Source organism: Ranitomeya variabilis, chromosome 6, assembly GCF_051348905.1.
Source record: "Ranitomeya variabilis isolate aRanVar5 chromosome 6, aRanVar5.hap1, whole genome shotgun sequence".
Lineage (NCBI taxonomy): Eukaryota > Metazoa > Chordata > Amphibia > Anura > Dendrobatidae > Ranitomeya > Ranitomeya variabilis.
Genome location: NC_135237.1, coordinates 523,968,675 through 524,040,763, shown reverse-complemented (window position 1 = coordinate 524,040,763; position 72,089 = coordinate 523,968,675).

The following is a 72,089-nucleotide window of genomic DNA, read 5'->3' as shown; positions in this document are numbered from 1 at the left end:
CAATCAAGAAGTATGTAGCTGATTCCCAGCACACACGTGTGCGTGCTGATAAGGAAAAATTGAGGACTCTTTCCAACAGGCAATTGCGTAAGGTTAAAAGAGCAGCTGCAAAAATGCCTTGTCATAGCAGCAGACAAGTTTTTGAAGCTGCTGATGCATCCAACGTACCCAGAACAACAAGGTCCTTCAGAGGTGCGAAGCCATCCTGTCGACCACCTCTATCCACTGCACACAAGCAGAAACGGCTCCAGTTGGCCAAACGATACATGAAGACTGACTTCCAAACTGTTTTGTTCACCGATGAGTGCCGTGCAACGCTCGATGGTCCAGATGGATGGAGTGGAGGATGGCTGGTTGATGGACACCCCATGAAAACACGGCAAAGGCGCCAACAAGGAGGAGGTGGAGTAATGTTTTGGACTGGAATCATGGGGAGAGAGATTGTCGGCCCCTTTATGATCCCTGAAGGGGTAAAGATGAACTCCATAATCTATGTGGAGTTTCTAAAACAACACTTCCTGCCATGGTTCAAGAGGAAGAACCATGCTTTCCGCAGCAAGATCATTTTCATGAATGATAATGCACCGTCTCATGCTGCAAAAAACACATCTGCATCTCTGGCTGCTATGGGCATAAAAGAGGACAAACTTATGGTGTGGCCACCATCTTCCCCTGACCTCAACCCCATTGAGAACCTCTGGAACATCATCAAAAAGAGTGTCTATGATGGTGGGAGGCAGTTCATATCTAAGCAACAGCTCTGGGAGGGTATTCTGTCCACATGCAAAACAATTGAAGCAGAAACCATCCAAAAACTGACAAATTCAATGGAAGAGAGAGTTCAGAAGCTTCTTTCGAACAAGGGGTCCTATGTGCAAGTGTAACATCACCTAGAATAAAGTTTTCACTTGAAAACTGTTTGATTTAATTTTGTAATAAGCTGATAATGCTTATAACTTCACAATTGATCATTTTTTTGTTCAAAATAAAAAAAAAAGTTGAAAACTCTGCTGTGCATAATAATTTGGAACATGCATTTTGAGTGTTTATTTTTTTTTTAAAGATACTGTTTTCATAGGCAGTTTGTTCCAAAACATTGCAATTATACTAGAATAGTAGATGACTGGAAAAGAACAATGACTGCAATTCAGAGAGGTAATTTAGAGAAAATATGAGGAAATATTATTTGCATAATAATTTGGAACACAGTGTACAAAAAAAAGGCGAAACCAAAGTAGCCGAACTAGCCCGATTGTTAAGGGCAAACTCGGCCAACGGCAAAAAGGCCACCCAATCATCCTGATCAGCAGACACAAAGCATCTCAAATAAGTCTCCAGGGTCTGATTAGTTCGCTCGGTTTGGCCATTTGTCTGAGGATGAAATGCAGAGGAAAAAGATAAATCAATGCCCAGCCTAGCACAAAAGGCCCGCCAAAACCTAGAAACAAACTGGGAACCTCTGTCAGACACAATATTCTCCGGAATACCATGCAAACGAACCACATGCTGAAAAAACAACGAAACCAAATCTGAAGAGGAAGGCAATTTAGGCAAAGGCACCAAATGAACCATCTTAGAGAACCGGTCACAGACAACCCAGATAACCGACATCCTCTGGGAAACCGGAAGATCAGAAATAAAATCCATAGAAATATGCATCCAAGGCCTCTCAGGGACCAGCAATGGCAAAAGCAACCCACTAGCACGGGAACAACAAGGCTTGGCCCGCGCACAAGTCCCACAGGACTGCACAAAGGAACGCACATCACGTGATAAAGAAGGCCACCAAAAGGACCTACCAACCAAGTCTCTGGTACCAAAAATACCAGGATGACCAGCCAGCACAGAACAGTGAACCTTGGAAATCACTCTACTAGTCCATCTGTCAGAAACAAACAATTTCCCCACTGGACAACGGTCAGGTCTGTCAGCCTGAAATTCCTGAAGAACCCATCGTAAATCAGGGGAAATGGCGGAAAGGACCACCCCTTCTTTCAGAATGCCGACCGGTTCAAGAACCTCAGGAGAATCAGGCGAAAAACTCCTAGAAAGAGCATCAGCCTTAATATTCTTAGAACCCAGAAGATACGAGACCACAAAATCAAAACAGGAAAAAAACAAGGACCATCGAGCCTGTCTACGATTCAACCGTTTGGCAGACTCGAGGTAAATCAGATTCTTATGATCGGTCAAGACCACAATACGGTGCTTAGCTCCCTCAAGCCAATGTCGCCACTCCTCAAACGCCCAGTTCATAGCCAACAACTCCCGATTGCCGACATCATAATTGCGTTCAGCAGGCGAAAATTTACGGGAAAAGAAGGCACACGGATTCATCAAGGAACAAACAGGATCCCTCTGAGACAAAACAGCCCCTGCCCCAATCTCAGAAGCGTCAATCTCAACCTGAAACGGAAGAGAAACATCCGGTTGGCGCAACACCGGAGCAGAAGTAAATCGACGTTTAAGCTCCTGAAAAGCAGAAACAGCCGCAGAGGACCAACTCGCCACATCAGCGCCTTTCTTTGTCAAATCGGTCAAGGGTTTAACCACGCTGGAAAAGTTAGCAATGAAACGGCGATAAAAATTTGCAAAACCCAAAAATTTCGGAAGGCTCTTTACGGACGTGGGTTGAATCCAATCATGAATGGCCTGAACCTTAACCGGATCCATCTCAATGGATGAAGGAGAAAAAATAAAACCCAAAAAAGAAACCTTCTGCACCCCAAAGAGACACTTAGACCCCTTCACAAGCAAAGCATTGTCACGAAGAATCTGAAATACCCTCCTGGCCTGTTCCACATGAGACTCCCAATCATCAGAAAAAATCCAAATATCGTCCAAATATACAATCAAGAATTAATCAATATAAGTCAGGAAGATATCATGCATGAAAGATTGAAAAACTGATGGAGCATTAGTGAGCTCGAACGGCATCACAAGGTATTCAAAATGGCCTTCGGGTGTATTGAACGTAGTTTTCCATTCATCACCCTGCTTAATACGAACAAGATTATACGCCCCCCCAAAGGTCAATCTTCGTAAACCAACTAGCCCCCTTAATCCTGGCAAACAAATCGGAAAGCAAAGGTAAAGGGTATTGAAACTTGACCGTGATCTTATTCAAGAGGCGACAATCAATACAGGGTCTCAAGGAGCCATCCTTCTTAGCAACAAAAAAAATCCCGCTCCCATCGGAGAAGAAGATGGTCGAATATGTCCTTTCTCCAAAGACTCCTTAACAAAACTCCGCATAGCGGTATGTTCAGGCACAGACAGGTTGAAGAGTCGGCCCTTAGGAAACTTACAGCCTGGAATCAAATCAATCACACAATCACAGTCCCTGTGCGGTGGAAGAGAACTGGACTTGGGCTCATCGAATACATCCTGAAAATCAGACAAAAACTCTGGAATTTCGGAAGAGGAAGAAGAGGAGATGGACATTAAAGGAACATCATTATGAACCCCCTGACAACCCCAACTAGTCATAGACTTCCAATCCAACACAGGATTATGTACCTGCAACCACGGAAAACACAGCACAATAGCATCATGTAAATTATGCAACACCAGAAATCGACAATCTTCCTGATGGGCCGGCGCCATATGCATGGTCACCTGTGTCCAAAACTGGGGTTTATTTTTAGCCAAAGGTGTAGCATCAATGCCCCTTAGAGGAATAAGGTTCTGCAAAGGCTGCAAGGGAAAACCACAACGCCTGGCAAACTCAAAGTCCATTAAGTTCAAATCGGCACCTGAATCCACAAACGCCATGACAGAAAATGATGACAATGAACAGATCAAGGACACAGATAACAGAAATTTAGGTTGTACAGTACTGATGGTAAATGAACTAGCGATCCTCTTTGTCCGCTTAGGGCAGGCTGAAATGACATCAGAAGCATCGCCAAAATAATAACACAACCTATTCTGATGTCTGAAACCTTGTTGTTCTGTTCTAGAGAGAATCCTATCACACTGCATTGGCTCAGGACTCTGTTCTGAGGACAACGCCACAGCGCGCACAGTTCTGCGTTCCCGCAAGCGCCGATCAATCTGAATGGCCAGAGACATAGAATCACTCAGACCGACATTCAGAACGGATTCAGAAAGACCCTTTCTGAAAATTGCCGCCAAAGCATCATCATTCCATTTAGTCAACACAGACCATTTTCTAAATTTCTGACATTATAATTCTGCCGCCTCTTGACCCTGAGACAGGGCCAACAAGGTCTTCTCCGCTTGATCCACAGAATTAGGTTCATCATATAATAGTCCTAAAGCCTGAAAAAAGGAATCTACATTAAGCAAAGCCGGATTCCCAGATTCCAGGGAAAATGCCCAATCCTGTGGATCGCCACGCAGCAGGGAAATAACGATTTTAAACTGCTGAATGGAATCACCAGAGGATCGAGGTCTCAAAGCAAAAAACAGTTTACAGTTGTTTTTAAAACTCAAAAATTTGGACCCGTCACCAAAAAACAAATCAGGAGTAGGAATCTTCGGCTCTAAAACAGGAGTCTGAACAATATAATCAGAAATTCCCTGTACCCTAGCAGCAAGCTGGTCTACACGAGAAGCTAATTCCTGAACATCCATGCTAACACAAGACTCCTCAGCCACCCAGAGAAAAAGAGGGAAGAAAAGGCAAAGCAACCTACAGAGAAAAAAAAAATGACTCGACACCTTTCTTCCCTTCTTCTGAGATGCATTTAACTCATTAAAGGCCAGTTGTACTGTTATGATCCGGTGACTTTGGAGCTTGAAACTTTCTCTGGAGTAGGTGGAAACTGTACTGACCGCAAAACCTGAACTAACACCGCAACTAGAAGTAGCCGTGGGGTGTGCCTAACAAACCCTAGACACCTCGACACAGCCGGAGGACTAAATACCCCTATAGATGGAAATAGGAATACTACCTTGCCTCAGAGCAGAACCCCAAAGGATAGGCAGCCCCCCACGAATAATGACTGTGAGTAGGAGAAGAAAGACACACGCAGGCAGAAAACAGAATTCAGGAAAAGAGGCCACTCTAGCTAAATAGGGAAAGATAGGACAGAATAATAAGCGGTCAGTATTAAAACCCTTCAAAAATATCCACAGCAGATAATACAAAAGTTCCACAATCTAACTAAAGACATGGAATGTATATCTGCAACTCCTGAGAATCCAACAAGACTGAGAAAATACTGAAACAATCAAGCTGGACAAAAAACAATGAATAGCACGGAATTATTAAGCACACAGTATGTGTGCTGTTATGGTTACCCCAATGACCATGGGAAAAAATACAAAACGGACTAGCTCTCGGGTGATGGAAACTAAGGTCGACCGTGACCTGAACCTGACCCAACACTTACAGTAGCCGGGGGATGTACCTACGATGCCCTAGACACCACGCGCCAGCCGGAGATCTAACTACCCCTATAAGAGGAATATACAGGCCTGTCTTACCTCCAGTGAGGAACCCCCAAAGATGATAGTAGGCCCCCACAGATATTGACGGTGAGTTCAGAGGAAATGACATACGTAGGATGAACAGCAGATTTAGCACAGTGAGGTCCGCTTACTAGATAGCAGAAGGACAGGAAAGAGTTACTTCACGGTCGACCTAAAAATCACTATTCAAAAACACCATCCAGAAATTACTTTAAACTCCAGTGACAACTCATGCCACTGGAGTAGTAATTTTCTGTCCACAAGAGCTTCCAGCACTGAAGAGTCACATTGCAGATTGCTGGACAAAAATAGCAAAACAAGAAACAAAATTCAACTTAGCTGAACTGGAACTTGAGGCAGGTGAATGCAACAGAATGCTACTAGCACATTGTTGGCCGGCATGTGACTAACAGCCAAGCAGCCTTAAATAGGAAACTCCCCTAGAGGGTGGCGACAGGTAATCAGAGATGGAGGAAGGCACATAAGAGACACTACCATAACAGACCACCGGGGGAGCCCACAAACCGAATTCACAACAGTACCCCCCCCTTAAGGAGGGGGCACCGAACCCTCACCAGAACCACCAGGGCGACCTGGATGAGCACTATGAAATGCACGAACCAAATCGGGAGCATGAACATCGGATGCTGTCACCCAAGAATTATCCTCCTGGCCATAACCTTTCCACTTAACCAGATACTGAAGTTTCCGTCTGGAAACACGGGAGTCCAAGATCTTTTCCACCACATACTCCAATTCACCCTCAACCAACACAGGAGCAGGTGGATCAGCAGAAGGAACAACCGGTACCTCATACCTCCGCAATAATGACCGATGGAAAACATTATGGATATTAAAAGATGCTGGGAGGTCCAAACGAAAGGACACAGGATTAAGAACCTCCAGAATCCTATAAGGGCCGATAAACCGAGGCTTAAACTTAGGAGACGAGACCTTCATAGGAACAAATCGAGAAGACAGCCACACCAGGTCCCCAACACAAAGACGAGGACCAATACGCCGATGACGATTAGTGAACTGTTGAGTCTTCTCCTGGGACAACTTCAGATTGTCCACAACCTGTCCCCAAATCTGATGCATCCTATCAACCACAGCATCCACTCCAGGACAATCCGAAGACTCCAATTGACCGGACGAAAACCGAGGGTGAAACCCTGAATTACAAAAAAATGGAGAAACCAAAGTGGCAGAACTAGCCCGATTGTTAAGGGCAAACTCTGCCAATGGCAAAAAGTCAAGCCAATCATCCTGATCAGCGGACACAAAACACCTCAAGTAAGTCTCCAAGGTCTGATTAGTACGCTCAGTCTGGCCATTAGTCTGAGGATGGAATGCAGACGAAAAAGACAAATCGATACCCATCCTGGCACAGAACGTCCGCCAAAATCTAGACACAAACTGAGTACCCCTGTCAGACACTATATTCTCAGGAATACCATGCAAACGCACCACATTCTGAAAAAATAGAGGAACCAACTCAGAGGAGGAGGGCAATTTGGGTAAAGGTACCAAATGAACCATCTTGGAAAAACGGTCACAAATCACCCAGATGACAGACATCCTACGAGAAACCGGAAGGTCAGAAATAAAGTCCATAGAGATGTGCGTCCAAGGCCTCTTAGGAATAGGCAAGGGCAACAACAACCCACTGGCCCTAGAACAGCAGGGCTTGGCCCGAGCACAAACATCACAAGACTGCACAAACATGCGCACATCTCGAGACAAAGAAGGCCACCAGAAGGACCTAGACACCAAATCCCTGGTGCCAAAAATTCCAGGATGACCTGTCAACGCGGAAGAATGAACCTCCGAGATAACTCTACTGGTCCAATCATCAGGGACAAACAGTCTACCAGGCGGACAGCGATCAGGCCTATCCAACTGAAACTCCTGCAAAGAACGCCGCAGGTCTGGGGAGACAGCTGACAATATCACCCCATCCTTCAGGATGCCGGTAGGTTCGGAATCACCAGGCGAGTCAGGCTCAAAACTCCTAGAGAGGGCATCCGCCTTCACATTCTTGGACCCAGGCAGATATGACACCACAAAGTTAAATCGGGAGAAAAACAACGACCAGCGCGCCTGTCTAGGATTCAGACGCCTGGCCGACTCAAGATAAATTAGATTCTTGTGGTCAGTGAGGACCACCACCTGGTGTCTAGCACCCTCAAGCCAATGACGCCACTCCTCAAACGCCCACTTCATGGCCAGAAGTTCCCGATTTCCCACATCATAATTTCGCTCAGCGGGCGAAAACTTTCGGGAGAAAAACGCACATGGTCTCATTACTGAGCAGTCAGGATCTTTCTGCGACAAAACTGCACCTGCTCCGATCTCCGAAGCATCCACCTCAACCTGGAACGGAAGTAACACATCAGGTTGGCGCAACACAGGAGCGGAAGAAAAGCGGCGCTTAAGCTCTTGAAAGGCCTCCACAGCCGCAGAGGACCAATTAGCAACATCAGCACCCTTTTTGGTCAAATCAGTCAAAGGTTTAGCAATGGCAGAAAAACCCGCTATAAATCGGCGATAGAAATTAGCAAAACCCAAGAACTTTTGCAGACTCTTCAAAGAAGTAGGTTGCATCCAATCACAAATAGCCTGGACCTTGACAGGGTCCATCTCCATAGATGAAGGGGAAAAAATATATCCCAAAAAGGAAATTCTCTGAACTCCAAAACTACACTTTGAGCCCTTTACAAAAAGAGAATTAGCTCGCAAAACCTGAAAAACTCTCCTGACTTGTTGAACGTGAGATTCCCAGTCCTCCGAAAAAACAAGAATATCATCCAAATACACAATCATAAACTTATCCAGATATTCACGGAAAATATCGTGCATAAAGGACTGAAAAACGGAAGGGGCATTTGCGAGACCGAAAGGCATTACCAAATACTCAAAATGGCCTTCAGGCGTATTAAATGCGGTCTTCCACTCATCCCCCTTCTTAATCCGCACCAAATTATACGCACCACGTAGATCGATCTTAGTGAACCACTTAGCCCCCTTTATACGAGCAAACAGATCAGTCAGTAAAGGTAACGGGTACTGGTATTTAACTGTAATCTTATTCAAAAGTCGATAGTCGATACAAGGTCTCAATGAACCATCCTTTTTACCTACAAAGAAAAATCCTGCCCCTAGTGGAGACAACGAGGGGCGAATATGACCCTTTTCCAAGGATTCTCTGATATACTCCCGCATAGCAGTATGTTCAGGTACAGACAAATTAAACAAGCGACCCTTAGGAAACTTACTACCGGGGATCAATTCAATAGCGCAGTCACACTCTCTGTGGGGAGGGAGAGAATCAACTTTAGGCTCTTGAAAGACATCATAAAAATCTGACAGAAATGCTGGGATCTCAGAGGGAGTAGATGAAGAAATAGGAACCAAAGGTGCATCCCCATGAATACCCCGACATCCCCAGCTCAACACAGACATAGATTTCCAGTCCAAGACGGGATTATGAATCTGTAACCATGGTAATCCAAGCACTAAGACATCATGTAGGTTATATAATACAAGGAAACGAATAATCTCCTGATGGTCTGGGGTAAGACGCATAGTCACTTGTGTCCAATATTGTGGTTTATTGCTAGCCAAAGGTGTAGAATCAATACCCTTCAGGGGAATAGAAACTTCCAACGGCTCCAAATCAAACCCACAACGCTTGGCAAAGGACCAATCCATGAGACTCAGAGCGGCGCCAGAATCCACATAAGCATTCACAGTCACGGATGATAAGGTACAAATCAATGTCACGGACAAAAGAAATTTTGACTGCAAGGTACCTGTAGAAAAAGATTTATCAACCTTTTTATCAACCTTATTTATACGTTTAGAGCATGCTGATATAACATGAGCTGGATCTCCACAGTAGAAGCACAATCCATTTTTGCGCCTGTAATTTTGACGTTCGCCTCTAGACAAAACACGATCGCATTGCATATGCTCTAATGCCTTTTCAGAGGTCACCGCCAAATGGTGCACAGGTCTTTGCTCAGAAGACACCGCCATATGGTGCACAGGTTTTTGCTCAGAAGATACCGCCATATGGTGCACAGATTTTTCCTCAGGAGACCCCGCCATATGGTGCACAGATTTGCGCTCCCGCAAACGCCGATCAATCTGGATAGCCAATTTCATGGCATCATTCAGACCTGTAGGCACAGGGAACCCCACCATGACATCCTTCACGGCATCAGAGAGACCTTCTCTGAAATTAGCCGCTAAAGCGCACTCATTCCACTTAGTAAGCACCGACCATTTACGGAATTTCTGGCAGTATATCTCAGCTTCATCTTGCCCTTGGGAAAGAGCTATCAAGGCTTTCTCAGCCAAAATCTCCAAATTAGGTTCTTCATAAAGCAACCCCAAAGCCTGAAAAAACGCATCTACATTTAACAACGCAGGATCCCCTGGCGATAATGCAAATGCCCAACTTTGTGGGTCGCCGCGCAGTAGAGAGATAACAATTTTAACTTGTTGAGTCTGATCACCAGCAGAGTGAGATCTCAGAGACAAAAACAATTTGCAATTCTCTCTGAAACTCAAAAACCGGGATCTGTCTCCGGTAAAGTATTCAGGCAGAGGAATCTTAGGTTCAGACATTGGAGCACGTATAACAAAATCTTGTAGGTTCTGTACTCTTGTCGCAAGGTTATTCAAACCCGCAACTAAACTCTGTGGATCCATGTTTCAAATGGGTGTAACCCAAGCATTCAGAGGTTAAGAGGAGAGGAGAAAAAAAAAAGGCTGAAGACTGCAGTTTAAGCAAGGAATACAAATGATCCAACTAAGGTGCACTTTCAAACACAGAAAAAAAACCTTTTCTTCTCCTTCCTACTTTAGTGCATATTTTAACACATAGATCTTTTACAGGCCGGCCAAACTGTTATGGTTACCCCAATGACCATGGGAAAAAATACAAAACGGACTAGCTCTCGGGTGATGGAAACTAAGGTCGACCGTGACCTGAACCTGACCCAACACTTACAGTAGCCGGGGGATGTACCTACGATGCCCTAGACACCACGCGCCAGCCGGAGATCTAACTACCCCTATAAGAGGAATATACAGGCCTACCTTACCTCCAGTGAGGAACCCCAAAAGATGATAGTAGGCCCCCACAGATATTGACGGTGAGTTCAGAGGAAATGACATACGTAGGATGAACAGCAGATTTAGCACAGTGAGGTCCGCTTACTAGATAGCAGAAGGACAGGAAAGAGTTACTTCACGGTCGACCTAAAAATCACTATTCAAAAACACCATCCAGAAATTACTTTAAACTCCAGTGACAACTCATGCCACTGGAGTAGTAATTTTCTGTCCACAAGAGCTTCCAGCACTGAAGAGTCACATTGCAGATTGCTGGACAAAAATAGCAAAACAAGAAACAAAATTCAACTTAGCTGAACTGGAACTTGAGGCAGGTGAATGCAACAGAATGCTACTAGCACATTGTTGGCCGGCATGTGACTAACAGCCAAGCAGCCTTAAATAGGAAACTCCCCTAGAGGGTGGCGACAGGTAATCAGAGATGGAGGAAGGCACATAAGAGACACTACCATAACAGACCACCGGGGGAGCCCACAAACCGAATTCACAACAGTGTGCCACAAAAACAGAACCAGACACTTATCTTTGCTGATTTGGCAGCAAGGCAGAAGGAACCAAACAAGGACCAACACCTCCAAAACCATGGACAACTGGCAAGGACTAATGAATCCTGCAAGCCTAAATACCCCAGTCAGAACTGCAATCAGCAGATACACCTGACCAGGACTGCAACTCAGGGACAACTGCATTACCACCTACAACCACCAGAGGGAGCCCAAAAGCAGAATTCACAACAGGGACCCATCAGTCTTATGATGCCACTCTGACGTTGGTTGATGGGCAGATATTATTTGGCCAAATTTTGTGCAAAGCGTCTCATTCATTTTTCCCTAATATTCAAAATCCATATTGCTTTTCATATATTTCACATTGACATGCTTTAGAGTGGAACCTTTTTTTGTATATTGTATATGGAAGTAACTGCTCCAGGTATGCACTTATTCAGACTAGTTTGAATGTGCCAGTAAGTTTTTTGCTGTTTCTATGTTAGCTTACTGACTGAGCACTCCGCCCTTCACCATGTGATAATTTTAATTACAGCAGGTTCCTATCTACCCATAAATGCAGGCTTTCCTGATGGAGGTGTTCACATTCACCCAGGAATTCAGCCTAAAAAAGGTATTCACATTGGTTAAGGACCCCTCAGTCTTATGAGACCACCTTGACATTGGTTGATGGGCAGACATTATTTGGCCAAATTTTGTGCAAAGCGTCTCAATAATTTTTTCCTAATATTCAAAAGCCATATTGCTTGTCATATTTCATATATTTCACATTGACATGCTTTAGCATGATAGAGTGCAACCTTTTTTGTATATCAGTGTGAATAAGGGCAGAACAGGACAGGGGCCCAGCTGTTCAGAAACCCATTCATGGGAAGTTATTTAGATTAAATGCCTAGTTCACAAAGGTGGGCCACACAAAGTATAAGAAACTACAACAAAACCAAAGAAATGAGCCAGACCATAAGTTGGTAGTGCTAATTAAGTATCCTATGTTATTTATATGTACTATTACTATTTTCTTATTTACTTACTACAGTGTAAATGCTCATTTTGCCTTTTTTCTTGGGTTTTGTCTGTGAAGTGGCCACAGTGTTCTTACACATTAACCACATACCAACGTTTGCTCCGGCTCATTTCTTTGTTTTTGCTGCAGTTTCATGTACTTTGTACAAATGTGAGCTAGGCATTTCATCCAAATAGCATCTCATGGACAAGTGTTGTGAATTCCGTTCTCAGACTCCCTCCTGTGGTCGTGAATGGTACTTTGGTGAGTTCTGTCCTTGGACACCCTCTGGTGGCTTTAAGTGGAACTGCTGATCTTTGAGGGTGGCTTTCTCAGCTGCCTCGTTTATTGTTGCTGCTGGCTTCCCTATTTAACTCTGCCCAGGTCGTTAATTCATGCCAGCTGTCAATGTCTCAGTACTGGTTCAGATCTCTCTTGGAATTCTCTGATGACCTGTCTACTCCAGCAGAAGCTAAGTCCTTGCTAGTTCATTTGCTGTTCATTGGTTTTTTGAATATATTTCTTAGTACATGCTATGTTTTTGTCCAGCTTGCTATTATGATATTTTCTTGCTAGCTGGAAGCTCTGGGGGTGCAGAGCTGCACCTCCACACCGTGAGTCGGTGTGGAGGTCTTTTTGCACACTCTGCGTGGTTTTTGTAGTTTTTAATACTGACCGCATAGTTCCCTTTCCTATCCTCTGTCTGTCTAGAGAAGATTCGGCCTCCTTTGCTAAAATCTGTTTCATTCCTGTGTTTGTTACTTCCTCTTAACTCACAGTCAATATTTGTGGGGGCTACCTTTACTTTGGGGAATTTCTCTGAGGCAAGGTAGGCTACTATTTCTATCTTTAGGGGTTGTTAGCTCTTAGGCTGTGAAGAGGCGTCTAGGGAGAGTTAGGTATGCTCCATGGCTATTTCTTGTGTGTGTGATAGGATTAGGGATTGCGGTCAGTAGAGTTACCACGTCCTCAGAGCTTGTCCCAGGTTTTTCCATTTTAACCATCAGGTCATTTCGGGTGCTCCTAACCACCAGGTCCATAACAGTACAGCTGGCCAACAAAGTGTTAATGCATCTCAAAAGAGGGAAAAGAGAAGTTCTGAGTCAATTTTTTTTCTTTGCTGCTTGTTTTGTCTTTCTTTTCCCCTTAACCTCTGGGTGGTTCAGGACTCAGGTGTAGATATGGATATTCAGGGTTTGTCCTCTTGTGTGGATCAACTCGCTGTTAGGATACAGAGTATTCAAGATTATGTAGTTCAAAATCCGATGTTAGAGCCTAGAATTCCAATTCCTGATTTGTTTTCTGGGGATAGATCTAAATTTTTGAATTTCAAAAACAATTGCAGACTGTTTCTTGCTCTGAAACCCCGCTCCTCTGGTGACCCCATTCAGCAAGTAAAGATTGTTATTTCTTTGTTGCGTGGTGACCCGCAAGACTGGGAATTCTCCCTTGAGCCAGGAAATCCTGCATTGCTTAATGTAGATGCATTTTTTCTAGCGCTTGGATTGCTTTATGACGAACCTAATTCTGTGGATCAGGCAGAAAAGATCTTGCTGACTCTATGTCAGGGTCAGGATGAAGCAGAAGTATATTGCCAGAAGTTTAGAAAGTGGTCTGTGCTTACACAATGGAATGAGTGTGCCCTGGCAGCAATTTTCAGAAAGGGTCTTTCTGAAGCCCTTAAAGATGTTATGGTGGGGTTCCCCACGCCTGCTGGTCTGAATGAGTCAATGTCTTTGGCCATTCAAATTGATCGGCGTTTGCGTGAGCGCAAAGTTGTGCACAATTTGGCGGTGTCCTCTGAGCAAAAGCCTGAGCCTATGCAATGTGATAGGACTTTGACCAGAGCTGAACGGCAAGAACACAGACATCAGAATGGGCTGTGTTTTTACTGTGGTGACTCTTCTCATGCTATCTCTGATTGTCCTAAGCGCACTAAGAGGTTCGCTAGGTCTGTCACCATTAGTACTGTGCAGCCTAAATTTCTCTTATCTGTTACTCTGATTTGCTCATTGTCGTCCTACTCTGTTATGGCATTTGTGGATTCGGGCGCTGCTCTGAATTTGATGGACTTGGAGTTTGCCAGGCGCTGTGTTTTTTTCTTGGAGCCTCTGCAGATTCCTATTCCCTTAAGGGGGATTGATGCTACGCCATTGGCCAAGAATAAACCTCAGTACTGGACTCAGCTGACCATGTGCATGGCTCCCGCACATCAGGAAAATATTCGCTTTTTGGTGTTGCATAATTTGCATGATGTTGTCGTGTTGGGTTTGCCATGGTTACAGGTTCATAATCCAGTACTGGATTGGAAATCAATGTCGGTGTCTAGTTGGGGTTGTCAAGGGATACATACTGATGTTCCTTTGATGTCAATTTCTTCTTCCACTCCTTCTGAAATTCCTGAGTTTTTGTCGGATTACCAGGATGTATTTGATGAGCCCAAGTCCAGTGCCCTACCTCCTCATGGGGACTGTGAGTGCGCTATTAATTTGATTCCTGGTAGTACGTTCCCTATGGGCCGACTGTTTAATTTATCTGTGCCAGTACATGCCGCTATGCGGAGTTATGTAAAGGAGTCCCTGGAGAAAGGACATATTCGTCCGTCTTCGTCACCGTTGGGAGCAGGGTTCTTTTTTGTGGCCAAGAAGGATGGCTCTCTGAGACCCTGTATAGATTACCGCCTTCTCAATAAAATCACGGTCAAATTTCAGTACGCTTTGCCTCTGTTGTCTGATTTGTTTGCTCGGATTAAGGGGGCTAGTTGGTTTACCAAGATTGACCTTCGAGGGGCGTATAATCTTGTGCGTATTAAACAGGGCGATGAATGGAAAACAGCATTTAATACGCCCGAGGGCCATTTTGAGTACCTGGTGATGCCATTCGGGCTTTCTAATGCACCATCTGTGTTTCAGTCCTTTATGCACGACATCTTCCGGAAGTATCTGGATAGGTTCATGATTGTATATTTGGATGATATTTTGGTCTTTTCGGATGATTGGGAGTCTCATGTAAGGCAGGTCAGGATGGTGATCCAGGTCCTTCGTGCTAATGCGTTGTTTGTGAAGGGGTCTAAATGCCTCTTTGGAGTTCAGAAGGTTTTCCTTTTTGGGCTTCATTTTTTCCCCTTCTACTATCGAGGTGGACCCTGTTAAAGTTCAGGCCATTTAAGATTGGACTCAACCTACATCTGTGAAGAGTCTTCAGAAGTTCCTGGGCTTTGCTAATTTTTACCATCGCTTCATCGCTAATTTTTCTAGTGTGGTTAAGCCTTTGACTGATTTGACGAAGAAAGGCGCTGATGTGGTGAACTGGTCCCCTGCGGCCGTTGAGGCTTTTCAGGAGCTTAAACGTCGTTTTACTTCGGCCCCTGTGTTGCGTCAGCCAGATGTTTTGCTCCCTTTTCAGGTCGAGGTTGATGCTTCTGAGATTGGGGCAGGGGCTGTTTTGTCTCAGAGAAGTTCTGCTGGCTCTTTGATGAAGCCGTGTGCTTTCTTTTCTAGAAGGTTTTCGCCTGCTGAGCGTAATTATGATGTCGGCAATCGGGAGTTGTTGGCTATGAAGTGGGCATTCGAGGAGTGGCGACATTGGCTTGAGGGAGCCAAACATCGCGTGAAGGTCTTGACTGATCACAAGAATCTGACTTACCTCGAGTCCGCCAAGAGGTTGAATCCTAGACTGGCTCGATGGTCACTGTTTTTCTCCCGTTTCGATTTTGTGGTCTCATACCTTCCGGGATCTAAGAATGTGAAGGCTGATGCCCTTTCTAGGAGTTTTTTGCCTGATTCTCTGGGAGTCTCTGAGCCGGCTGGTATTCTCAAAGAGGGGGTGATTTTGTCTGCCATCTCCCCTGATTTGCGGCGGGTGCTGCAGGAGTTTCAGGCTGATAGACCTGACCGCTGTCCTGTGGAGAAACTGTTTGTCCCTGATAGATGGACTAGTAGGGTTATTTCTGAGGTTCATTGTTCAGTATTAGCTGGTCATCCTGGGATTTTTGGTACCAGAGATTTGGTTGCTAGGTCCTTTTGGTGGCCTTCCTTGTCACGGGATGTGCGTTCTTTTGTGCAGTCCTGTGGGACTTGTGCTCGGGCCAAACCTTGCTGTTCTCGTGCCAGTGGGTTGCTTTTGCCTTTGCCTGTCCCGAAGAGGCCCTGGACGCATATTTCCATGGATTTCATTTCTGATCTTCCTGTCTCTCAAAGGATGTCTGTCATCTGGGTGGTTTGTGATCAGTTTTCTAAGATGGTCCATTTGGTACCCTTGCTTAAATTGCCTTCCTCCTCTGATTTGGTTCCATTATTTTTTCAGCATGTGGTTCGTTTGCATGGCATTCCGGAGAACATTGTGTCGGACAGAGGTTCCCAGTTTGTTTCTAGGTTTTGGCGGTCCTTTTGTGCTAAGATGGGCATTGATTTGTCTTTTTCTTCAGCGTTCCATCCTCAGACAAATGGCCAAACCGAACGAACTAATCAGACCTTGGAGACCTATCTGAGATGCTTTGTCTCTGCTGATCAGGATGATTGGGTGACCTTCTTGCCATTGGCCGAGTTCGCCCTTAATAATCGGGCTAGTTCTGCTACCTTGGTTTCACCTTTTTTTTGTAATTCTGGTTTTCATCCTCGTTTTTCTTCAGGGCAGGTTGAGCCTTCTGACTGTCCTGGTGTGGATTCTATAGTGGACAGGTTGCAGCAAATTTGGACTCACGTGGTGGACAATTTGACGTTGTCTCAGGAGAAGGCGCAACGTTTTGCTAACCGCCGTCGCTGTGTTGGTCCCCGACTTCGTGTTGGGGATTTGGATTGGTTGTCTTCTCGTTTTGTTCCTATGAATGTTTCTTCTCCTAAGTTCAAGCCTCGTTTCATTGGTCCTTATAAGATTTCTGAAATTATCAATCCTGTGTCGTTTCGTTTGGCCCTTCCAGCTTCTTTTGCCATCCATAATGTGTTCCATAGGTCGTTGTTGCGGAGATATGTGGCACCTATGGTTCCTTCCGTTGATCCTCCTGCTCGGGTGTTGGTTGAGGGGGAGTTGGAGTATGTGGTGGAGAAGATTTTAGATTCTCGTATTTCGAGACGGAAGCTTCAGTACCTGGTTAAATGGAAGGGCTATGGTCAGGAGGATAATTCCTGGGTTGTTGCCTCCGATGTCCATGCTGCCGATTTGGTTCGTGCCTTTCATTTGGCTCGTCCTGATCGGCCTGGGGGCTCTGGTGAGGGTTCGGTGACCCCTCCTCAAGGGGGGTACTGTTGTGAATTCCGTTCTCTGACTCCCTCCTGTGGTCGTGAATGGTACTTTGGTGAGTTCTGTCCTTGGACACCCTCTGGTGGCTTTAAGTGGAACTGCTGATCTTTGAGGGTGGCTTTCTCAGCTGCCTCGTTTATTGTTGCTGCTGGCTTCCCTATTTAACTCTGCCCAGGTCGTTAATTCATGCCAGCTGTCAATGTCTCAGTACTGGTTCAGATCTCTCTTGGATTTCTCTGATGACCTGTCTACTCCAGCAGAAGCTAAGTCCTTGCTAGTTCATTTGCTGTTCATTGGTTTTTTGAATATATTTCTTAGTACATGCTATGTTTTTGTCCAGCTTGCTATTATGATATTTTCTTGCTAGCTGGAAGCTCTGGGGGTGCAGAGCTGCACCTCCACACCGTGAGTCGGTGTGGAGGTCTTTTTGCACACTCTGCGTGGTTTTTGTAGTTTTTAATACTGACCGCATAGTTCCCTTTCCTATCCTCTGTCTGTCTAGAGAAGATTCGGCCTCCTTTGCTAAAATCTGTTTCATTCCTGTGTTTGTTACTTCCTCTTAACTCACAGTCAATATTTGTGGGGGCTACCTTTACTTTGTGGAATTTCTCTGAGGCAAGGTAGGCTACTATTTCTATCTTTAGGGGTAGTTAGCTCTTAGGCTGTGAAGAGGCGTCTAGGGAGAGTTAGGTACACTCCACGGCTATTTCTAGTGTGTGTGATAGGATTAGGGATTGCGGTCAGTAGAGTTACCACGTCCTCAGAGCTTGTCCCAGGTTTTTCCATTTTAACCATCAGGTCATTTCGGGTGCTCCTAACCACCAGGTCCATAACAGACAAGTGTCTGAACCCCGGTCCTGCTCTGCCCTTACTCATTCATTGAGGTCACCTGACACATGGTAAGGACCATCACGATTGTCTACAACTTGTTGCGGTGGGATGGCTTTCATGGTTTTTTGACCAAAATAGTGTTAACTATGCACCTTATTTTAAACACATGTACTTTTACTATTTACATACTTACTATAGTGAATATGCTCATTTTGCTTTTTTCTTGAGTTTTATAATTTCATCATTATCTAATCACAGGACAAATCAATATTTCGTTCCTAGGTTATCTGAGGCAAGGTTGGCACATGGAGAGATAAATTAAAAGATGATAGGTCCATCAATAAGGTCACCTTGTGGTGGTTGGATGGCTTACAGTGTACTCTATTTGATCAAAAAATGTTTACTGCCTAACATTTTTTATGTGTGTAGCAATAGTGAAGTTCATGTATACTTGTGTTCTGACGTACATTGTATGTATATATGTTTCTATATTGGTTACAGCGTATTTGTGCAGCTACATATTAATTTAATTTCATAGTTGTTCTGGTTCCTTATTTTTTTATATTTTTAAAGTTATTTATATCAACAATGCCTAAAATATCACTTGTGAAACAATTCATAAGAATAAGTCTTAGTGGCCAGTGATTGGTTCCAGTATCAGATGCAAATTGAGACTTCTGCAGAATCAGTGGGGTCCATTATTCTATCTGCTACACTAATCCAACTCTGCATTTGTCTTATATTTCATTTTGTAAGCAAGTCAGATTTTATTATATGGATCTTGACCCCAAATGTGGTTCTTCATTTGAGGAATGGCGACTTGGTGGAGAAAAACACGGCAGGATTAAATATATAGATGCAGCTTAGTAACAAGGGTACAAGCTTGGAAGTTATGTTTCAAGACTGAGACACAGGGCTTGGAGGTTACACATCAAAACTGAGTCAACAAGCTTGGCAGTTGCAGTGAAAAACAGAAAAAGCCTTTCAATACACTGTTTAGCTTGCAGTTTTCCATTGGCAATGTACACTACCCAGTTACCAGTTATTTTGGGCAGTACATCCTGCATGCTTCAAAGTTTATTGTTCATGAATTCAGTTCAGTATCTTTTTTTCTAGGAACTGTTCACAATGTTACTCAATAGTGAAGATCACAGCCGAACTATCAGTTTTTCTCATATAAACCCTTGAGGCCTAGTGTGAGTTAGAAGGTACAAAAATCTGAGGTAGCAAGTGGAGGACTGGCTAGGGAACTGTGGAGGTAGGACAGGTAGGGGTGCACCTAAGACAGGTAAGTATAATCTTTTATTATTATGTAACTCCTTTCCTCATTTTTTATGCTTTGGGGTCTGGATAGACCTCAGAGCATAGCAAACATCTTCTCAAGAACTCGGGAACTTTCCATTTGGACTTAATTTGTTCAGACCGAATCCAATCTGAAAATAATTTCTGGAGATTTGCTCACATGTATATATTATATACAACGAGACAGCAACCACTTAAGCACATTCTTGAAAGGATATATTCACAGCTCTTTTACGTGAGGCTTACCCCCTTTTTTCACCGCCAGACATTTCTTTAGAAAAGCAAGGGCTCAAAATTCTTCAGCAATGCCCTGACATATCTGTTACTAGAAATCTGACAACATTTCAAGCAAAAATTATTTACATCAGTGATTGCATGCTTAGAAGGTTACATCAAGTTTTAGTAACATAAATCAGTGAGAACTTTATGGAGCCCTTTTATCTTGAAAACTAGTCAGGGTTGTCAGTTAATAGTGATGAGCGGACCCGTGGAAGTTCGGCTTCGTCGGGTTCAGACAAACTTTAGCCCAAAGTTCGGTTCGGGTACCAGAACTTAACCCAAACTTTATCCCGGAGCTGAACCCCACATAAGATAATGGGGACCTGAAACACCATTTACCAATATTAAATCAGGACCACAAATTTGAAAAAATTGTAATTGAACAGGTAAAATTTGCGAAGATATTGTATCCCCTAGTTTGTACATAAAAATAACTCCGTAGATAGATTGTGGTTATCCACCGAGGATTCGTACAGATGTGGACATATTGTTTGCAATTCCTGTAAGGTAATGAAGAATTCAAAAGTGTTTGTCTCTGCTATTACACAAGGAGTACAGTATTAATTCATATATTAATTGTAACTCCGTCAACATCCCATATTTGATTACTTGCAACTTTTTCCCCTTACAGTAAGTGGGATGTACAGGAGGTCCTTTGAAAGTGAGGATTAGGCAACATATGTATGATGCAGTCGGCAAACTCCGGCACAAGAGCTCTGCAGCCTCTAAACAGTTAAGCTGCCCAACCAAGGGGGGGGTGAAGCCTGAAACGTAAATTAGTGAACAGAGACACATGGTGGATTTCTAAGTTAAACACGAGATCACCATCAGACATGAATATATGTCAGGATCTCGTTTATCACTATGAATGATAGGTTTCCCTATATATGCTAACATTGTCATATACCCATTAACCACATTTCTGCTTACTTGCGCAACTTGTACATATGTACGGTGGGTATGCAAAGTATTCAGACCCCTTTACATTTTTCACTCTTTGTTTCATTGCAGTCATTTGGTAAATTCAAAAAAGTTCATTTTTTTCATTAATGTACACTCTGCACCCCATCTTGACTGAAAAAAATAAAAATGTAGAAATTTTTGCACATTTTTAAAAAAAAGAAAAACTGAAATATCACATGGTCATAAGTATTCAGACCCTTTTGCTCAGTATTGAGTAGAAGCACCTTTTGAGCTAGTACAGCCATTCTTGGGAATGATGCAACAAATTTCTCACACCTGGATTTGGGAATCGTCTGCCATTCATCCTTGCAGATCCTTTCCAGTCCCGTCAGGTTGGATGGTGAATGTTGGTGGACAGCCATTTTTAGGTCTCTCCAGAGATGCTCAATTGGCTTTAGGTCAGGGCTCCGACTAGGCCAGTCAAGAATGGTCACAGAGTTGTTCTGAAGCTACTCCTTTGTTATTTTACCTGTGTGCTTAGGGTCATTGTCGTGTTGGAAGGTGAACCTTCGGCCAAGTCTGAAGTCCAGAGCACTCTGAAAGAGGTTTTCATCCAGGACATCTCTGTACTTGGCCGCATTCATGTTTCCTTCAATGGCAACCAGTCGTCCTGTCCCTGCAGCTGAAAAACACCCCCATAGTATGATGCTGCCACCACCATGTTTCATTGTTGGGATTGTACTGGGCAGGTGATGAGCAGTGCCTGGTTTTCTCCACACATACCGCTTTGAATTGTCACCAAAAAGTTCTATCTTTGTCTCATCAGACCAGAGAATCTTATTTTTCATAGTCTGGGAGTCCTTCATGAGATTTTTAGCAAACTCTATGCGGGCTTTCATATGTCTTGCACTGAGGAGAGGCTTCCACTCTGCCATAAAGGCCCGACTGGTGGAGGGCTGCAGTGGTAGTTGACTTTGTGAAACTTTCTCCCATCTCCTTACTGCATCTGTGGAGCTCAGCCACAGTGATTTGAGCGTTCTTCTTTACCTCTCTCATCAAGGCTCTTCTCCCACGATTGCTCAGTTTGGCTGGACTAGCTCTAGGAACACTTCTGGTGGTCCCAAACTTCTTCCATTTAAGGATTATGGAGGCCGCTGTGCTCTTATTAACCTTGAGTACTGCAGAAATTCTTTTGTAATCTTGGCCAGATGTGTGCCTTGCCACAATTCTGTCTCTGAGCTCCTTGGCCAGTTCCTTTTGGTTGTGTTTTCTGAGTTTTTGGTATTTTGTTGCACACTTTTTTGTGTTTTTTGCAGATCATGAGGATCATGAAGAGCATGCGGTTGCTCTTTTTCACAACGAGCTTTGCGAACGATTCTCTTTGCAGCATAAACGCTCCTCAAAGAAGTAACAGGTGTAATTAGAAGCGACCTACAGATTGGGTGTGTTAGCTATATTGATTTAAAAAACATGCAGGATCTGATGTCACACACTAAGTTGTTTTTTCTCTTTCAATGGAGCAGTATGTCATAGCATGGACTAAGACCTTCACAGATCAAAACGCATCACTAAATTTGCTATTTTAATCCAGGTTTTACTGCGTTTTCACTATTGATTATACATCCTTTTACTTCTGCTAATAAACATGGACTTTTAGAAGAATTCTTTTTGCTGGACCTATCTTTTACTATTTATTTATTATACTTTGCTTATATAGCGGTATCTTATTCAGCTGCTCTTACATACATTATCATCACTGTCCCGATTGGGGCTCACAATCTAAATTCCCTATCACTATGTCTTTGGAGTGTGGGAGAAAACTGAAGAACACGGAGGAAACTCATGTAAACACGGGGGGAACATACAAACTCTTGGCAGATGTTGTCCTTGGTGGGATTTGAACTCAGGACCCCAGCGCTGCAAGGATCCAATCTTTCCTTACCAGCGATTAGTGTTGAGCATTCCGATACCGCAAGTATCGGGTATCGGCCGATACTTGCGGGTATCGGAATTCCGATACCGAGATCCGATACTTTTGTGGTATCGGGTATCGGTATCGAAACAACATTAATGTAATAATGTGTAAAAGAGAGAATTAAAATAAAAAATATTGCTATACTCACCTCTCCGACGCAGCCTGCACCTTACCGAGGGAACCGGGAGCGTTCTTTGCTTAAAATTTGCGCGTTTACTTCCTTACGTGAAGTCCCGGCTTGTGATTGGTCGCGTGCCGCCCATGTGGCCGCGACGCGACCAATCACAGCAAGCCGTGACATAATTTCAGGTCCTTCAGGATTTTAAAATTACGTTCTGGCTTATGATTGGTCGCGTCGCGGTCACATGGGCGACGCGACCAATCACAAGCCGTGACGTCACGGGAGGCTGGACACGCGCGCATTTTAAAATATATTATAATATTATAGGCCTGTAATACCCATAGTAGGAAAAGAGGAATAGAGAAAAAGGACATTGTGAGAACCGGGTAGCAATAACTTCTACCCAGAATAGGCGCAGAGACGGATACCGGATCCGTGGCTATATTCATTAGATATAATACAGCAACCGGAAGGAAGTGAGGTGATATCAGCTTCACTAGGGTAAGACGCAGCAACAGACACAGAGTTCAGCGGTACTCCCAGAGGGGGTAAGCCGACAAAAAAAGGACTCGGGTTGTCCGTCGAACCAGAGCACAGAAGAGAGAAAAGTGACCACGGCACTCAAGGTTTCTTGGAGGTGCACAAGTTAGGAATCCAACCCATAAAGTATAACAAGAAATACTTGGCACTCAGGAGATGTTCGTTGAAAATATAGAAAAAATATTTTTATTCGGTGCATCCGGCTCAACACATATAAACGTTTTCGGTCTATACAAACAAGACCTTCATCAGATACAGATGTTGATACAAATGCTGAAATATGTATACAAAAATAGAAGACAAGAGAAATGTTTTTAGACAAAAAACATGATGCACAAAGTCAAAATAAATGCGATACATTCTGTACTATAATGACAATCTGTATACAGACTCGAGGAGTGATAAGCAGCGAAAGTGACGGTCTAGGTGAATCCGGCCTGGAGCTACGTGAGGCGTGAATCCTGTTCTGAAAGTGCTGAGAGTGTACACGTGTTAGGGCTATAATGGATAAGAATAAAATGAGAACATTGCAGGTTTGTACCCATGTGGGGGAAAAAACATACAGATAAAATAAATGCATCACCCCAAATGAAGGATACAGGTTGTGGGGTGACCTCACCCAAGACTACTTTGTGTTACAGAGCACAGAAGAGACAGATTGGGTCGGCAGCCAGTTCACATACAGCAGCAGGGCCATACAGAAACTGCGCATAATAAGAGGTGGAAATCCTGACAGGATCAAAGTAATTCAGAGTTCTTAAACAGACTCTGGTGACAGTATTGGTTGCAAATCCCTTTTTGTTAAAGTAAACTGGTTAAACGTTTCAGCGCCTCAGTCTTTCATTTGGACAATAGCCATCGATCCAGGATCGGGGTCATCACAGCTGAGAGGACCTGCTGCTGATCAAGTAAGTGTCTGTTCCTTCATGATATCCCTTACACTGTGCATCGCCTGAGGCCACAGCACCGGGTCAAGCCACTAGTGACATCCCCCTCAAGAGACGGACCTCATTGATCTGGTGCTGGGTACCTCGGTCTCTCGGGCGTCACAACTGGCGTCACGAACAGGATGGGGCCAGCCCGTACACCGGGAATTGTGTGCCGTAATTGGAGTCTGAAACTGTGAAAATTTGGATGAAAAATCTTGGAAATTGACTTTGTTAAAGAAAATCCCGTTCCCCATTGAAAACTATTGAAAGTGACTTTTCTCCATTGGTTATAATGGGGTAAAAATGGCCGCCATCCCCTGATGTAATCATCTCATAACCGTTAGGCACAAAACTGTTAATCAAGCTACGTCATTACCCAAGCCCCAGTCTAACTGAAAAACTTCAAAATCCACTATCACAGAGCGTGCGGCAGTTAGAGGCAGCAGGGGGCGTGCCATTGTCATCCTGCTGCACAGAGGAACGAATCTACATTATCTAGACGGAAGCTGGGACCGGAGGGGTCTGGATTAACTAAGGGGGTACAGTATGTTGCAGCACGGAGACGCCGCAGCACCCAGCGACGCTAATGCAGCTGAAAGACAGAGTATCGATAGAGAGCCTGGCAGCGCAGCAGTGCAAGGAGTGGCGCCCATCATGCCGGTGTTGATGCCATATACCCCGGGTGGCCCGTGGCTTCCAATGTATGAAGGTGAACCTAATACCCTTGACAGTTTCAGGGAAAAGATGCTGGCTCATTTTGATATGTTCCCCGTGGGTGAAGCTCAGCGTGTTAGTCTCCTGATGATGCAGTTAAGTGGCCACGCTAAGCGAGAAGTCACGGCATGGGCAACTGATCTAAAAGGTACTGTTGAACGCATATTTGCTGGATTAAAAGCTACATTTGAAACCACTACCAGCAGCAAAGCTAAAGTACGATTCTTTAATTGCAAACAAAAAGCTAATGAGGGCGTGAGAGATTTTGCCTTAAACCTGCAGGAAGCCCTTAAATCACTTACACTGGCTGAACCCATTTTTAACACAGGAGCCGATAAACTGCTAAGAGATCAATTTATTGAGGGACTCTACACCCCTTCTCACCGGGGGCATGTGAGCATGCTTGTTTTTAAGAACATTTGCCCAATTAAAGGAGAGCGCTATACGTCTCCAGCTGGCAGAGGCACCTCGGGATCAGGATCTCACACAACCCATGGCAGATGCACTTCAGCAACGGGGAATGCCAGTGACATCAGCTACGTCCGGTGCCAGTGCTAAGTCCCTGGGGCCCATTACTTATGAGGCTCTTCAGCAAAAGCTTGACTCTTTAACTGATGTTGTTGCTTCAATGGCTAAAACCATGCAGGAGATGAGAGAACCCAAGATGGAGTTGGCAAACCTTAGAGAGGATGTTCCATGGATGAGGTCCCGGAGATACCCGACATGGAGAGGACGACCCCGTGACCACTACCAACCGGATGGACAGCCCATTTGCCGCCGTTGCCAGCAGCCAGGCCACTTTGCACGAAATTGTGATTTAAACGGGAATCCCCTGGGAATGCGGGCCGCTTCACAGGAATGAATTTTCAAGGCCCAACACCCTGGCACGACAGGTACATCGGAGGACGACCCATCATCCCTATCGTGCTGGACGGAATTCCCCTCAACGCTTTGCTGGATACAGGTTCCCAGATTTCATCTATACCATATATCCTTTATAAGAGGTACTGGGCTGAGGTAGATATTGATAAAGGACCCTCTGATGTTGAACTAGATATATGGGCCAGTAATGGTAAGTTGGTACTGAAACTAGGATTCAGGGAGATGACCATAAAGATTGGTAAAGCAGAATTGAAGAAACAGGGTATAATTGTCGTTGATGTTGACCGACAGAACTGTGAACCAACTGTATTGATAGGAATGAATGTGTTAGAGAACTGATTTTCCGAAGTTATTTCTGTCTTACAACAAATTGCTGAAACTGCCTGATCCTGCCAGCAGAGAGTTCTCCGGAGGGAAATAAAAGTATTAATGTTAAGGCAACAGATAGAAGTTGCAGGTGGAGAAATCGGCAGTGTGAGGGTGAGTGATCCAACGTCTATTGTAATCCCACCAAAAACAGAAATGCTGGTATGGTGTAGAGCGGCCATTGGTACTAAAGGACGAGACTATCAAGCCTTAATAGAACCAGCGTACACCGACAGCAGGCCCACTATACTCACGGCACGAGGGGTGGTCAAGGTACACCGGGGACGGGTGCCGGTACGACTTTTGAACTGTGGAGAGGAAGAGGTCACCTTGCCAAGGTACGCTACAGTGGCAAAGTTATATACTGTTGACAACAATGCCATCACAACCGTTGAGCCCTTAGAATCGACCTGTCAGGTGGAAAATAACGGCTCAGATGGAGAATCGGAGGATTGGTGCCAACAGCTAGACGTGGGTGTAGATTCAACACCTACCCATCAAAGACAAGGGGTGTATAGATTAGTGACGGAATATGAACAGGTCTTTAGTAAACACCCATTGGACTTCGGACGGATAGAAGGGGTGGAACATACAATCCCCACCGGTGACCATCCCCCGATAAAAGAAAGATATAGACCCATACCGCCCGCTCACTATCAATGCGCGAAGGACATGCTGAGAGAGATGAAACAGGCCGGGGTAATAAGAGATAGTTGTAGCCCTTGGGCGGCCCCTCTGGTTATTGTCAAAAAAAAGGATGGAACCATGAGAATGTGCGTAGACTACCGGCGGATTAATAACATCACCCATAAAGACGCCTATCCCTTGCCTAGGATAGAGGAGTCCTTGACTGCTTTGAAATCTGCTAATTATTTTTCCACCTTAGACTTAACAAGCGGGTATTGACAAGTCCCTGTGGCTGAGAGAGATAAAGAAAAAACGGCATTCACCACACCAATGGGTCTAAGCGAATTTAATCGCATGCCGTTCAGACTCTGCAACGCATCCGGTACTTTCCAGCGACTGATGGAATGTTGCCTCGGACACAAGAACTTCGAGACCGTCCTCCTGTACCTAGATGATGTGATCGTCTACTCAAAGACTTACGAACAGCACTTATCAGACCTGGCAGAGGTGTTCGAAGCCTTATCCAAGTATGGTATGAAAATCAAACCATCCAAATGTATCCTTCTCAAGCCAAAGGTACAATACTTAGGGCACATAGTGAGTTTGGAGGGAGTAGCACCGGATCCAGAGAAAATAACTGCCATGAGGGATTGGCCAAGACCTACCAACGCAAAAGAAGTGAGGCAATTCTTGGGATTAGTGGGTTACTATCGTAGATTTATAAAAGGATTTACCAAATTGGCAGCGCCCTTGCAAGATGCTTTGATAGGGCAGACGAAGAAACCTTCAAACCGAAACCCTCCTTTTCAGTGGAATGACGAAAGAGAAGACTCCTTTGAACAACTAAAGAAGGCACTAACCGGAGAAGAAGTTCTGGCGTACCCGGATTACCATCAACCTTTCATCCTCTACACCGATGCCAGTAATGTGGGATTGGGAGCGGTGCTGTCACAAAAGCAAGAAGGTCGGGAGAAAGTCATCGCCTTTGCAAGTAGAAAACTCCGGCCTACTGAAAGAAATTCTGAAAATTATAGCTCCTTCAAATTGAAGCTACTGGCAGTAGTTTGGGCTGTGACTGAACGTTTCAAACACTATTTGACCGGTGCAGAATTTATTGTCTATACTGACAACAATCCATTGACCCACCTAGACACGGCTAAATTAGGTGCGTTAGAACAGCGATGGATAGCCCGGTTATCTAATTACAACTTCGTGATCAAGTATCGAGCAGGTCGCAAGAATGGAAATGCCGATGCCCTATCCCGGATGCCACACTTGAGAGATGTAGAAGAAGAAACAGGGGAGCTTGAAGAAATTGAACTACCAGCCTTTCATCAGCCCAAGATAAAACTTCGTCAGTCAAATACCTATCAGAAACAAAAAGAAGTGAATTTTAATCCGTTAGCACACCATAGATGGGCTGACACCCAAGATAGCAATCCGGCTGTGAAGCTAGTGAAGGAACTATTGACTGAGCAAAGTGCATATCCCGATGAGGATGCCCCAGAAGAGACGCATCAACTCTGGAAAGAGAGAGGCAAAATGTTCCTGTATCAAGGGAAACTCTGTAGAAGATACACCAATCCGAAAACACATGAATTGGTTTGGCAGATTATCGTGCCTAAACAAGATGTGAGGATGGTCCTCGAGGCTTACCACAATGGTGCTGGTCACTTTGGTTGGAAAAAGCTAGAAGTACTTCTGAGAGAAAGATTTTATTGGGTTGGGATGAGAAAATCAATCGAACAGTGGTGTAGAAACTGTGGCCCGTGCAACCTCAGAAGGAACGATCAAAAGAGCCAAAGGGCACCACTGCAGCCCATAATCACCAAACAACCACTTGAACTGGTAGCCATGGACCACGTGAAGTTGACACCGAGCCGGTCCGGTTACGTCTATGCCTTGACCATCGTGGATCATTATTCGCGCTTCTTGGTAGTAGTACCTGTAAAAGATCTGACTGCAAAAACAGCAGCCAAAGCATTCCAAACGTACTTTTGTAGACCCCATGGATATCCGGAACAGGTTCTCACTGACCAGGGTACAGCCTTTGAATCAGAGATCTTCAGAGAATTCTGTAATATGTATGGTTGCAAAAAGATCCGGACGACGGCCTATCATCTGCAAACAAACGGCTTATGTGAGAAGATGAACCATATTGTGATAGACCTACTAAAGACTTTACCTGAAACGGAAAGGAATCAATGGCCAGAGAAATTGCCTGACTTGGTGGATCTGTATAATCATGTCCCTGTGAGCTCTACCAACTGCACCCCAGCTTATCTTATGCGTGCAAGACCCGGCCAGTTGCCAATCGATCTAGAAATGGGAATTCTGAAACCAGACGCAGAAGTTCAAGACTCCAATTGGGATGTCGTACGGCAAAAGCAGTATCGCCAAGTGCAAGAGAGTGTGGAAAGAAGCCTCCAGCAAACCAGAGAAAGACAAGAGCGAACTTTCAACCAGAATGCTCTAGCAACTCCATTAAGACCGGGTGACCAAGTACTCAAGAGGAATTGTCGAACCAATAAACTGGATAATCAATGGGAAGCCGTACCCTACACAGTTTTACCAACAAGAATGGATAATCCTAAAATGTGTCTCATTAGCAAAAACGGAGGTTTAACATCTGTACTAGTGTCAAGAGACAATCTTAAATTATGTCTGGAAACGTTGAAAGAGCCAGAAGTTGTCCAGCCAGAATCAGAAGTTATTCAACCTATACAGGTTCAACCAGTAAAGGAAAAAGAGGAGGACATGTATCACACCTGTATAGGAGACTTTCCCAAAACCCTACTAACATACCATGGTGCAGTAGTGGTTCCCATGGTGGCCTTTTATCCAACACCGAATCCAATATTAGAAGTCCCAAGACAGGAAGAGGCTGACCCCGTACTACAAGAGGTTCCAGGTCAGGAAGAACAGATTCCTGATCAGAGTGATCCCATTCACGGTGGACTTGCCAACCCCATAGTGGTGGAATTATCTTTAGCAGAGAGGGCAGATACTATATCCGCAGTAGACAGTAGTACACCACATAAAGAGACACCGCTATTACGTAGATCCCAGCGTAGTACCCAGGGTCAAATACCGGCCAGGTATGCGGATTACCAACTATAAGACTATAGTCATTGTTATCGTTCTGTAACGTTTAAGCCCAGTACCTACAGAGACTTACCTGTATGAACTTCTTGCATATTCTTGAACTTTTTATCAGCCCGGAAACACTAAATCAAAGTTTCGGAAAGACTGCTTTGTGAACATTGCTTCCTAGTACCTTCAAGGATAGAACTGTATTAATGGACGCTATTTGAAGTGACTTTTTACAGAATTCAATTTTTTTGGTTTCTTTGAGTGGGTTTTGTAACTTTTCATTTTTAAGACTCTGTACATATCAATTGTTATTTCAAAATGTTATCATCCCACAGTCCCGGAGTACTGTTCTTAACTAAGGGGGAATGTTGTGACGCCCGAGAGACCGAGGTACCCAGCACCAGATCAATGAGGTCCGTCTCTTGAGGGGGATGTCACTAGTGGCTTGACCCGGTGCTGTGGCCTCAGGCGATGCACAGTGTAAGGGATATCATGAAGGAACAGACACTTACTTGATCAGCAGCAGGTCCTCTCAGCTGTGATGACCCTGATCCTGGATCGATGGCTATTGTCCAAATGAAAGACTGAGGCGCTGAAACGTTTAACCAGTTTACTTTAACAAAAAGGGATTTGCAACCAATACTGTCACCGGAGTCTGTTTAAGAACTCTGAATTACTTTGATCCTGTCAGGATTTCCACCTCTTATTATGCGCAGTTTCTGTATGGCCCTGCTGCTGTATGTGAACTGGCTGCCGACCCAATCTGTCTCTTCTGTGCTCTGGTTCGACGGACAACCCGAGTCCTTTTTTTGTCGGCTTACCCCCTCTGGGAGTACCGCTGAACTCTGTGTCTGTTGCTGCGTCTTACCCTGGTGAAGCTGATATCACCTCACTTCCTTCCGGTTGCTGTATTATATCTAATGAATATAGCCACGGATCCGGTATCCGTCTCTGCGCCTATTCTGGGTAGAGGTTATTGCTACCCGGTTCTCACAATGTCCTTTTTCTCTATTCCTCTTTTCCTACTATGGGTATTACAGGCCTATAATCCGTCATAGGGCTGTTAGGAGTTCAGTTATACGACTGGAGCGCCCCCACACCGCCGCAGGGCCGAGGGGTACCCGGAGCCGGGCCTCTGGGATCTCAGTGGTTGTCACGGTGGCTAGACCCGGTCCGTGGCCCTGTCTGTCAGTGGGGGACGTCCGTTGCAAATAGGTGCTGTTAACGGTGGTATAGCGGTGCAGTTGTGGGGTGCAGGTCGCGGTAAATAACGAGGACACCAGGTTGCAGTCTCTTTACCTCTTTACTGGAGATCTCTCGGTCCTCAGTCCAGAATCCGGTCCACCAGGCTGCGCAAGTCCGGCCGGTCCAATGGCACCTCCAGAGTTCTCCTCACAGGTGGAAATCAGTGCCTTCCTTCTTAGCGTTTTGTGTTGTAGTCCTTCCCTGCTGTGCTTACGGAAAGTACCCCACAACTGTTGTGTCTGTTTCTTAAGTTCCCTCACAACTCGATTAACTGATCTTCTGCTAATCTTCCGTCCCTTCCTGATGTTACAGTAAGAACGGCACCCGTTTGTCAGGTAGGCCTGGAGTTCTTCCGGGACCCTAGAGACGCCCCTCTCCCGCAATTGCCCCCCAAGACTTCATAGGTGATATGTGGTAGACAGCCCGCCTGAGACTGACTGTCCTGCCGCTGTTTGGAGTATGGCTTAAAGCTGTATATTATTCCACTCCCTCGGCGTTCCGGCCACCGGTAATGCGCCTCAGCAAGGTGCTGCCTCTTTCAACAAAACCCCTGCTGGTATTCTCCTTCTGCTCGATTTCGTTTCTCACTCAGCACAATCTATCTCACTTCTAATCCTTTCTTAGGGCACCGCCGCTATTCTGAGCAGGCACGGTCCCGTTACGTTCTTTCAATGCCAAGCCTCTGCCAGGATCCCACCCCTGGCAGAGACCCTACTGTTTCTTCCTCCACAACACCCTCTCTCACTAGGTGTTGCTTCGTTCGATCCAGTCAGCTTTCTTTTCTAACTTCCTGCCTGACCCCCAGTTTACCCACTATGGTGGGGAGTGGCCTAATGAATAGCACCCTTAGCTCCCCCCGGAGGCCCAGCTGTGAAACATATTGGTGTCTGTGATACCTGATTGGAGGAACTCCTTCAGTGCCATCGAACGCACCGTGGCTCCCCTTAGTGGCGGAGCCACAGTACTGCAACGACCAGGACTCTGGGGCGCTGCACTCCCCCCTGGTTAAACACAGTACTCCGGGACTGGGAAGAAAACAACAATACAGGTTAGCAAAAAGACATACAAATTTGTTGAGTGCAAAACAATAAGCATACTTGAACAGGCTTCCCTTTATGGGAGGTGAGGACACTTTAACGTTACAAAACATAATCAAATATCATAGCAACAGGCTACAATTAACTCTCATTACCCAACCGGGTATTCTACTAAGTGCAAATGCTGGAACAATAAATTAACATTGCCTTTAGGAAACATACACTCTTAGTTTACCAAAGGCCTTCCTATAATCACATTACAGGGCAAGATAACTTCACATTCTCCTACTTTGAACCTGCAGGACCGCCTGTCCCTATGGCACCAGACCTACTGCCTCTCCTTTCTTTTACAGGACCGCCCCGTTCAGCCAGGGCCTACTGCCTTTCTCTACTATACATAGTATAGACATAACATTCCTTTCAATTTGAGAGCATGGAGCCCACTCTGCTTGGCTCCTATAAGGACTCACTCACTAACCCCTACGGGTCTACTTTCTGTCCTTAGTAACGAACTAACTTTCTATGGGGACGCAGGGTTTACCTTCTATCCTCACCTTCGTTATTACTTCTTTACTTTTAGTTAAACGGAACTCTACATCTACCCCTACGGGCTTTCTACATCTTTCTCTTCAAAGAACATTATCTAGGTTTCACATTTTAAACAAATTAAACACACATAACTTTTCCATGAAAAACAGTTACATTTCCTTCAAAGCATTATCTTGACATTACTGTTCGAAAACAGTATCACTTTCAAGTTCAATTCTAACCTCCCCTTTAAGAGGAGATCAAGTCTTTCTGAGGTAGCTCTTCTTCTCAGCCTACCAGTCCATGCAAAGGCTCCGGAATGGTATCTTCGCAAAATGTCTTTAAACAAAACCAGTAGGAAGCACCTTTAAGAAGGTGCAAACTATTTACAAGAAAGTTCAAATCATGCACAGTCCATGATTTCGCAGTTTGTGTAACTTTGTGCAAAACTTCGAGAAAACAACAATAGTGACCCCGGGTCAACAAAGGGGTCACCTTTTTAAAGTTTACCCTGGACGGGTTTAGCAGCAACTTAAAGAACAAACAGTAACTATTTACATTTTCAGGTTTCCGAGGTTTACTCTTGCTCAGGTGGCTTGGGCTCCTGCCCCCCGGCCACTGTGGTGCCAGTGTCCGCGGTTCGAACGTGCAGATGAACTCGACTGGCCAACTCGGTGGCCGCTACCAGGCGCACTGTCGCGATGGTGACAAGGTCGGGTGCTCCTGGGACCAGATCCGAGGTGGTAAGGGTCGCGGCTCCAAACATACACCGCCGAACATTCCGTGCATACCACCCGAGCGGGTTCTGGTGGCGGCTGTAGGTCACCTGATCCCCCTTTTGCAATGGTTCTCCACTTCGGCCACAGCAGGGAGCCCTCACGTTACAGTGCGGAACAAAAACGTCAGTATCCAATCCCGGCTCGTGTATGAGGCCCCACCCCCTTCTTGCATGGTAGGCCAACACAGTGCCCCGCCTTATCACGTCTCTGTCATCCCATGCCGGAGGGGATTGTTGTATTTTCGGTGGACCCATCGGCTCGGCCTCTTTCCGGCCTTTCCACTGTAGAATCAAGCACTGTCTATATTGTTCCCACGTAAGTACCGCAAGAGTGGACCCGTTCTCCTGGGATCCATCTGTCCCAACCCAGGGGCTGTCCCACCGAAGAACTACTCCATCTAGACTCACATCCACGGGCTCCCCCACTCTAGTCGACAGCGGTGGCACCATCCTCCCCAGGTCACCAGGGGATAACACCATTAACCCTGCCGAGAAGGGTCGACCTTTACTGAGATGGAGGTGGGTCGTGGAAGCGGACTCGTGAGGGGGAGCAGGGGCGTCTTCCGTACCTACGCCTGATGTGGTTCCACCGATGTCGATCCGGTCCGCTGACAAGAACGCTGGAGTCGGCTGCTGCTCGGACCGCAGCTCTTCCGATGCGGCCCCCGAACGCTGCTCCGCTCGCTGTGATTCCTCCTCCACGGACTCCAAGGTCAGGGTTGATGGACTCAGCTCTGCTATCTGTTCCAGGAGTTTCAGGTCCTCCGGCTGCAGGGGACATAAGTCCGTCTCCGGTGAAGAGGGGCAAGCCAGAGTCGCATCTTCCCCGCTCAGGCACTTGCTGTTCATCATCGCTGCCTGATAGTCGGTGGCAGTGCATGCACCTGACTCCGCCATTTCTCCGAGGTCGGGCTTCTCCATCTCCTGCTTCCCGCCGTTGCAAATCAGGAGGTTGTCCTCTGCTTTGGGGCAGGTCATCTCCTTGCAGCCCGAAGCGCAGAGGGCGGTATCCATTTCTCGCGCCATTCTGGTAGTCTCCTCCCATAGCACGCCCTCCTTCTTCTCCAAAGTAGCAATGGCGGCGGCTTTTGGCGGGAACTTCTATTGGTCAGTGGTAGCACACAGTCTCTCAATAAAGCTACAGTTCAAGCACAACAAATCACAGTCTCTAGGCACACATGACCTGATTCTTCAGGCTTAAGTAGATCCTGTTCGTGACGCCAAGGATTGGAGCGCCCCCACACCGCCGCAGGGCCGAGGGGTACCCGGAGCCGGGCCTCTGGGATCTCAGTGGTTGTCACGGTGGCTAGACCCGGTCCGTGGCCCTGTCTGTCAGTGGGGGACGTCCGTTGCAAATAGGTGCTGTTAACGGTGGTATAGCGGTGCAGTTGTGGGGTGCAGGTCGCGGTAAATAACGAGGACACCAGGTTGCAGTCTCTTTACCTCTTTACTGGAGATCTCTCGGTCCTCAGTCCAGAATCCGGTCCACCAGGCTGCGCAAGTCCGGCCGGACCAATGGCACCTCCAGAGTTCTCCTCACAGGTGGAAATCAGTGCCTTCCTTCTTAGCGCTTTGTGTTGTAGTCCTTCCCTGCTGTGCTTACGGAAAGTACCCCACAACTGTTGTGTCTGTTTCTTAAGTTCCCTCACAACTCGATTAACTGATCTTCTGCTAATCTTCCGTCCCTTCCTGATGTTACAGTAAGAACGGCACCCGTTTGTTGCTTCGTTCGATCCAGTCAGCTTTCTTTTCTAACTTCCTGCCTGACCCCCAGTTTACCCACTATGGTGGGGAGTGGCCTAATGAATAGCACCCTTAGCTCCCCCCGGAGGCCCAGCTGTGAAACATATTGGTGTCTGTGATACCTGATTGGAGGAACTCCTTCAGTGCCATCGAACGCACCGTGGCTCCCCTTAGTGGCGGAGCCACAGTACTGCAACGACCAGGACTCTGGGGCGCTGCACGACCTCTCACTTTCAGCTCCTCAACCCAACTGCCAATCCTTTTCTCAGACCAGAATAGATCAAGGGGAGTCTCTGGAGCTTCCCCTTCTGGCCGGAGATGGTAGTGCAGTCTTGCTATTTTAATATTTGTATTTGGTGTCAATAACTATTTTTGTGGCAAATACCCCTAGGGGCGCCACAGGTAGGTCACAATTCTTTTTACCGATCGAGATCCATTAAGTAAAGTGGTTATTTCAGCCTTTTTGATCAGTGGGGTGGGGTTTAATCTGATTGACGCATGCTTCATTTAGGACCAGGGTCTCAATCCTCGCAAATTGTCTAGACCCATACCTATAATCGCTATTGATTCTGCACCCTTGCAGATGCGGTATTTTACTCTAGTCATTCAAGTGATATGCCTGCATGTGGGGACCATGCTCATGGAATCAATCAATTGTTATGTGCTAGAGGGCTTGCCCTATCCTGTAGTTTGTGGACTACCTTGGCCTAAGAGCAGGTTGCATAATATTTCTGGAAAAGCAGGCCATGAAGGATTATAGCTCTGAAAGTCTGGCTAAGGGTCACATCAAACATTCCTCATCTGTTGCAGCAGGGTTTTTATTTGTAAGAAAAAGGACAGGGGGTTATGCCTCTGCTTAGATTTTTGTGAACTTATTCAGATCATGGTTCAATATAATTATCCTTTCCCTCTTGTGATGGTGGGATATGGTATGTGGATATAATTTTATTTGTATTAATATTTTACTGATTATCATGATGTTCTCTTGTAGGATGAGTTATTTGCTAATTGATGAATGGCTGTGGTTGCCATCTGATATCAGCCCCCACAGTACTGTATTGTTGTCTTCTCACAGGGTCAGTGAATAATCCTGTTTGCTAATATGCTAAAGACATATTGAACTAGCTTGTTGAAACAATGAGCCCCTGCGACCTTCCCCCTCCTGACCTGTGAATGAGGAGGGGGACTTTTAAAATATCAGGGAGGTGAGACACAGATCAGATCCTGTGTGGAACTATGATGTGATCACAGCACCTCAGAGAGAAAGAAGAGTATATGTACTATGTTATCCTCTGTCTGCTGGATTGTTGGATTCTCATCTCCCAGGGCTTTTATCCTCTTACTGAAGTGCATTCGGCTTCTGAACTATCTTATCCTTTGTGTGGTGGATTGTATATGGATCTTTCGTATTTTTGCCTAAATAAAGGTCTTGGTATTGTTCACTATTCTCTTGCTCTGTTGATTGTGTAATACCGGAGAAGGACCCCATGACACCTCTCATTACAGACCTCTTTAACGAGATGGTTGGAGCTAAGTGGTTTCCTGAACTGGACCACAGGGGAACATATAATGTCATCCGTTTAAAGGAGGGGGATGAGTGGAAGACTGCTTTTAATGCAACAGATTGAGACTACAAAACCTTGTCATGCCATTTAGGTTGACTAATGCTTCCACCGTTTTTCAGCACTTGGTAAATTACATTTTTTGTCATCTGGCAGGTAGATTTGTAGTAGTCTATCTGGACGGCATATTAATTTATTCACCAGACCTTGAGTCACATCAGGTGTATGTCAGGCAGATCTTACAAATATTCAGGGACAGTAAATTACAGGATATACTCAAGCATGGGCAGACCCGAGTATAATCCGAGGAACCTAATTTTACCACAAAAAACTGGGAAAACTTATTGACACAAGTATAAGCCGGGTATGCATTGTCCTCTCATTCATATCCTGGCCTGCATAGCTCCTCATCCCTATTCTGGTCTGCATGGCTCCTCATTTCTATCTTGGTCTGCATGGCTCCTCATCCCTATTCTTGTATGCATGACTCTTCATCCCTATCCTGGTATGTATTGTCCCCTCATCCCTATCCTTGTATGCATGACTACTCATCCCTATCTGGGTCTAAATGGCTCCTCATCCCTATTCTTGTATGCATCCCTCTTCATCTTTATCTTTGTTTGCATGGCTCTTCATCGCTATCCTTGTATGCTTGGCTCCTCATCCCCATCCTTGTATGCATGACGTTCTCATTCCTATCCTGCTATGCATGGCTCCTCATCCCTATCCTGGTGTGCATGGCCCACTCATCCCTACCCTTGTATGTTTGGCTCCTCATCCCTATCCTTGTATGCATGGCTACTCATCCCTATCCTTGTATACATGACGTTCTCATCCCTATCCTTGTATGCATGGCTCCTCATCCCTATCCTGGTGTGCATGGCCCACTCATCCCTACCCTTGTATGTATGGCTCCTCATCCCTATCCTTGTATGCATGGCTACTCATCCATATCCTTGTATGCATGGCTCCTCATCCCTACCCTTGTATGTATGGCTCCTCATCCCTATCCTTGTATGCATGGCTACTCATCCCTATCTTTGTATGATTGGCCCCCATCCCCATCCTGGTATGCATGGCCCCATCTTTATCCTGGTATGATTGGCCCCCATTACCATCCTGGTATGCATGGCCCCCATCAAAAAACATTAAAAAAATTAAACCATTATACTTAATAATAATAATAATAATAATTTTATTTATATAGCGCCAACATATTCCGCAGCGCTTTACAACTTATAGAGGGGACTTATACAGACAACAGACATTACAGCATAACAGAAATCACAGTTCAAAACAGATACCAGGAGGAATGAGGGCCCTGCTGCTCGCAAGCTTACAATCTATGAGGAAAAGGGGAGACACGAGAGGTGGATGGTAACAATTGCTTTAGTTATTTGGACCAGCCATAGTGTAAGGCTCGGGTGTTCATGTAAAGCTGCATGAACCAGTTAACTGCCTAAGTATGTAACAGTACAGACACAGAGGCTATTAACTGCATAAAGTGTATGAGAACATGATGGAGGAACGTGATTATGTTGTTGTTTTTTATTAATAGGCCACACAGGGATAATTAGGTTAATGCGTTGAGGCGGTAGGCCAATCTGAACAAATGAGTTTTTAGTGCACGCTTAAAACTGTGGGGATTGGGGATTAATTGTATTAACCTAGGTAGTGCATTCCAAAGAATCGGCGCCGCACGTGTAAAGTCTTGGAGACGGGAGTGGGAGGTTCTGATTATTGAGGATGCTAACCTGAGGTCATTAGCAGAGCGGAGGGCACGGGTAGGTTGGTAGACTGAGACCAGAGAGGAGATGTAGGGTGGTGCTGAGCCATGGAGTGCTTTGTGGATGAGGGTAGTAATTTTGTACTGGATTCTGGATTGGATGGGTAGCCAGTGTAATGACTGGCACAAGGTAGAGGCATCGGTGTAACGGTTGGCGAGGAATATGATCCTGGCAGCAGCATTCAGGACAGATTGGAGCGGGGAGAGTCTGGTAAGAGGGAGGCCAATTAGTAGAGAGTTACAATAGTCCAGACGAGAATGAATAAGTGAGACAGTAAGAGTTTTTGCAGAGTCGAAAGTAAGAAAAGGGCGAATTCTGGAAATGTTTTTGAGATGCAGATAAGAAGAGCGAGCCAGTGATCGGATGTGGGGGGTGAATGAAAGCTCGGAATCAAGGATGACTCCAAGGCAGCGGGCATGTTGCTTTGGAGTAATGGTGGAACCGCACACAGAGATGGCAATGTCGGGCAAAGGTAGGTTTGTAGAGGGAGAGAACACGAGGAGTTCAGTTTTTGACAGGTTCAGTTTCAGATAGAGGGAGGACATGATGTTAGAGACAGCGGTAAGACTTAGCTTTATGCGCTCCCTCGCAGCGTCTTGTTCCGGTACCAGGAGCTGCTTTATGCTTGTAAGCAGAGCATGGCAGGGACGTCATGCGCTGCTTTCAAGCAGAGCACAGCTTGCTGAATGCTCACCGCTCCCCACGCCAGAACTATGTGTGTGGAGGGCAGTGAGCATTAATTATATTAAAGGGAATCTGTCACCTGAATTTGGCGGGACAGGATTGCGGTCATATGGGCGGGGTTTTCGGGTGATTGATTCTCCCTTTCCTTACCCGCTGGCTGCATGCTGGCCGCAATATTTGATTGATGTTCATGCTGTGTCCTCCGTAGTACACGCCTGCGCAAGGCAAGATTGCCTTGCGAAGGCGTGTACTAAGGAGGACACAGCATGAACATCAATCAAATATTGCGGCCAGCATGCAGCCAGCGGGTAAGGAAAGGGTGAGTCAAAAACCCGAAAACCCCGCCTATATGAACGTAAACCTGTTCCGCCAAATTCAGGTGACAGGTTCCCTTTAAGCAGTGCACACAGTGTCAGCCGCAGCTGCTGAGAGTCACATGTCCACGCTACTTAAGAGAAATGAATATTCATCTCTCTCCATGCCAATGGGAGTAGAGATAGGTGAATATTCATTTCTCTTAAGTAGCAGGGACACGTGACCGTAAGGCAGCTACAGGAGCCGGCTGCTGCAGCTGACACTGTGCACGCTGTTACAGAGAAATGAATATTCATTGCCAGCACAGTGAATATTCATTTCTCTTTAGCAGCGGGCGCAGGATTTAGAAACAGCAGCCTGCTCCTGCCTCTGTGACCCGCTGCACCACTGCTGTCACTCCCATGTTCTGGACCCTCACTTGATTATAAGCCGAGGGAGGCATTTTCAGCACAAAAAAAGTGCTGAAAAACTCAGCTTATACTCAAGTATATACGGTATATGTCAAACAAGAGAGATGTATGTTTTCAGTTCAGGAGATCTCTTTTCAGGGATATTTCTTATCATCCACCATTTTTTGCATGGATACAGTGAAAGTCCAGGTGGTACTGGATTCTGGTTGTCCTGAAGACTTAAAAGCTTTACAAAGGTTTTTAGAGTTTGCCAATTATTACCGTAAGTTCATCAAGAACTTTTCGGTAATGGCCAAACTACTGACGGATGTGACCAGAAAAGGGATGGACTTTTCTAAATGGTCCAGTCCAACCAGTGAGGTATTTGCAACTTTAAAGAGATATTTGCTTCTGCGCTGATTCTTATATAGCCTGCTATCACTCAGCCATTCATTGTAGAGGTTGACGCACCAGACCTGGAGCTTGGGGCTGTATTGTCGCAGGGTTCATTTCCAAGAAAATGGCATCCGTGTGCATACTTCTCCAAGAAATTTTCGTCCGCTGAGAGAAACTATGACATTTGTAATAGGGAACTCTTAGCAATAAATTGGTACTTTGAATAATGGATTCATTTTTTGGAAGGGGCAGGTCATGGTAATCACCGATCATAAAAATCTTTTGTATTTGGAATCTGACAAATATCTGACACCTAGACAGGCAAGATGGTTATTGTTTTTTACCAGATTTAACTTTTTGTGATTTATAGGCCAGGGGATAAGAACATTAACGCAGATGCTTTATCTCTTTTCCTGGAAGAGAAATGAATTGAGAGTTGGTTCCTATATTACAGAAGAGTGTAGTTATTGCTACTATATGTTCTCATCTGGAGAAGAAGGTTGTAGAGACTAAGTGGGATGCCCCTGCTGCCTGTCCTTCAGGTAATCTGTTTGTCCCTGTGAACCTCTATTCTAAAATTGAACCTCTGTCCTAAAGTGACTGCTGAGTGAGCATCATGATTCGGTCCTGACTGGACATTCTGGTAATAAAGCCACCACAGATTTTCTTACTCGTCGTTTTTGTTGGTTGACTCTAGGGTGCACCAGGATGTTTGGGAATTTGTAGCTGTCTGCAATAGTTGGCATGTTATAAGACCCCACATACTTGTCCGTCTGGGACTCTTCAACTTGAGGTGCAATGCTGTGCTGCATTCTAGTATTTGTAGCTTCTGAGCTGCAATGTTGTGGTGCATTCTAGTATTTGGAGCTTCTGAGGTACAATGTTGTGGTGCATTTTAGTATTTGGAGCTTCTGAGGTGCAAAGGTGTGTTGTTTTCTAGTATTTGTAGGTTCTGAGGTGCAATGTTGTGCTGCACTCTAGTATTTGGAGCTTCTGAGATGCAATGTTGTGCCGCACTCTAGCATGTGGAGCTTCTGAGGTAGAACATTGTGCTTCGTTATTTAACACTGCTGAGGAGGTCCAGTATTTTGTGTTTGTCAGTTTTCAGAGTTAAAACTATTACGGTAAATTAAACTCAGTGGAGAAAGTGAGCATGCATTGTCATCTCTACGCTGACATCGTGTGCTCCACTTGGCAGGATGTGGTGGGGTGTCAGGGACTGCCTTTCTCAAGATAGACCTGGAATCCAGAGGTGGGTACAGCATCTATCTAACATTTATGAAATATCATGTGGACGTACTATAAATGTTTACAATGAGAATACCCCTTTTACTCCAAAAAATTTGTATGTTTCCCACATCACTATTTTCCTGTGATAGGGTGCTGGGGGGATTATATGTGAACTGGAGGGGCTTCTTTTTAAACCTGGTCCAGCAGAGGTATCAGTATTTGTAAAAGTAAATGTAAGGAGTGTAATATTCAGAGGAAATTAAAACAAAACTATAGTTTTGGACCAAATCTTGGCTTTTGGCTCATAAATACTGATGCAAAATTCCGATGTGTGAAATTTCACTTCTCGTGGAGATTCAATAAGCAGATTGCCCCCCGAAAGTAGCCTACTTCCCATGAGCCAAATTTATTGCATATTTTAAACAATTTTTACCCATCAATAACAGTATTAAAAAGTATCTAGAGCTGAGGCCATGGCTTGGCGGCATAGTATATTTCTGGAGCAAAATATAGGTACATTTGGAATGGTTTCTAAGTGGCCTCATAGACCATCCCTTGTGAAATATGTAATTATTAGAGCAGGGAAAATGTAGAACATGCTTTACCTCCTGAGATAGATGTCATGTCAGAAGAAATATGCAAAGTGTTGGCATTAGCTGCCAAGTTTACAATTCCGGATACAAAGAGAGTGGTACTTGGTACAACTGAGAAAAGCTGGTCCTGCTGAGATAAGAAATTCAGACCAAACAATGCGTAGATCCTAGAGTGTTCTGCAGAGATTACCATTGAGGGATGACCTGTGAATGTTTTGATGTGTGTGAATTGTGACGTGTTGAGCTGTGCATTAAATATACAAATCGAATGGGATAAGACAGATCCTGCTGCACCTAAACCTGCTATCTAAGTCCACAAGCCTGGGAATGACGGACTCTTCCTGACAGCTTCTTATCTAACACATTACTATCTTGAGGTTTGTTCTCCTCCCAAACCAAGTTACACCATTACTCCCAGTGCAATGGAAGTGCTTGTAATCATCTTATATAAATAGTCAAAAAATGGATGATGCTGTCTAACTGCTTGGTACAGGGTACAATATAATGAGTCATGTTTGAAAAACTTATAGAGTTTCCTTGGCTTTTATATTGTTTGTTTTTTAAAGATTTTATTAACAGAAATGGATGGGAAACTGGTGCTCTATTTAGTATACATTTGTACCTGAAAGCAATATTTTAATTCTATCCATTCAAGAACTGAGTGGGGTTTAGCTTCAAGACCAGATATGACCACTAGTGATGCTCCAATACCAGGTACAACCAAAAGGGATCTGGCTCTCTTGCAAATGAGGCTGCACATTTTTTCTGCTAATTGGTGAGGATCCCGAATTGAGTCTACCACCAATCATATATTGATGGCTTATCTTTTGTTAGGCTCACCAGGTGAGCTGAATCCTCTAAGCCTTAGGTCCGAGTGGGCACTTAGGGCCCTGGGTGTTGATGCAGCAAGCAGGAAGGCACGTGGGCAGAGAGGACTTGGCACACACAGGAATGTGAGAGGCAGCAGGACAGATGAAGTGGAATCCACAAAGGATGAATGCAACTAACTAACAGAATGGTTTTTAACAAGGAAAAATTCAAAGTACTACATATGGGCAATAAAAATGAAAAAAGCATATACAGAATGGGAGGAATAGGGCTAAGCTACAGCACATGTGAAAAAGACTTGGGTATACTAATAGATCATAAACTGATCATGAGTCAACAGTGTGATGCAGCAGCAAAAAAGGCAAATGCAATTCTGGGATGTATTAACAGAAGCATACAGTCTAGATCACGCAAAGTCATTATTGCCCTCTACTCCTCTTTGGTCAGACCTCATCCTGGAATACTGTGTCCAGTTTTGGGCACCACATTTTAAAAAAGACATCAACAAACTGGAGCAAGCTTAGAGAAGAGTGACCAGAATGGTGACCGGTCTGCAAACCATGTCCTATGAGGAACGGTTACAGGACTTGGGAATGTTTAGTTTGCAAAAAAGAAGACTGAGAGAAGACTTAATAGCTGTCTAGAAATATCTCAAGGGCTGTCACAGTGTAGAGGGATCATCTTTATTCTCATTTGCACAAGGAAAGACTAGAAGCAATGGGATGAAACTGAATGGGAGGAGACACAGATTAGATATTGGAAAAAACTTTTTGATAGAGAGGGTGATCAATGAGTGGAACAGGCTGCCACGAGAGGTGGTGAGTTCTCCTTCCATGGAAGTTTTCAAACAGAGGCTGGACGGACATCTGTCTGGGATGATTTAGTGAATCCTGCTTTGAGCAGGGAGTTGGACCAGATGACCCAGGAGGTCCCTTCCAACTCTAACATTCTATGATTCTATGTTTCTATGAAGATGAAAACACAACAAAAATCTTTAATAGAGCAACCCAAACACGGAAAACTAGAGTCTCAATCCCAAGATACAGGTGTGTGTCTAAATGGGCTTTAAATAGGAGATGATAACCTTGATCCACTAAGGGCAACCTGCAAACTTGACGTGGAGTACAGCAAATGGCAGCCACTCAGGAGAAGCAAACAGAGCTTGATGTACCTGGGTGTGTAATATCCCTGGAGGAAGCCAACAAGCCCAGAAGACCCTATTAAAGTATTTGTCCAGTCAAATGTATCTAACATGGAATATTTAATGAGATTATTTTCTCATAATTTGCATGGGATCCGCTGCCTACAGTACATGGACTAAGTATTAAGGCACAACTCTTAATTATTGAATTCAGGCTTTTCACTTCATCTTATTGCCACATGAGTATAGAACCATCCTGAAGTTACAAGACATTTTGCAAAATTAGGACACTTTTTTCCCCTGTCCACAACAAAACAAATTGGATGCATTTGTGATTTTTTTTTTTTGAAGCTAGAAATCCTAGTACAGATTATTGTTTGTCACTATAATTATCATCAATTTTACTGTTCACAGTGAACGCAGCTGATTTCTTCTTGGCTTTAGACATTCATCATATAAGATCTTTATGATTTTTGATGGTTTTCACATTTGTCAGTAAACAAAAGTTGTCTGCACGTGATTTTTTGATAAGCTGTCCAGAAAAAAAAATTAAAAATCAAGTTAGCAAGTGTCCTCCGTCTAACCATTTAGATATCGCTGTCACTATTGACAGCAGCATCTATGACCTGTTATGTACAGTATATCTACGTATGTCAGTTAGTCACAGGCTGTATCCGCCATATCAGCATTAGGCCTCATTTAGAAATCAGTTTTATCTCATGTATGAGAAAAACTGACCAATTATTTTGATCAGAGTTGATCAGAATTTGGTCTGAGTGTCATCAATTTTTCTTGTGGACAAAAAGAAAAAAAAAGCTTCTCCACCTTCTCCTTTTTGAAAGTCTGTGAAAATTGGACCACACGTGGATGTCATCCGAATGTGTCCCGATTTGTTCATGGACCCAGAGACTTGCATTGCTTATTTTGATCTGATGCCCAGATCAAAATCGATCATGACTCTGCAATTTTCCAAGTTCCCCTCGATCCGTGAAAAATCAAGTATATGTAATTATCCCATATACTATCTCAGATGTAAGTACAATCCATGAAAACCATGGTTAGCTACCTAAAAATCGGACGTCTGAATGAGCTCTTACTTACATCTGTTATTGAGTGCTTATTGACAATCGCTCATGATGATTCTGTAGTGTAGTAGTTGATCAAAAAGATTAACAAGACCCTGGTACAGTCAAAATTCATAGTCATCGAAACGGTTTTGTGAATATCCTCCGATCCAACGTGCTGATATCTTATCTGATTAGTAGGCCCTGTATGATGCCATATGTGCGTTGCACCACATCTATGATGTTTCACTCACAGGGCCTACTAATCAGAAGAGGTGCGGGAAGATAGGAGGTTGTTTACAGGCTCCAGGCCGGGGGCCACAGATTACTAAAATGGCTGCTAAACCAGGGTCCTATGAATCTTTTTGGTCAACTCTAGTCATGAGCACTTATTAATAAGTACCCCGTGATGGATATATAGTGGTTACATATATTTATGATGAAAAAAATTCCTACTTTTTTATGTATATAGCTTTCACGTAGACCTATAGCTCTTCATGGCACAAGCGCATTGTGTATGGCAGGAACACTAGAATACCTCAGAAGTCTATGAAAGCCTTATTATGAAGGCTGTCTGGAGACACAAGTTGAGCTCACGAGAACCTGAAGGGGTTGTCCAGAATTAGAAAAACATGTCTTGCTTTCTTTCAAGTAAAAGCTCCACCGATGTCCAGAGGTTGTGTATGATATAGTGGCTAAACCAGTGTCACATCCATGAAGCCAAGCTACAAGAGACAACCCATGGACAGGTGTGGCAATGTTTCTGCAAGAAAGCAGTCATGCTTCTTTCTTAAATCATGGACAAACACAAATCATTCACAGACTTTGTAATAAAGATAATGAAATGAATTACATATAAGAATTCTCATATTTATTATTCTAAATAAATCATGTCTAAAAAGGTGATGTAAAGAAGATTACTAAAAATGTAAAATATCACAGCACAAAAGAGGTTAAAGTAAAGTACTTTCGGTCAGTGCTTGGCAGACATCACAACTGAGCCCAATTAGAAACATAAAAGCCGAATAACAAAATTAGCTCCTATTCAAGTTTATTCTTTTTTCAGCTATAAAATAATTACATCTTCAAATGTGACTTCTAACCTATGTTTGGAATAAAACAAGTTTCATATGTGCCAAAGCAAATCCCTGAAAAGAAATATGTGCTAACCAAATTGATGCTATGTGCTGTATCCTTTATGACAGATGTTACAATTTATACTGCAGGAAGTTTCTAAAAAATTAGTATGTCCAGTATAAAAACAAATAAATCTATAATAAAAGTAATAATAATAAAATCTGCGTGTTCTAAAATTTAGCATAGAGATGTCAGAGGGAAAGCTGGTGGGACGTAAGTTGGCCATTCACATGATATGGCGGTCTGCTGAACGTAACGCCATAAGCTATCTCTCCAGACTTCCCGATACAGATGAGTTCTTGGCTCAGCTCAGTGTTCATGTGCTTTCAACGGAGAGAGAGGAGCGGTGTCCGGCAGTGGCTAATCTTCTCTGAAAGTAAAAGGATCAAGTGTTAAAATTCCAGCTGCCTGAACCCTCTCTCTCCTGAAATGAACTGTCGGGAGGCCCTCATGTACATCAGATTGTCGACCGGTATTGTCAAAATTGGCAGATTCGAATTACTTTCATCTTATGCATGTGGGTCCTTATATTCCAGGTGTTGGGTACCAAAAAGCTGACCGGACTTGACAATTGTATATAATTACACTTACACTAAACTGAATATTATAAAGGCTCGTTCAGACGAATATATTATATGGACGTGTTCTGCCAGCAAGAAAATCGGACAGTACTAAGACTGTAATTCAGTAGGGCTGTTCAGATGGCACAGACCGAATGCCCATGTGAAAATGTCCAAAATTCTCTTCTCCATTATGGATGAGATTTGCTATGCAAGTCCATGGGTGTGCCAACAAAAAGACGGATACCATACAGATCATCCATACAACAACTGATTTTTTTTTTTATAGATTGCTATTATTAACTCAGAAAACTGATGCATAAATACAGATGCCACATAGGTGAAAAATAAAGACACACAGCTGGAATACGGAGGATGATTTGGGTGTGTAGGCTGACTAGGTGAGGTGGATCCTCAAAGGCCAAGGTCCGGGTGGCTGAGGCACGCTGGACACAGGATTAATAGGTATGGAACACCATAGACAAACAGGAGGCCCAAAACAGGTAGCAGAGGTCCTGGAGACCAAAATCAGGTAGCAGAGGTCCTGGAAGCTGCAGGTGGACAGAAGACCTCCTGGAAGCCGCAGGTGGAACAGGTAGCATTGGTCTGTAACACTGGAAATAGGTAACAGATATATTGGAAAACTGGGAACAGCTAGCAGAGGTAATGTAAAGCCGGAAACAGTAAGTCTGCTGACTTACTGGAAGGCTGGAAGTAGGTAGTAGAGTTGCTGGAAGACCTAGAACAGGTATCAAAGGTAACCAGATACAGATATCAGAGGTCCTGGAAGATCGTAGACAGGTAGTGGAGGTTCTGGAAGACCGGTAACAATTAAAAGAGCACAAACAAACTAAAAGACGTAAAGCCAAGACCCAGGTGTGTGTCTTGGTAGGCTTTATATAAGCCCAGGAAGATGATCATATGGGAGCAAGCCGGGCTATCTGCAAAGCCCTAACATGGAGCACAATAAAGTTCAACAGACAAGGGTGAGGGGAGAAGAGATCCAGGATAGGTGTGTAACAAGATGAAAACAGTCCAAATTTTCTGGATGATAATTGGACGATTCTTCACTTGCTTTTCTAAGCAAATCTTATCTACAACTCACATAAAATACCATAAAACACATATGCATAGATGGCCAAATATCAATGAAACCTTCCGATAAGCTACCATTTGCACCATAAGCCCATGTCCCATCAGGTGGCCATGTCTTTAAAAACTGAATATTTTGCAGTATTCATACTGTAAGGCCGCGGTAGCATCGTACGCAGTGAAGAAGCAGTGACCCACAAATTCAAACACAAAAGTCTCTTTTAATGTGTTTCTTCACAGCATTAAAGTCCAATTCACATAAATGCATATAACGTCAGTGGATATTATCAGTGACCAATTTACACCAATTCAAAGCATTACATATCACATGGCTTTAGATTTGCGGTCCCTAAACAGGCCAGACTTCCCTTGTCCAGTTTCCCTGGGCGACCGCACGCCATCTCACAGTCTCTATACATCTCCATACACACAGCCTCATATGTTGCAGACACTACACACGCCAGCCCTCCTCTGACTAGTTCTCGTAGGTGTCCTGCATCACTGTATCACAGTCTCTTTACAGACTCTTTACTCACACAGTCGTACACAGTTCAGGATATCCTCCGGATAGCAGCCGGGCACCATATCCACCTGTTTGGAATCGTTGCATACGCTAGTCCTCTTTCGGGCACAGGACATCCATCTCCGGGCACAGGACTGTCCACATCCGAGACCAGTACCATGGACGACTTGCATCTCTGTGTACGCTGCGGGTGCCAGGCTATTCAGCTGCCCTGGGTGCTGGCTCTGCTGGCCTGTGCCTCCATGCACTCTGCAGACCAGCACACCCCAGACTGACACTGACGTGCACCTCGCACACCTGACACGACCTGACACACCCATACCCCTTACTGCAGGGTTTTTAAACACACACACAAACCTGTGGCCTTCAGCCACATGGAAATCCCGGACCGGAAATCCGTGACTCTCATGCACACCTATGGACTTCATCCGTCTGCATGCACATTCTGGGGAGAACAAACAGCGCCCCCTAGCTGTATCAGAGGCCACAGCCTCACAATACCTACCGTAAAATTACTAGCCCACTCTCTATACATCAGATATTTACTGATGTAAGGCATGGACAAACTCATTTTCATTTTGCTCTCACTTTAAAAATGGTCTCAAAATTTTATTGTGTTTTTGAGGACATCTATTATTGTTTCCCAAAGGGGTGATCATATAAATACAAGCATTGTCCATATCCCAAATCAGTGGATGTAATACTAGATAAGCTAAAATGAAAAGCCGATCTGACTGTAAGAGCTGCTCCTAGCAGTCCATCTCCATCCATGCATTAAACGACCACCATGTGATAATACAGAGACACACTATAATCAGCTTAACCCATTTAAAGGGATTTAAAAAGTGGGTTTAAAAACTCATTTGGAAAACTAATTATTAAAGGATCAAACATGAAAAATATGTTATTCTGGCCATACTAAAACTTGTAAAACATTTATTCTAATTTGAAGGATTATGCAGAACTATAAAAGCATAAAATATAATATACCAGAATATACAGAAATAAAATTCAATATAAACTTATAAATAAAGAATTTTGAGGTTGGGTTACAACTGGGGTGCATGGGACAGAGGAATATTCTATAATGGCTAGTAAAATTTGCTACCATGTGAGAACATTAATATCATGTTCTGAATTTTGCCAATTATTTAATTCCATGAACGATATGTTAAATAACATAATCAAGACCAAAATCTTGACAACTAACGCTGTATTTGTGCGGCGTGGGCAAAGCCTCTCAAATGACAAGGCGTCGAGCACTGGCGGATTGTTAACATGAAGCCTTATAGTATAATAATCCAGATAATATGGTTCAGTTAATGGTTACGTTTGCTTTTGATAAGTGAATGGTCGATGTGTCATAGGTTCTGAAAATTACATGGCCACGGTAACAAAACATAGTTAAGTCACCACTAAGTGCTTGCACCATGTCATCGTTCTGGTCAGTCCCTTCCCATCAGCCCTAGTTGTGTCATAATCTTGTAATTATCAATTAAATATTAGAAAACCTCACAAATTTGTTTCTTAGAAAGGATTAAACAAATGAATTAGCATCAAAGCATTTAAAGCAGCATGGTACAGACAAATAAGATTAGAAAGGGGTCTAGTGTAAGACACCATTATCCCACGACCTCATGCATGTGGTTGATCCGTGTATAGTAGAGTTGAAGATCAATGACCACTACCAGTGTCTGTAACATATGGTCATACAGCCACGTTCATGAAGCATGGAACCCAAAAAGAAGCCAAATCTAGTCCACACAAAGAAATGTATATCATATGGGAAAAGACAGTCATGAAATCCCTAATTTTCATCCGGGCACACGGCGCATAGCCTATCCTTACATATTTCCCCTGTTGTCTTGCTTTCGTCTAAGAGTACATTCCCACCACGTTTGTGTTCCGTCAAGTTTCCCTAGTTGAAGCTGTTTCAGGACAACTGCTGCGTTATTTTCCTGAGGCAAATTTGCTGTCATTGATGTGGCAGACTCATTTCCAGTGTCTTTTCTTTGCGAAAGCTGCCTGAAAAATAAACACGTCACTTCTTTTAATTGTTTCATGGTTTCCAAATCCTGAAATGGATAAAAAGAAGTGACATAAGATGGACCAGGTGCACAGAAATGCCATTTTGACAGTTATGTTAATTTTTTGCAGAGCCTTTTCAGGTAGAATCCAACGTAAAAAGATGAGGTGTACATATAGCCTCAATCCTAAGGAAGCTTCTAGATGTCAAATTTCAAGCACCGGTCAAATAAATATAAGTTGTTTTGTTCTCATTTATAGCCCATTAAATTGTATCAATAGAAATGTATCTCTAATACAATTGTTCTGTACCCATATCGCTTCATGTTGTCAGCAGAACATCCCATTTATATGAAATCTTGTACTGCCGACAATGTACATTTTTTATGTTGTAATAAACTATCCAATTACCGAACAAATGACTGTTTTGTTTGCTTTGCTGGCTAAACAGCAGCATGTTCGAGTTAACAATCGTTTTCCAATTATCATGTGGCATAAATGGACTTAACCCCTTCACCCCCGAGCCTGTTTTCACCTCCCTGACTAGGCCAAATTTTACTCATTCTGACCAGAGTCGCTTAAGTATACAATAATAGCTCTGGAACACTTCACCATGTCCCAATGATTCTGAGAATGTTTCTTAGTAACACATTGTTCTTCATGTTAGTGATAAATTTTAATTGAAAATTTGACCAAAAAAAATTGAGCATTTTGCAATCTTAAAACTTTAAATTTTTATGCCCCTAAACCAGATAGTTACACCAAACAAAATAGTTAATAAACAACATTTCCTACATGTCTACTTTACATCAGTATCATTTTTTAAACATAACTTTTTTTGTTAGGAAATTAGGAGGGTTAAAAGTTTCTCAGCAATTTTTCATTTTTCCAACAAAATTTACAAAAACAAATTTTTAGAGACCACATCACAATTAAAGTGACTTTGAGGGACCCATATGACAGAAATACCCCCCAAAAAACTGCACCCCTCAAAGTGCTCCATCATACATACAAAAAGTTTAGCAATCCTTCAGGCGCTTCACAGGAACTAAAGCAAAGTGAAAGGAAAAAATGAAAATTTAAATTTTTCTCACAAAAAGGGTAACAGGAGAAAAAGAACCATACAATTTGTTGTGTAATTTCTCCTGAGTATGCCGATACCCCATATGTGGTGGAAAACTACAGGCCTTCGTGATTACATTGCAGGGGCACTGATCAGAAGGGAAAGGGAGCCCTCTTTCTCATGGTACTAGTGGTGATCTCATTGAGGTCATCGTAGTTCATCGGGCCGCTCATAATGAGCTTCCCATGGGAACCTCAGCTTCAGTGACCTGCTGTAACATCCATGACATCACTGAAACTGCGCTTTGATGCTCAGCTCAGTGTGTCCTGGATGCCAGGCTGAATTATCGCAACATGCCACCATTTATCAAGTCATCCAAATGAAGCAGAGATGAATTACAGCGTGGGACAAATTGATTATCGATGGACAGGTGAGGAATGTGGTGTTTTTTATTTTTAATAGGGATTCAATGGGTAACATTTCTCCTTGCGGAGAGAGACATGTTAAGCATGCCGAGATGAGGAAACTTTGAGTCGCAATGCTCCTTTGGGAAGAATGCAAATTGTCTCTTCAGAGAGGAAGAAGACTAGAACTCTAGTGCCACCTATAGGAAGCAGCAATCCTAACAGTCAATGTTAACCCTTTAGCGAGCCTTGTCACATGACTTAGGATAAAAGCCTGCTTAATATGTCACTCTTGGCAAGGAGAAACGTTACCCCTTGGATTCCGGTCAGACGCCTCTCACACAGCCAAACCAGATCTCACACTTTCAACTGACAAGGGGCAGTACCCTGAAACACAGTGTCTGCAAATTGAGATTCTGGTTTTGGCTTGTCATGTGACATGCATCTGAAAGACGCAAGTACAATTGTTCACTTGGAGCCGATGCGCTGCATGTTCTATGTGAGCAGCTGTAAAGCTGGCAGAAAATGTCTGACTCCCAGTCTGGGGGGCGGCAAAATGCAGCCGCTGGTAGAGACACTTTGGACAACTGCATTAGGCGACATGACAGTTCCCCCTTCCGGCTGCGTCTGGGACACATGCCCCGGCCACTCTCCCTAGATACTCCTTTGATGTCTACTATTATATGCAGCACTGATGTCACGTTGACAACTCTGCAGCCAATAATTGAGCTCAGCGGCAGAGCTGAGATGCTGACCTCACTAATTAGGTGCAACGCTGTCTATATGATGTCAGTGCTAACAGACACCAGAGCAGTGGTGAAGGCTCATTGCTGGACCCGAGGAGGATGAATAAAGCATGGTTAGTTTTTTGAAACAAACTATAGACAGGGGACAGGGTTTTTCCAAAACGGGAAACCCCTTTAGCGATGCTGTGATACAGTGTATCGGTTGGCTTAAAAAGCCTTGGGCACTAGGAAATGGGCAAAGTCAAGGGTGATGGTGCCTGGCCATGACCCTGCATGTGACCGATGAGCAAAACGCTGTATTACAGCAGAAGAGCACCAGAAAGGAGAGGGACATCGGAAATTGTACTTTACTTCCAACTTCTGCTTGGCCCTCATTTGCCTTTGTTTAGAGAGGTTTATTCTGGAGGCAATGACTTAGACTTTCTTTACCCATTGGGCTAAAGACTTATGCATAAGTCTTTAGTCCAATGGGTAAAGAAATGAGGTTATATTCTGGAGGCAATGATTGAAACATCCTATGGATAAGTGTTTAGCCCAATGGGTGAAAAAATGAGGTTACTCAAGGTTTAGCCATCAAAGAGTCACAAACTACTTTGTGAGGTATTCAAGAAAGTCTAAGAGGGAACATTTACCTCATTTTACCCTTTAAATTTAATTTAAAGAATAAAGTCCTTTTCGGCCGCCATGACGGGCATCATTGTTGACAAATGTCAATGCTGCTGCCTCAACCTGCTTGTCTAAAAAATTATACAGTCCAAAAATATCAGTCAATTTTTGGTTGTGGCGTTTGAGCTAGATGGGAAGAAACAGAGGTAAGCGGCATGTACAATGGGCATTTGGCCCAGGAGCCGTCCCGAAGCAAATAATTTGTCCTCCAAGTCTTGAAGTATTCGTCTTGTTTATTTATGCAGTTTCATGGATGAGGAGGGAGATTTTTAACAACCTGTTTCATTTTGGCTATACACTAGCTTACACTTACAAGTTTTGATGCATTTCTCAAAAAGTCTACGCTAAGGATGTTAGACATACAGTGGTTTTGCTATGTTTTAAAGTTTATTTTATAATTGAGAAATTATGGTCTACAATAAGCACAGATGTTAGTCAGAGTCGTGCGGTTTGGAAATCTCTCTGAAATGTGTTCTCCTTCTGAATGAGAAAAAGCATAGACGGATACATCACCAAGAGGCCAGATATAAATCTCACTCAAAATACCTCCTGGTTTGAAAAGATTTCATCCAACGAGTCATATACTTTGGTTTGTCAGATACAATTAATGAGAAGTCGGGTCCAGAAAATGTTGTTATTTTTGGTAAATTCCACTTGCTGGATTTATTCCACTGCTGACTTTACATGTTATTTTAATTCATGAGCACCCCATTAACCCGGTGTAACATATCACTCGGAAGGACAAAGTCCAAATCAAACAGTTAGTTATAGGATCACTTGCTATCCCGTCACTTACCCTATAGCCATAAAGTGATATATGGCACTAATATTGTGACACCAGACTGAGCTATTTATCAAGGATCTCAAAATTATGAGGACTTTTTATTCTAAAGAAAAGAAAATGTAGATTTATAAGACCTACATCAAAAGTAGGTAACAAAGTGCTTAAAGATACCCTCAGAGTATGTGCACATTGAGTTTTTTTTTTTACAAGGTTTTTGAGTAGAAACTGAACATAAGCTCTCCAAATCCTCCTCAAAATCTCAAAACTAATAAAAAAAAATAGAGTTTCCACTTAGTGGCTCTGTGCACACTGAGTTTTTTGAGGAGTTATTGGAGCAGGAACTGACCGTAAAAACTCCAAATCTTTCTCCAAAACTCTTTGAAAACGTAGAGTTTCCACTCAGTATTTTTGTATTTTTGGAATGAAAACTGAGTGTAAACTCCACAAATCCTTCCACAAATCTCAAAACTCCTCAAATACTTTCAGTTTCCACACTCAGTTTTTTATTCTAGAACTCATCAAAAAGACTCTGTGTGTAAAAAAAACCCCAAGGCTAGATTAACCTGCAATGTATAGGTTTATTCTTGCAGATTCTTTTTTTTTGTAGTAATATTAGGGAATTGTTCAATGCCCAAAACATTGTGACCGAGTATTTGATTTAGTCTACTTAGTTTGGTCTTGAAAGTCAAAGCAGATGATGCCCTTAGAGAGAGTTGGCCAATTAAGCAGTACCATCTTATTACTGGGTGGTCAAAACCAGTGCAGAATTCCCCAAAACAGCAAATGGGTAAGTAATTAGCATTCCTTTGTGGCAAAAGTACAATGCTAAGATGTCTTGTCACTTAATAGTATAAAAGAAAAATATAAATTCTCTACTGCTGGTCCAAATATTCTAGATTTCCCCTTTCAGTGTTGAATATTGTCTGCCATTTTCAGTATCACCGATGTTTGTAATGCCTATAAAGACTAGTGCTACAGGAAGATGGAAATTTATTAAAGATTTATTAATCCTAGACAATTCATTGAGTAAATTATTTATATTAAACTTTTCTTGATTGGGGAAAGGATAGAGAAGAAAAGGGGTTACTATAGAGAGATTTCTGTGCAAATTTTTTCAGGTTATTTTATAGTTTTAGGCTTTGTGCACACAGAGTTTTTCGAGGAGCTTTTGGTGCAGAAACTGAGCGTAAACATACCGGAAACTCTCCACATCCAACTCAAAACTTCAATACTCCTCAAAAGCTTTGAGTCTTCGCTCAGCAAAAAGACTCCATGCACACATTCCCTTAGCTAGATCTTTGTCTAAAATGTTTGCACATTTTTTTCAAAAAACAGTGAAGCCCCGTACATTCGAGCCATCACTGCAGTGTCAGGGAGATTAATAGGAAACATTACATGATTTAGTGATACACATAAAAGAGAGAAATAAACCATGTGATTTTGCTTCATATTTACAACATCATGTCATTGTGGTTGTTGCCCACTGCCAGGTGGTTCCTGTGGAAGGAGTACAACAGCTGGTTGTAACTCTCATTTCCTGGAGTCCTGGAACGAGAAGAATTGCACCACGCTTATGTCTCTCATTTTTTGGACTTGTAAAAAGTATTCAGTGTCTAGAAAAATATTCTGTATCAATAAAGTGTGTTCTTGCTTTGCAAAATAAAGTTGACCTAAGATTTGTGGTTTCTCAAGATGAGCAGAGCCGCTTGGCATATTTCACAATGTCATAGTTTTTAACCTTCTCTGGTCATTCTATGTATTCGTACAAGTATTCCATTGCTTTCCTAAATGGTTTGTTTGGTTCCAATGCATTTTTGAATAAATCTAATAGTTTGAATCATAACATCATTTCAAATCCTTTTCATTATCTGAAAACTAGCAGGAGTGCCATGAATGTGTGGTCCCCCAATCACATGACCCCTTACATAACCTCCTCATCACCCTGGTTTCTCTCCTCTGCAGTCAGCCTCGTCTTCTACCCACCTAGGGCAAATACGGTGCCTTGCGAAAGTATTCAGCCCCCTGGAACTTTTCAACCTTTTCCCACATTTCATGCTTCAAACATAAAGATACCAAATGTAACTTTTTGTTGAAGAATCAACAACAAGTGGAGCACAATTGTGAAGTTAAACGAAATTTATTGGTTATTTTAAGTTTTTGTGGAAATTCAAAAGCTGAAAAGTGGGGCGTGCAATATTATTCGGCCCCTTAACTCCTTTCTGACATTGGACGTACTATCCCGTCGAGGTGGGGTGGGCCCGTATGACCACCGACGGGATAGTACGTCCAGCGTGATCGGCGGCGCTCACGGCGGCGCGGCCGGGTGTCAGCTGATTATCACAGCTGACATCCAGCACTATGTGCCAGGAGCGGTCACGGACCGCCCCCGGCACACTAACCCCCGGCACACCGCGATCAAACATGATCGCAGTGTGCTGGCGGTACAGGGAAGCATCGCGCAGGGAGGGGGCTCCCTGCGGGCTTCACTGAGACCCCCGGACCAACGCGATGTGATCTTAACTCCTCCTCGCTGCAGGTGCCCTGATCCAAGATGGCCGCGGCATCCGGGTCCTGCAGGGAGGGAGGTGGCTTACCAAGTGCCTGCTTGGTAAGCCTGCAGTGCTGTGAGGCAGATCGGTGATCTGACAGGGTGCTCTGCAAACTGTCAGATCAACGATCTGTGATGTCCCCCCCTGGGACAAAGTAAAAAAGTGAGAAAAAAAAATTTCCACATGTGTAAAAAAAAATAAAAAAAAAAAAAAATTCCTAAATAAAGAAAAAAAAATGTATTTATAAAAAAAATAAAACAATAAAAGTACACATATTTAGTATCGCCGCTTCCACAATTACCCAACCTATAAAACTATATCACTAGTTAACCCCTTCAGTGAACACCGTAGGAAAAAAAAAAAGCGATGCAAAAAACAACGCTTTATTATCATACCGCCGAACAAAAAGTGGAATAACACGCGATCAAAAAGACGGATATAAATAACCATGGTACCGCTGAAAACGTCATCTTGTCCCGCAAAAAACGAGCTGCCATACAGCATCATCAAAGAAAAAAGAAAAAAGTTACAGTCCTCAGAATAAAGCGATGCCAAAATAATTATTTATTCTATAAAATAGTTTTTATCGTATAAAAGCGCCAAACATAAAAAATGATATAAATGAGGTATCGCTGCAATCATACTGACCCAAAGAATAAAACTGCTTTATCAATTTTACCAAACGTGGAACGGTATAAACGCCTCCCCCAAAAGAAATTCATGAATAGCTGTTTTTTTGTCATTCTGCCTCATAAAAAGCGATCAAAAACTGTCACGTGCCCGAAAATGTTACCAATAAAAACGTCAACTCGTCCCGCAAAAAACAAGACCTCACATGCCTCTGTGGACCAAAATATGGAAAAAATATAGGTCTCAAAATATGGAGACGCAAAAACTTTTTTGCTATAAAAAGCGTCCTTTAGTGTGTGACGGCTGCCAATCATAAAAATCCGCAATAAAAAATGCTATAAAAGTAAATCAAACCCCCCTTCATCACCCCCTTAGTTAGGGAAAAATAATAAAATTAAAAAAATTTATTTATTTCCATTTTCCCATTAGGGTTAGGGTTAGGGCTAGGGTTAGGGCTAGGGTTAGGGCTAGGGTTAAGGCTAGGGTTAGGGTTACGGCTAGGGTTAAGGCTAGGGTTAGGGCTAGGGTTAGGGCTGGGGTTAGGGTTGGGGCTAGGGTTGGAGCTAAAGTTAGGGTTAGGGTTGGGGCTAAAGTTAGGGCTAGGGTTGGGGCTAAAGTTAGGGTTAGAGTTTGGATTACATTTACGGTTGGGATTAGGGTTGGGATTAGAGTTAGGGGTGTGTCGGGGTTAGGGGTGTGGTTAGGGTTACCGTTAGGATTAGGGTTAGGGGTGTGTTTGGATTAGGGTTTCAGTTAGAATTGGGGGGTTTCCACTGTTTAGGCACATCAGGGGCTCTCCAAACGCGACATGGCGTCCGATCTCAATTCCAGCCAATTCTGCATTGAAAAAGTAAAACAGTGCTCCTTCCCTTCCGAGCTTTACCGTGCGCTTAAACAGGGGTTTACCCCAACATATGGGGCATCAGCGTACTCGGGACAAATTGGACAACAACTTTTGGGGTCCAAGTTCTCTTGTTACCCTTGGGAAAATATAAATTTGGGGGGCTAGAAATCATTTTTGTGGGAAAAAAAGATTTTTTATTTTCACGGCTCTGCGTTGTAAACTGTAGTGAAACACCTGGGGGTTCAAAGTTCTCACAACACATCTAGATAAGTTCCTTGGGAGGTCTAGTTTCCAATATGGGGTCACTTTTGGGGGTTTCTACTGTTTGGGTACATCAGGGGCTCTGCAAATGCAACATGACGCCTGCAGACCAATCCATCTAAGTCTGCATTCCAAATGGCGCTCCTTCCCTTCCGAGCTCTGCCATGCACCCAAACAGTGGTTCCCCCCACATATGGGGTATCAGCATACTCAGGACAAATTGGACAACAACTTTTGGGGTCCAATTTCTCTTATTACCCTTGGGAAAATACAAAACTGGGGGCTAAAAAATAATTTTTGTGGGAAAAAAAATATTTTTTATTTTCACGGCTCTGCGTTATAAACTGTAGTGAAACACTTGGGGGTTCAAAGTTCTCACAACACATCTAGATAAGTTCCTTGGGAGGTCTAGTTTCCAATATGGGGTCACTTGTGGGGGGTTTCTACTGTTTGGGTACATCAGGGGCTTTGCAAATGCAACGTGATGCCTGAGGCCAATCTGTCATGATCTCCATGGCCAGAGAACTAGCATAAGCCTCAATAGGAACAAGCTCTTGGAAGATGTAACTGTACTGACCATGAACTAAACCTACCGCATCATCTAGAAGTAGCCAGGTAGCATGTCCTACTTTTTATCCCTATATGCCCAGCGCCGGCCGGAGAACTAAATAATGCTAGCAGAGGGAAATATAAGACCTGACTCACCTCTAGAGAAATGCCCAAAAGGAGACAGAAGCCCCCCACATATATTGGCGGTGATATGAGATGAAACAACAAACGCAGCAGGAAAATAGTTTTAGCAAATTTGAGGTCCGCTTTCTAGATAGCAGAAGACAGAAAGCATACTTTCATGGTCAGTAGAAAACCCTAACAAAACACATCCAGAAATTACTTTAGGACTCTGGCATTAACTCATAATACCAGAGTGGCAATTCCTGATCAACAAGAGCTTTCCAGACACAGTAACGAAACTGCAGCTGTGAACTGGAACCAAAATACAAAAACAAAACATGGACGAATGTCCAACTTATCTAGTAGATGTCTGGGAGCAGGAACAAGCACAGAGAGGCTTCTGATAACATTGTTGACCGGCAAGCATCTAACAGAGAAGCCAGGTTATATAGCGACACCCAGATCTAATCAGAACAGGTGAACAGGGAAGATGATGTCACAAGTTCAATTCCACCAGTAGCCACCGGGGGAGCCCAGAATCCAAATTCACAACAGTACCCCCCCCTCAAGGAGGGGGCACCGAACCCTCACCAGAACCACCAGGGCGATCAGGATGGGCCCTATGAAAGGCACGAACCAGATCAGAGGCATGAACATCAGATGCAGTGACCCAAGAATTATCCTCCTGGCCGTATCCCTTCCACTTGACCAGATACTGGAGTCTCCGTCTGGAAACACGGGAGTCTAGGATTTTTTCCACAACGTACTCCAACTCACCCTCAACCAACACCGGAGCAGGAGGCTCAACGGAAGGCACAACCGGTGCCTCATACCTGCGCAATAACGACCGATGAAAAACGTTATGAATAGAAAAGGATGCAGGGAGGTCCAAACGGAAGGAAACAGGGTTAAGAATCTCCAATATTTTATACGGACCGATGAACCGAGGCTTAAACTTAGGAGATGAGACCCTCATAGGGACAAAACGAGAAGACAACCACACCAAATCTCCAACACAAAGCCGAGGACCAACACGACGGTGACGGTTGGCAAAAAGCTGAGTCTTCTCCTGGGACAACTTTAAATTGTCCATCACCTGCCCCCAGATATAATGCAATCTCTCCACCACCGCATCCACTCCAGGACAATCCGAGGATTCCATCTGACCGGAGGAAAATCGAGGGTGGAACCCCGAATTACAGAAAAACGGGGACACCAAAGTGGCAGAGCTGGCCCGATTATTGAGGGCGAACTCCGCCAATGGCAAAAAAGCAACCCAATCATCCTGGTCAGCAGACACAAAACACCTCAGATATGTCTCCAGGGTCTGATTAGTCCGCTCGGTCTGGCCATTAGTCTGAGGGTGAAAAGCAGACGAAAAAGACAAATCTATGCCCATCCTAGCACAGAATGCCCGCCAAAATCTAGACACAAATTGGGTTCCTCTGTCAGAAACGATATTCTCAGGAATACCATGCAAACGAACAACATTTTGAAAAAACAGGGGCACCAACTCGGAAGAAGAAGGCAATTTGGGCAGGGGAACCAAATGGACCATCTTAGAAAAACGGTCACACACCACCCAGATGACAGACATCTTCTGAGAAACAGGCAGATCTGAAATAAAATCCATCGAGATGTGTGTCCAAGGCCTCTTAGGAATAGGCAAGGGCAACAATAATCCACTAGCCCGAGAACAACAAGGCTTGGCCCGAGCACAAACGTCACAAGACTGCACAAAGCCTCGCACATCTCGTGACAGGGAAGGCCACCAGAAGGATCTTGCCACCAAATCCCTGGTACCAAAAATTCCAGGATGACCTGCCAATGCAGAAGAATGTACCTCAGAGATGACTCTACTGGTCCAATCATCAGGAACAAACAACCTATCAGGCGGACAACGATCCGGTCTATCCGCCTGAAACTCCTGCAAGGCCCGCCGCAGGTCTGGAGAAACGGCTGACAAGAAAACTCCCTCCTTAAGAATACCTGTGGGGTCAGAGTTGCCGGGTGAATCAGGCTCAAAACTCCTAGAAAGGGCATCCGCCTTAACATTCTTAGAACCCGGTAGGTACGATACCACAAAATTAAACCGAGAGAAAAATAATGACCAGCGCGCCTGTCTAGGATTCAGGCGCCTGGCGGTCTCAAGATAGATCAAATTTTTGTGGTCAGTCAATACCACCACCTGATGTCTGGCCCCCTCGAGCCAATGGCGCCACTCCTCAAACGCCCACTTCATGGCCAAAAGCTCCCGATTCCCAACATCATAATTCCGCTCAGCGGGCGAAAATTTACGGGAAAAGAAGGCACAAGGCCTCATCACGGCGCAGTCAGAACTTTTCTGCGACAACACTGCCCCAGCCCCGATCTCAGAAGCGTCGACCTCAACCTGAAAAGGAAGAGTCACATCAGGCTGACGCAACACAGGGGCAGAAGAAAAACGGCGCTTAAGCTCCTGAAAGGCCTCCACAGCATCAGGGGACCAATTAGCAACATCAGCACCCTGTCTAGTCAAATCGGTCAATGGCTTAACGACATCCGAAAAACCAGAAATAAATCGACGATAAAAGTTGGCAAAGCCCAAAAATTTCTGAAGACTTTTAAGAGAAGAGGGCTGCGTCCAATCACAAATAGCTTGAACCTTGACAGGATCCATCTCAATGGAAGAGGGAGAAAAAATATATCCCAAAAAGGAAATTCTCTGAACCCCAAAAACGCACTTAGAACCCTTGACACACAGAGAATTAGACCGCAAAACCTGAAAAACCCTCTTAACTTGCCGGACATGAGAGTCCCAATCATCCGAAAAAATCAGAATATCATCCAGATACACTATCATAAATTTATCCAAAAAATCGCGGAAAATATCATGCATAAAGGACTGGAAGACTGAAGGGGCATTAGAAAGACCAAAAGGCATCACCAAATACTCAAAGTGGCCCTCGGGCGTATTAAATGCGGTTTTCCACTCATCCCCCTGCCTGATCCGCACCAAATTATACGCCCCACGGAGATCAATCTTAGAGAACCACTTGGCCCCCTTTATGCGAGCAAACAAATCAGTCAGCAACGGCAATGGGTATTGATATTTAACAGTGATTTTATTCAAAAGCCGATAATCAATACATGGTCTCAAAGAGCCGTCTTTTTTTGACACAAAGAAAAAACCGGCTCCTAAGGGAGATGACGATGGACGAATATGTCCCTTTTCCAAGGACTCCTTTATATATTCTCGCATAGCCGCATGTTCAGGCACAGACAGATTAAATAAACGACCCTTTGGGTATTTACTACCCGGAATTAAATCTATAGCACAATCGCACTCACGGTGCGGAGGTAGTGAACCCAGCTTGGGTTCTTCAAAGACGTCACGATAATCAGACAGGAACTCAGGGATTTCAGAGGGAATAGATGATGAAATGGACACCAAAGGTACGTCCCCATGAGTCCCCTTACATCCCCAGCTCAACACAGACATAGCTCTCCAGTCAAGGACTGGGTTGTGAGACTGCAGCCATGGCAATCCTAGCACCAAATCATCATGTAGATTATACAGCACCAGAAAACGAATAGTCTCCTGGTGATCCGGATTAATACACATAGTCACTTGTGTCCAGTATTGTGGTTTATTATTAGCCAATGGGGTGGAGTCAATCCCCTTCAGAGGAATAAGAGTCTCCAAAGGCTCTAAATCATACCCACAACGATTGGCAAAGGACCAATCCATAAGACTCAAAGCGGCGCCAGAGTCGATATAGGCGTCCGTAGTAATAGATGACAAAGAGCAAATCAGGGTCACAGACAAAATAAATTTAGACTGTAAAGTGCCAATGGGAACGGATTTATCAAGCTTTTTAGTACGCTTAGAGCATGCTGATATAACATGAGTAGAATCCCCACAATAGAAACACAACCCATTTTTCCGTCTAAAATTCTGCCGCTCGCTTCTGGACAGAATTCTATCACACTGCATGTTTTCTGGCGTCTTCTCAGTGGACACCGCCAGATGGTGCACTGGTTTGCGCTCCCGCAGACGCCTATCGATCTGAATGGCCATTGTCATGGACTCATTCAGACTTGCAGGCACAGGGAACCCCACCATAACATCCTTAATGGCATCAGAAAGACCCTCTCTGAAAGTAGCCGCCAAGGCACACTCATTCCACTGAGTAAGCACAGACCATTTACGGAATCTTTGGCAGTAAATTTCAGCTTCATCTTGCCCCTGAGATAGGGACATCAAAGTTTTTTCTGCCTGAAGTTCCAAATGAGGTTCCTCATAAAGCAAGCCCAAGGCCAGAAAAAACGCATCCACATTGCGCAACGCAGGATCCCCTGGTGCCAATGCAAAAGCCCAATCTTGAGGGTCGCCGCGGAGCAAGGAAATCACAATCCCAACCTGCTGTGCAGGGTCTCCAGCAGAACGAGATTTCAGGGACAAAAATAACTTACAATTATTTCTAAAATTCTGAAAGCTAGATCTATTCCCTGAGAAGAATTCCGGCAAAGGAATTCTCGGCTCTGATACCGGAGCATGAACAACAAAATCTTGCAAACTTTGTACTTTCGTGGCGAGATTATTCAAACCTGCAGTTACACTCTGTAGATCCATTATAGACAGGTGAACATAGAGCCATTCAAAGATTAGAAGGAGAGAGAAAAAAAAGAAAGACTGCAGCATAGACAGACTGGCAAGTGATCCAATTAAGAGCACACTAACTACTAGAGAGAAAAAAAAAAAAAAAAAATTTTTCAGCAGACTTCTTATTTCTCTCCTTTCTCAGCCAAGGATTTTAACCCTTTAGTGGGCCGGTCAAACTGTCATGATCTCCATGGCCAGAGAACTAGCATAAGCCTCAATAGGAACAAGCTCTTGGAAGATGTAACTGTACTGACCATGAACTAAACCTACCGCATCATCTAGAAGTAGCCAGGTAGCATGTCCTACTTTTTATCCCTATATGCCCAGCGCCGGCCGGAGAACTAAATAATGCTAGCAGAGGGAAATATAAGACCTGACTCACCTCTAGAGAAATGCCCAAAAGGAGACAGAAGCCCCCCACATATATTGGCGGTGATATGAGATGAAACAACAAACGCAGCAGGAAAATAGTTTTAGCAAATTTGAGGTCCGCTTTCTAGATAGCAGAAGACAGAAAGCATACTTTCATGGTCAGTAGAAAACCCTAACAAAACACATCCAGAAATTACTTTAGGACTCTGGCATTAACTCATAATACCAGAGTGGCAATTCCTGATCAACAAGAGCTTTCCAGACACAGTAACGAAACTGCAGCTGTGAACTGGAACCAAAATACAAAAACAAAACATGGACGAATGTCCAACTTATCTAGTAGATGTCTGGGAGCAGGAACAAGCACAGAGAGGCTTCTGATAACATTGTTGACCGGCAAGCATCTAACAGAGAAGCCAGGTTATATAGCGACACCCAGATCTAATCAGAACAGGTGAACAGGGAAGATGATGTCACAAGTTCAATTCCACCAGTAGCCACCGGGGGAGCCCAGAATCCAAATTCACAACACCAATCCATCTAAGTCTGCATTCCAAATGGCGCTCCTTCCCTTCCGAGCTCTGCCATGCGCCCAAACAGTGGTTCCCTCCCACATATGGGGTATCAGCGTACTCAGGACAAATTGGGCAACAACTTTTGGGGTCCAATTTCTCCTGTTACCCTTGGGAAAATACAAAACTGGGGGCTAAAAAATCATTTTTGTGGAAAAAAAGATTTTTTATTTTCACGGCTCTGCGTTATAAACTGTAGTGAAACACTTGGGGGTTCAAAGTTCTCACAACACATCTAGATAAGTTCCTTGGGAGGTCTAGTTTCCATTATGGGGTCACTTGTGGGGGGTTTCTACCGTTTGGGTACATCAGGGGCTTTGCAAATGCAACGTGATGCCTGAGGCCAATCCATCTAAGTCTGCATTCCAAATGGCACTCCTTCCCTCCCGAGCTCTGCCATGCGGCCAAACAGTGGTTCCCTCCCACATATGGGGTATCAGCGTACTCAGGACAAATTGCACAACAACTTTGTGGTCTAATTTCTTCTCTTACCCTTGGGAAAATAAAAAATTGGGGGCGAAAATATCATTTTTGTGAAAAAATATGATTTTTTATTTTTACTGCTCTGCATTATAAACTTCTGTGAAGCACTTGGTGGGTCAAAGTGCTCACCACACCTCTAGATAAGTTCCTTAGGGGGTCTACTTTCCAAAATGGTGTCACTTGTGGGGGGTTTCAATGTTTAGGCACATCAGGGGCTCTCCAAACGCAACATGGCATTCCATCTCAATTCCAGTCAATTTTGCATTGAAAAGTAAAATGGTGCTCCTTCCCTTCCGAGCTCTGCCATGCGCCCAAACAGTGGTTTACCCCCACATATGGGATATCGGCGTACTCAGGACAAATTGCACAACAACTTTTGTGGTCTAATTTCTTCTCTTACCCTTGGGAAAATAAAAAATTGGGGGCGAAAAGATAATTTTTGTGAAAAAATATGATTTTTTATTTTTACTGCTCTGCATTATAAACTTCTGTGAAGCACTTGTTGGGTCAAAGTGCTCACCACACATCTAGATAAGTTCCTTAAGGGGTCTACTTTCCAAAATGGTGTCACTTGTGGGGGATTTCAATGTTTAGGCACATCAGGGGCTCTCCAAACGCAACATGGCGTCCCATCTCAATTCCAGTTAATTTTGCATTGAAAAGTCAAATGGTGCTCCTTCCCTTCCGAGCTCTGCGGTGCGCCCAAACAGTGGTTTACCCCCACATATGGGGTATCGGCGTACTCAGGACAAATTGTACAACAACTTTTGGGGTCCATTTTCTCTTGTTACCCTTGGTAAAATAAAAGAAAATTGGAGCTGAAATAAATTTTGTGTAAAAAAAATGTAAATCTTAATTTTTATTTAAACATTCCAAAAATTCCTGTGAAACACCTGAAGGGTTAATAAATTTCTTGAATGTGGTTTTGAGCACCTTGAGGGGTGCAGTTTTTAGAATGGTGTCATACTTGGGTATTTTCTATCATATAGACCCCTCAAAATGACTTCAAATGAGATGTGGTCCCTTAAAAAAACGGTGTTGTAAAAATGAGAAATTGCTGGTCAACTTTTAACCCTTATAACTCCCTAACAAAAAAAAAATGTGGTTCCTAAATTGTGCTTATGTAAAGTAGACATGTGGCAAATGTTACCTATTAAGTATTTTGTGTGACATATCTCTGTGATTTAAGGGCATAAAAATTCAAAGTTGGAAAATTGCAAAATTTTCAAAATTTTCGCCAAATTTCCGTTTTTTTCACAAATAAACGCAAGTTATATCAAAGAAATTTTACTACTATCATGAAGTACAATATGTCACGAGAAAAGATTGTCAGAATTGCCAAGATCCGTTGAAGCGTTCCAGAGTTATAAACTCATAAAGGGACAGTGGTCAGAATTGTAAAAATTGGCCCGGTCATTAACGTGCAAACCACCCTTGGGGGTAAAGGGGTTAAACTTAATACTTTGTTGCGCCACCTTTTGCTGCGATTACAGCTGCAAGTCGCTTGGGGTATGTCTCTATCAGTTTTGTACATCGAGAGACTGAAATTCTTTCCCATTCTTGCTTGGCAAACAGCTCGAGCTCAGTGAGGTTTGATGGAGATCGTTTGTGAACAGCAGTTTTCAGCTTTTTCCACAGATTCTCGATTGGATTGAGGTCTGGACTTTGACTTGGCCATTCTAACACCTGGATATGTTTATTTGTGAACCATTCCATTGTAGATTTTGCTTTATGTTTGGGATCATTGTCTTGTTGGAAGACAAATGTCCGTCCCAGTCTCAGGTCTTTTGCAGACTCCAACAGGTTTCCTTCAAGAATGGTCCTGTATTTGGCTCCATCCATCTTCCCATCAATTTTAACCATCTTCCCTGTCCCTGCTGAAGAAAAGCAGGCCCAAACCATGATGCTGCTATCACCATGTTTGACAGTGGGGATGGTGTGTTCATGGTGATGAGCTGTGTTGCCTTTATGCCAAGCATATCGTTTGGCATTGTTGCCAAAAAGTTCAATTTTGGTTTCATCTGACCAGAGCACCTTCTTCCACATGTTTGGTGTGTCTCCCAGGTGGCTTGTTGCAAACTTTAAGCACCACTTTTTTATGGATATCTTTGAGAAATGGCTTTCTTCTTGCCACTCTTCCATAAAGGCCAGATTTGTGCAGTGTACGACTGATTGTTGTCCTATGGACAGACTGTCCCACCTCAGCTGTAGATCTAGAAACAGAGAGATTGGAGGGCACCATCCCATAAAGTAACAACAAAAGGATGGTGGTCAACCCAAAGCTTGACTGGCAAATTGTCTTCAACAAAACAGAAAAAGTGTCAAGCTATAAAGTAGGGACCACCACTACAATATTAATAAGAAATATAGAAAATTTTTATTGTCAAACAAAACAACACACCACACTAATAAAAACAATTTAAAACCAAGTACCAACATAGGTTCCATATATGGAACCTTCCCCTGGACATGATTGGTGATAGGTTGTCAACATAGGTATACAATAATAATCCCAATTTTATTCTTCAAAGCGTCTAAACAAGTGTAGATGGTTATAAGCAAAACATGAAATAATGAAAAACAGCGTGGCCCAGCTCGCAGCACACAATAAAAATACGTCACTATAAGCTGCTAACAGTTTTCCGTATTTACATAGAATGTTCCATAAAGTAGTGTAATTCTAGTGAATTAGGTTTTTACTGGGAAACCACAGACTAAGATGACATTAAGCGCTGGATGGAGACCATGATGAAAGGACCCCCATAGATATTTCCCTTTTTAATAGAGGGGGGAATACCAAATGTATTAGAAGGTTTGAAGACTTATAAACTTAGAAACATACAATATAACAATGGTTATAGATATTCTAAACAAGAAAACCTATGTAGACAGGTAAAATATATATATAGTGTAGTGAGTATGTATTACCCCACAACACTATGTCTCTGTGCTCGTATATAAAGAAATACAAAGAGCATCAGGCAAAGCAATGCTTATACCACCATAGAAGTTACTGCTCAGAGAACATGGTTATAATACCTATCACCCCAGAGGTCCAGGGGACAGAGGCCCAACGCGTGTCGCCACACGGGTGGCTTCGTCAGGAGCAGGTGCCGTATTGTGCAGATGACTACCTTATATATACAAATGTTACATACCAGAAATGAGAATATCTCAATCAGCTGTAGAGAAACAGCATGGAGGAGTGAAGACGCTCAAAATGCCGGCGTTCTGAGACCGGAACTGCCAAGCGTCAGGTGATAAAAGCAGGAGTACAAACATGGCCGCGTAAAGAAGGTATGCGCATGCGTCAATCGCACATATGGAGACACCATTGAGTAGAAAGCTGAGTACCAAGATGGCCGCTCGAGGACATATGTGCGCACGCGCAGGTATATCACTCCACCCCCAACATGGAGGAAGATTACTAAAAAAAGTATCATGCCTATTGCTACGGTAAATAACTGCCTGTACAAAAAGGAAAGGGGAAGGGGATTGTCTTTGCCCTAACCACGTACAGTACAATATAACCATAAAGTGCGTAATATATTACAGGTCAACTATCAAAGTACAACATGGTAAGGTAGCGGCATACTGAATATCGGCGTAACAAACACCGAAAATAACGATATCATAAAGAAATATGTGGGTAGTATAGAGCTGGCCGCAAAAGGACAAATGCAGATGTGTCGTTTGCACACATATAGACGCCGCTGAACAAGAGCTGGATACCAAAATGTCTACTAGAGAACATAAAGGCGCACACGCCGATTCACACCTACACCCCGGTAGGTGGGGAGGTTCAGTTAGAAAGGTTGTACAGTAGCTGCAGCATTGGACAGCTGCATGTTCCAAGACAAGGGTTTAACCTAGTGTCACCTAGTAACACAATGTGATTATGGGGTGCACATACATGTTGTAAAATCAAGATGCCATAAAGGTATGGTACATATTGAATGACAGGTATCATGGGGAGGCCCACAAGAAAGGGAGCAATTATAAAAGATGCGCAATACCATGACATGGTTAAATAAATCAAATACATCCAAAATATCCTTTGTTGGGCTTAAAAAGGCCACGCATACCATAAAGTACTGATACTATTATTTATTAATACAGATAAATCTACTGATGTGCACACCTTTCGCATTGTTGTCAATATCAGGCGGCGAATGAAAATGCCCATAGTGATCTATGGCTGATCACAACCAAACTGGATAGTAGCTACACAATGATTGATTTATGAGAGTATACCCTAGTTACACCCCCTTATCTATCCAGCGTATACATGCAACCAAATGAGCCAAATATTCCTCTGCAGCCACCAGCAATACACTACATGAACAGGTAAAAAACCACTGCATAGTAGAAAATTGTACTCCAACCAAAAGGTACGTAGTATGGCGTCCCAAATCAATATCCCAAAAATAAGTTGATTAAGATAATATGCTTGCGAGCTGGTGCCACGAAAAAAAAACCATATATCAACATATATACATGCTCAGTCCTTAGTACAGAGGGTAGGTTTATCAGAGTTGTTTATAGAAACCATTGAAGAGGATCTCCTCATTAAGGCCCTTAGGGGCCAAACTCTGCAGATTATAAATCCATTTTGTTTCACAGCGCAGGAGACGGTTGGAGATGTCCCCACCCCTAATGTTCACATGCACACTTTCAAGTCCCATGACCCTAAAGCTGGAAAATCTGCACCGATGGTGGTCCAAAAAGTGTGCAGCCACAGAGGAGAGAGTCTTGTTCTTCTCCCGATCTCTTGATGCCGTGGAGATACTTGAAAGATGTTGCTGCATCCTCCTCCTGATTTCCTCTGTGGTTTGTCCCCCGTAAATTTTCGGGCAGCCACAAAATATTGCATACACCAGATTCCGGGATCTGCAGTTAAAGTATTCCTTTGGTCGTATCTGAAAAGGTAGAGTGGAGATAGAAAAACCATCTTGAGAGATCATAAATTGACAGATGTTACATCCTCTACAAGGATACGAACCAAAGGTTCTAACCCCTCGATTTAATTTCGTAGTTGGACGTTGGTAGTGGCTATGGCAAAGATCATCCCTAAGATTTTTGGCCCTTCTGGATACCATACATGGAGAGCTGGAAACCAAAGAGGGGATCCTCTTATCGCTTAGTAGGATATCCCAATTTGTGTTGAGAAGATCCCGTACATCCGTCCACTGATTATTATATGTGGTAATGAGTGCCAAAGGCTGTAGATCTCTGCAGTTCATCCAGAGTGATCATGGGTTTCTTGGCTGCATCTCTGATCAGTCTTTTCCTTATTTGAGATGAAAGTTTAGAGGGACAGCCGGGTCTTGGTAGATTTGCAGTGGTATGATACTCCTTCCATTTCAATATGATTGCTTGCACAGTGCTCCTTGGGATGCTTAAAGTTTTGGAAATCATTTTGTATCCAAATCCAGCTTTAAACTTCTCCACAACAGTATCACGGACCTGCCTGTTGTGTTCCTTGGTCTTCATGATGCTCTCTGTGCTTCAAACAGAACCCTGAGACTATCACAGAGCAGGTGCATTTATACGGAGACTTAATTACACACAGGAGGATTATATTTATAATCATTAGGCATTTAGGACAACATTGGATCATTCAAAGATCCACAATGAACTTCTGGAGTGAGTTGGCTGCACTGAAAGTAAAGGGGCCGAATAATATTGCACGCCCCACTTTTCAGTTTTTGATTTTCCACAAAAATTTAAAATAACCAATAAATTTTGTTCAACTTCACAATTGTGTTCCACTTGTTGATTCTTCACCAAAAATTTACATTTGGTATCTTTATGTTTGAAGCATGATATGAGGGAAAAGGTTGAAAAGTTCCAGGGGGCCGAATACTTTCGCAAGGCACTGTATGTCTGGGCTTTGGACAGTCAATGCTGTAAGAAGCAGAGAGCAACAGACTACATCTCCCAAAACTCACAAATCCACTACCACAGAATGCATATGTAAGGAGTTGCAAAGACTATAAAGATCCCCCACCCTTTTCTAGGTCCTATGTTAATAATTGCATATGTTTGAATATCTAGTGCTGCTATGTGCATAATGTTATTTAGGCTACTTTCACACTAGCGTTAACTGCAATCCGTCACAATGCGTCGTTTTGCAGAAAAAACGCATCCTGCAAAAGTGCTTGCAGGATGCGTTTTTTCACCATAGACTAACATTAAGCGATGTATTGCGACAGATTGACACACGTCGCAACCGTCGTGCGACGGTTGCGCCGTATTGTGGCGGACCGTCGGCACAAAAAAACGCTACATGTAACGTTTTTTGCCGCCGACGGTCCGCTTTTTGCCGACCGCGCATGCGCGGCCGGAACTCCGCCCCCACCTCCCCGCACTTCCCCGCACCTCACAATGGGGCAGCGGATGCGCTGGAAAAATGCATCCGCTGCCCCAGTTGTGCGGCGCAGAGAGCGCTAGCGTCGGTAACCTCGGCCCGTCGCAGTGCGCTACTGTGAAAGTAGCCTTACCTGATGCTGCTATGTATATATGTTGTGTACATAGGGAGAGTGCAATACTTAAGTTAGCCCACTACAGGGAGCATTATAGGAACATAGAGATAGGAACTTAGAATAGAAACTAGTTAACATAATAGGGGCCTACTATAAGTAAGACAGGAGTATTTCCTGATAGGACTCAGTCAAGCCAGGGAGCCCAGGCAAGTCGGACTTGCCAGGGAGCCTAGACAGGTCAGCTGGGCCTGGGAGCCCCCAGCTATGCAGTGGGCCGTGCAAGGTTCAAGTGCTAGCATAGTCATCCAGGAGCAAAAGTGACAGCAGAAGGGACAGCAGTAGTCACCGCAGAACAGAAACGTA